Here is a 72,089-nt window from a genome sequence, read left to right as displayed (position 1 = left end):
TACCTGCAAAAAATACAATTGAAATTTTAATTTGATTTACCTAATCTAAGTAATCTCACAAATAGCACTACTAGTCTATAGCAAACTTGAAATACTCAAATTAAAGATTTCAATTACCATCTTTTCAAGAAAAAAATTGTTCAATTGCGTAGGAAATTTGTTGTCTTCCTTGAATCTCTCGTTTGTCGTGCTTTGTAGAGTAATAGGGGATTAGAGTTTGTCGCCTACCTTTGTCTATATATACTATATAATATATATTGTTTAATTTGGGGCCCTCAAAACTTGGGGGCCCTGTGCAAAGGCCCTGATTACATACGGTACACACATCTTATTACGTGGGAATTATCCGTATCAGTTGCCTTCTCAACCAGAGAAGGTAATATCTGGGTTGCCTTCTCCGGTTGAGAAGGCGACCCAGTGGTTGCTTTCTCCGTGACCGGCGATAGTTCGCCAGTCATTTTTTTGCCTGAAATTATTGCTGAAAAGTGGCCAGATCTCTAATGACTTGTGATACCAGTTTATTTACCTGTATTTGGGCTTCATTGCATCAATATGCATTGTTGATGGATGTAATTGCACCTTTAAAAAATTGAAGGAGCTAATTGACTTTTTTAGTTAACGTTCGAGGTCTATTTGACCCTTTTCCCTACAAAAAAAAAAAAAATATATAAAGAATTTTTTTTAAAGCAAACAAATATGAAAAACTTAATTCTTAAAAGACAAATAATAAATGAAAATGAAAGAGAATCAGTTATTAAATATTTAGATTAAAATTAAAGGGCGTTATTTTACTATTAATCTAATCAATCAATCAATACTATTATTTATTAAAGGGAAAATGGCACTTTTCCCCCTGAGTTATATATCTATAGCATTTTTTCCCCTTAAATTATTGAAGTGGTTGTTTTTCCCCCTGAAATGTTAAATGGACATATTTACCCTTAAACTAAATATTTAATTTATTTTTTTTCTCCAACAAATTATGACCATAATTTGGTTCAAACCAAACAAACACTATATCAACCAAACCGAAATATTCCAATTACAATTTAGAATCGAAATTCGATATTTAGAGTTTATTAAAATTGTGAACCGGAATGGACGGTTCATGTTTCGAAATGAAAAAATAAAATACATTTATTGTTGAATTTAGACTATTTTAAAATAAAAAATAAAATTTTAAAATAAAGACGGTTCAAAATCGCAAATCGGATCCGGAATCGCCGGTTCACGGTTCAAGATTGAATTTTTTTGATACATAATTTTAATAAATTGACATTTAAATATTGAATTCTAGATCTGAATTATAACTGAAAACTATTAATTTGATTGCTGAACTAATTTCACTTTTGATCCCATGACTTTAGAGGTTCTATCATTTTTGGTGCACAACTTTAAATTTTTTCAATTTTGGTGTCTAACTTTGTTATTTTTATCAATTTTGGTCTTTTCGACCAAATTGACTGCGAAATATTGCCGGATTTTACATTTTAGGGGCAAAATCGTCATCCCAAAGAAAGATATTCAATATCTAAACAAAAGAAAAATCATGTTAAGAGAAATATAAGAGTTTGGCAATCGTCGATGCTATAAATCTCATAGATCTGTGTCTAGTTTCTGTCCGTCTTCCCAATTATTCTCATCGATCAAACACCTATAGATATAATTTTAGAGTGATTTTGTTTAGATATTGAAGATGTTTCCTTGGGATGACGATTTTACCCCTAAAAATATAAAATCCGGCAATATTTCGTCGTCAATTTGGTTGAAAGGACCAAAATTGATAAAAACAACAAAGTTATGCACCAAAATTGAAAACTTTTAAAGTTGTGCACCAAAAGTGATAGATCCTCTAAAGTCGTGGGACCAAAAGTGAAATTAATTCTTTGATTGCTTTAGTATCCGGTTCAATTCAAACCGAACCGTGGTCATCCCTACATATACGCAATAATTTGTTGGAGTAGTAAAATAAATAAAATGTTTACTTTAAGGGTATAAATGTCAATTTAATATATCATGGGGAAAAAGCACCACTTTTAGAATAATTGAGGGGGCTAATGTGCTTACCTAAATAATTGAGGGGGAAAAGTGCTATAAGTATATAACTCAGAGGTAAAAAGTGCCATTTTCCCTTTATTAAAAACAAAATCCTCCATTTTAACTTCCTGTCCAAACAATTAATAATAACAAGGTGAAGTAAAAAGGGAAAAATGGAAAAGAATCGGTAATTTGAGAATCCATAATGTTCTAAAATTATTTATACACGTTATGGTACTATTAATTAATCTAATGAATATGAATACAAGGAAGATTTTTTTAAAAAAAAAGGGAAAAAAATTGGCTATTTATAATTTGGATTAAAATTACATGATGTTATTTGACTATTAATCTAATGAATATAAGGAATATTTTACAAAAAAAAAAAAAACAAAAAACAAAAAAAAATCGGTTATTAATAATCTATACTTCTATACTATTATTAAAAATAAAATCCTCCTATTTAACTTCCCGTTCCAACACTTAATAATAATAAGGTAAGTAGTAAAAAAGGAAAAATGGAAAAGAAGCCATGATGTTCTAAAATTATTTCTATGCGTTATTTTACTATTAATTTAATGAATATGAATATAAGAAAAAATTTACAAAAAAAAAAAGGAAAATAATCGATTATTAATAATTTAGATTAAAATTACAGGCTATTATTTTACTATTAATATAATCAATCAATACTATTATTAAAAATAAAATTCTCATTTTTAACTTCCAACTCAATATATATATATATATATATATATATATATATATATATATATAAACAAATAATACTTGACAACAATATATTGGTATACTTACTGAATAACAATATATACGTGTAACTTAAGATTCTGCAATGATTGAGCATCAAATAATTAAATTAATGATATATAAATAGATCAAACAATATTAAACAATTGGTGTTAATTAAGGTAGGTTATCTACATATGACATTTATAGACTTATTTTAGAACCATATATCACAAGCTTCCCAATTTGTATATTTCATTGGTATTCAATGGTATCCATACCTCCTCTAAGTCTTTGATACAGGTTATTACATTCATTGTATGTTGCTATTAGTTTGATAGATTATCACAGACTTATAAAAAGTTTGCCAACATGAAGTTACTATCTTTTATTTTTAGTGAATTGAAGCAAATGACTCACTAGACTACTGCCACATTTATTATAATTTTTACATTTTTGGAAGTGTCAAAGTGAATATCTCTAAGTGAAACCAAAATATATATACAATATAATGATTATGTTTGAAGTGTATCATTTGAGATATTTGTTTAGCTTAATTTGTGGAGTTAATGTTATGCATTTATAAAAAACAACTCATGGTGGTCAATACAGTAACCATTGAACAATTCACGGTGTTCAATAGACAATAGTATTAATAATATATTCATGAAAATGCTGAGACAAATCATTGGATATTTGCATTGCTTAAGTCGTCAGAATGAGAAATGTTAGACCTATTTGTCAATTAAGTTTATAAATTTTAATTATATAAATTGTATAAATCAAAATCAAACAATGATAACATCAAAAAACATAATTTATCCAACTCATTTCATCAATTTCACTATATAATATTCGTTGTTATAATTTATATAATTGTATATCGATCCAAATATTCTTAAAATATTATAACAAATTCATTCCGTGCACTGCATAGGTAAAAATACTAGTAGTTATAAGAAAAAATACAATGAATATGAGGAACTTAACCCGTGTCACATGCTCAAGAGTTTTTGCCAATTTTATTTATTATTGTTCAAGTTTTAAAATATGTGCAAATTTTGTTGTAACCACAAAAAAAAATGGTCAATTTCAGAGTTTTGAGTCAAATAACCAGTCTGACCAAAGTAAATCAAATATCACTATTGTTCAAAAATCGTACCTCCTCAGTTTCTTTCTTTATTCAGCTCTGCTCTCACAAACAGAGGTTTTTATTTTCCTAAGGAGTCAGGTTGATCGTTTCTCTTAGATAACCAATGGGGCAGGGTTCGAAGAAGAAGAAGAGGGGCAGCGGTGGCGCCGGGCGGAGGAGCAAAGGCAAGGCTTTGTCCAAAGACCAGAATTCGCTCTCTGAAGATAACGCTGAGTTGATTGCAGAAGAGCTTACCGCGTTGTAAGTGGCTACATGACTCGCGTATTGAATTCCAAGATGTTTGTTAACTATATTACATGTGGACTCTATGCTCCCATCTTTTCTTCTTAGTGCAAATTGAAGTTGTAATGTGGTTTTGTATGCATCTGTATATGTCATAAGTGTGGTGAGACCGTGGGAGAACGAAATTGGAAAAAAAAGGGCACAAATTTTTAATAACAAAATGTTACATTGGCCTTTATCTAAGGTTGAATACTTTCTAATTGAGCCATGTTCTACTAAATTATTTGCAATGGACTAAAGCCTTTCATTCATTCAGTGTTGTTTGAAGGTGAATAAGTTGAGGGCTTGGGATCATGTGTAGTTTGATGTAATAACTTAGCAAATTTCCTGCATATCTGTGTGGATTTGGTCAAAACTGAAAGGATGAAACAATAGATATTGCTTGGTGCCACAGGATGTAGAGGTTGGACCTGTTATCAAGTGCCATTTCAATGTCATAAATATGAATTAATTCTACTAGACCATACTTAGGTATAAGACTCTTTGTAAGTTGTTATCAATCATCACATGCACTACTTTATCTTTATGATATCTTACCCGGATATTAATGCCTTATTGGTGTTCTGGATTGGTTAAGATCTTTATTATTTTTATCATTACACTTGGTTTTGGACATGGACTAAATAGTTTTCTGTGGAGAAAAGCAGTGAAATGGGATATGTTTTGTGGAGAGCAGTGAGCCACAATGGATCTATCTGTTTCTCTACTTTACTTTCTAAATCCTCTCTCTGGTCTCTGCCTCTGGTGTTTGGTTCCAATAAATTCAGAAGGTCACAGGAGAAGATCATGAGCTAAAGAGTTTTTATTGGTAACAGAAGATGAACTTTATATAAGAAGTGCTTCCCCCAGAGATTCATATTGCACTAAAAATATTTAGTTGGGTAGAGATTTTAGCCTATAGCTCTTTAGACTTACATATGAAAATGTACACTGCAATGTGGTCAATACTTGTTTGCTTATGCGATGGTCTATAAAACTAATCTTCTTTTAATTAAAACTTTGAAACTACTATTTTCAAAATGGAACTATGTTGATATTGGTGTTTTAAAGTTGACTTGAGGCTTTATGGAATATTTAGGTCTGCAATATTTCAAGAGGACTTTAAAGTGGTTTCAGAGTCACCTCCTCAAATTAATATCAAGCTCAGGTTTTCTATATTTTACTATTATACTAACTTGGGCAGTTCACACATGCATAATTATTTAATTACTGATCTTACTAATGTTTTATGCATACTATAACAGGCCTTACTCAAAAGATGCAGGGAATGACGATACTGATGTTCCTGCTCTTCTTTCTGTAAGGTTAGTTGCTTTTAGGCCTCACTTTCTGGAGTTTAATTGATGTAAAATTCAATTCTGGTATTTATTGACCACCCATACCAAGCATAATTTTGAGTGCTCAACCCCTATGTCATTAGGTTTGGATCTGGGTACCCTTATAAATGCCCAAAGCTGCAAATAATTCCAGAGAAAGGCTTATCAAAAGTTGATGCAGACAACCTTCTATCGCTGCTTCATGACCAGGCATGAGATGGTTATCCATCATACACAAGATTGACTATGACAGTATAGATAGTTCCAACTTTTTTTGCATTTGTCACCTTAGATCATGTTTCTTAGAAATGAACTTTATGAAGCATAAGTAACTTATCTTTGGTATGTTTAATGAGGCATGGGGAAAGTGAGATTTGAACCCAGGCCTGTTGCCCAGAAAGGGAATAGCATACCATGAAGCTACACACTGAACTTCAATGGTTGATCATAAGTAGCATTGTCTAATGTAAGAGGGAGACAGATTTTTAACAATTTATGATTGCATGGATAATTTTGCATATTGATTTCTTATATTGAAGTAAGGATATACAAACAGGTTCACTAAAAAAACAGCTTTTGTTAATATCCCCTTTGAAAATGAGTCATGCAATGCCAAATTTAGACTGCTGTTCTCATCTTTACAGTTCTCTGGTTTGGTAATAAATTCACATTCAGAAAGCAGTAATTACCATCATCAAATATGTAAAACTGTATCCTCAAATAAGTGGCATGTACACAAACAGGGTGTGTTGGGGTCTCAAGGGAGGTTGGCCTGGTTGGATCTAGTGAAGGAAATGTTGCATTGGGTATGTCAGGTGAGGTAGGATGACTGGGGCTGTGGATTAGGTTGGTGTCAAAGGTGGAATGGGGTAAGGTGGTTGGGCATGGGTGATGGTGCTGCATGTTGTCGGTTGGAGGAGGTTGGGTGGTTTTTTAGTGATCTGTAAGACAAGATTGCTGTAGAACAGAAAAACCTTATTTTCATTTTTTTTAAAGCCATATTTTGCAAATGTGTTCAGAAAATTAAAATGAAAACCAAGAACTGTGTTGTTTTGTTTTATTATTTTCTTTGTTTGTTTTTGTTTTTGTTTGTTGTTTTTTTTTTTTTTTTGTTTTTTGTTTTTTGTTTTTTTTTGTTTTTTGTTTTTTGTTTTTTTTTTTTTTTGTTTTTTTTTTTGTTTTTTTGTTTTTTTTTTTTTTTTGGTTTATGTGAACAAGGAACAGAAAACAAAATCATTACTGTACATTGGTCCTAAAATGCTAAACTTTGGTATTTCTTTGATTATGGGAGTTATGCCTGAAACATTTCTTCTAGTTTATGATCAGTATGGACCTTTTTGTGTTTTTCTATGTCCATCTGATATTTTGTCCTCTTTTACCCCTCTGATTTGTTTCCTTAATGATCATATCCATTTTTAGGCTAATTCTAATGCTCGAGAAGGTCGTGTAATGATTTACAATTTGGTGGAAGCTGCTCAAGAATTCTTGTCAGAATTATTGCCCCAGGAGCAGCTGCATGAATCTGTAAGCCCTATTGTTTAATACGGAGTACATTGGTTCTATACTGATGCATATCCAATTTAAGGAGCCTTTATGAGTCATGATCACTTTTTTATTTTTATTTTTTAACAAAGAAGGTCAACCAATGGGGTGAGTATGGGGGTTGGTTCACCCCTCCAATTCATTAAAAGCAGAAATCAGTACAAAGAGGAGGGGGATGTAGTGCCTAACCTGCTGTCCTATTGAGGGATAAACAATCTTGTCCTATTTTATGAATAGAACAAAATCTAGAAAAACAAGAAATTAAGATTTCGGGGTGTGAGAAACATAAAGGCTGTGAGAATCTGGGCTCTCTCTTTTGAATTTATAGTAGTACTGAACAATATACAGGCTAAATCTATGACTCTAATTAAGTATGAAATGACTACAAATTCCAAAACATGCTTAATCTAACGGAGATTTCTTCATGTTAGTGGCAACTCATTTTGAAAGGCTCCACTGATGACATTTGAATGTGATCTGTTGAAGATATCTGTCTTGTCTTTTCCTAAATCTTGTATACTGTAGTCTTGAGTGGTTCTATTACCTTTAGCAGCATGGCCTCTTATCAGGAGTACTTACCTTGAGCAGTCTAGTACTCTAGTATTTATTAAGCATCTACCCCAGTGTCTTCTTTGTATGTCTATATATATTTAGTATAATCTAAAGTGTGATGAACTGAACAAGAACAATATTTCCAGTGCTTCTTAACACTTTCTCAACATGGTATTAGAGCCTTTCTTTTGGTGCTTGAAATTTCCTTCAATTTTCTATAGATGAACAGTACAAACACTGTTCATCATTGATCATTCTACCATTTTCTCTATTGCACACTACTGGGGGCTCCTTTCATAAAATTGGTGCAAAATCTCAGGGAACTTAGTCATCACCAATGAGAAATTCATTGGGTTCCAAAATTATCAAGATTGGGCCTCTGTAGTGGAACTATGGTTTATGTGACAAGGGGGTTGTTGATCATCTCACTTGAAAGAAATGTTTGGGAGAGAGTTGATACCCAACTATGTAGTCTACTATGGCAATCACTTGCTTCCGATTCGATTCCTATGTTTTGGCTATTCAATACTTTTTTTTTTTTTTTGGTGGAAACTAGCTCAGTTCCTTTATTCAAATGATATCTCTTGCGTTTAGTTTATTGTTATTGAGATATTGAATATCAAGAAGTCGAAGATCTTGATGGAGAAATTTCTAGGGAAAATTCAAGGACTTATGGCTGAATTCAATAAACTCATGCCGGTTGGAGGATCACCATTAGAACAACTTACCCAGCGAGACAAGTTCTTTGTTGTCCTTACACTTAAAACTCAAGCCAAAGTTTGAGCAAGTCCGTAACAGAATACTCGGTGATGGAACTATCCCGAATACCAAGGAAATGTTTAAGAGACTTCTTCAAGTCTCTTTTGTTCATAAAGAGAACACATCATCCTCTACTATAGTTGAACACTTTGCTCTTACTTCTCAATGTTTGAAAGTTATCTAGATACTGCTTTTATTTTACCTTGTGGGTTATGCTTATGACTTTGGGCTGATAACTAGAGAGTCATTTGTTGTGGGTCTCATGCCAGGCAACAGATGCGAGAGGGCAGTTGTTTCAAAAGGGTGCTGCCGTTTCCACCAGCAAACTCTACTCTTCTAGAGGTCCTTTTGTTTTTGGCTTCATAGATCTTTTTAGTGGCTTTGGGGAATCATGGCATTGGAGCTTGATAATGGAAGGGAACAATGAGCCAGATTCATTAGTGCATTCCAATCCATTAGATAGCTTAAAAAACCGATTGGATTCTCCAAGTTCAAAAGTTGACCAAATTGTGGGGCCAATCATGGATCCAGATATCAGACGAGATTCATTGCATAAATCTGCCAGAAATTTAGGTACTCTTCAAGAAGAGAGTGATGGTGTGAGTAGAAGTTCTGTTGATTTGAGTAGGACTTCTTTATCTGATGAATCAATGGGAAATGATGCAATTGTGAAGGTACATATATACTCTTCATTGAATTATTATATCCATGTTTGTTCTGGTATATTGTTTTTTCTTAGTTCTTGTACGATAAGGGGAAAACTGGAATTTTCTAATTATGTTTATGATTTTACTCTCTGATTGTGCAATAGTTTGTGGTTTATTTGGGCTTCAGTACAAAATATTAACTGCAGTTATTATTTATCAAAAAGTTTCAATTAACTGTCTGTTGTTTATTTTCAACCAATTATAGTAAATGAAATTTATAGCCATATAAGGGCCTGTTCAATTGGGGGAAAGTTTTCCGAAATTTTGTAAAATATTAGAAAACAAAAATTGAAAAATGGTGTCTGTGTTCAAGTTGTTTCCATCATCCAAATTGAAAAAGGAAAAAGGTATTTCCATAATTCCATTTCTAACAAGGTTGGAAAACTACTGGAAAAAAGTGGAGAAAATGAAAAATGTTTTCCATTACTAAACAAACCCCATACTATTTAGCCCTACTTATTTTCATACAAATATAAATAAGAACTGTGCTCAGGTCTTGTTGTCTGAAACCAAGAGGACATGCTATATTGATGGAGAGTGGATTTACTAAGTCCAGTTGCAATTATTTTTAAATTTGGAATCAAATATTCATATTGTTTGCTTCTTTCATTCATTTGGAGTTTGGATCAATGACTTTTACTATTTTACTTGTTCATACAGAATCTTTTTGTAGAAGGGAATCTATTTGAAAGTGATGATGGAAGTGATTACTGTGATCTGGAAAGTGAACCTTCGGAATGTGGATTCTCAGAATCCATTGTTCCTAAACAATCAACTGGGGTTCTAGAAAAAGATTTAATATTGGTGATTATCTCTCGTACTACTAACTTTTCTAGTCTAAATTAAACTCTAACAAATTGGCATGTGTTGGTTCTCATAGGCTCATTTGCTTCGGCTTGCTTGTGCTCCTAAAGGGGCACTTTCTGATGCGATGCCAGGAATAATATCAGAGTTGTGCAACCTAGGGGTATAAGTTTTATTGTTAGTGTTTCACTTGGATGGCTCACTATGTCCTTTTTCTCTACTCATTTAGTTCAATTATTGATTTAGCAACTTACATAAACGGCTTATCCTTTTTCAGTTTGTTTCAGAGCAAGTGCGAGATCTGGCTAACAAACCATCTTCAGTATTTAACAAGACTTTTAGTCGTGCATTTCAGCAGAATATAGTTAGTCTCATTGTTTTCTCTGAGTATTTCATTCCATCTGCTCATGTTGAAGTTAATGTGATTGAGAATTATTTTATTATTTTACTTACTAGCTTGTTATTGTTTTGCGCAACTAAATTCTACAGGTTTCGTCAAAGATTCCACAATTTTGGAAAGCTTCCTCTGATTTGGATGTACAGAATCCTCTGTCTAGTCCAAGTTCTCGTTATTTAAATGACTTTGAGGAGCTCCAACCCCTTGGTGAGACAAACTTGTTTTATGTTGATGGCTGCTTGAGTCATGCACCTTGCTTATTGAAACATTACTTTACAAATCTCTGCAATTGGGTTCTTTAACATATATAGGATTTAAAATGAGATCCATAATTTCCACAGTTCTGTGTAGGCTGTTCTCTGGCTGTCTGAGCATTTATAGATGACTAAGAAATGCCTGTTTTACATTGTATATACTATGGCTCATGTACATGCGTATGCATTTTCCCCCCATGATAGGGCATGGAGGCTTTGGTCATGTTGTGCTTTGCAAGAACAAACTGGATGGGAGACAGTATGCTGTCAAGAAAATACGTTTGAAGGACAAGAACCCACCTTTAAATGACCATATTTTGAGGTTTGTATCTTACTGCATCATGTTTTCTATGACTCCAAAGGAATATTCAATGTTGTTCTTTCGGCTGTACTGTGTGCTTGTTCTGTATGTAGTATGTACACTATGAGTGTTACTGTTTTGTTTTCTTTCACAAATGGTCTCTGAATATACATAGAAACTGATTATGGATCTTTATGTATAAATGTACATACCTCAAGCTAAATGGATTAGGAAATAGACAATGTTTTGATTGTTTTCTTACAAACTCCTTCCCCTTCCAACAAAGCTCACAGACTCTAACCATGCTAACCTCTCGTCATTTATTAATATGTGCTTTCATATATTTGCATCTACAAGATCTATTTTCTTTAAGGTCAATATTCTTGTTTAGGGCTTGTGATAGGGGTTAACCTTATTTGTCAGTGGTGCCATGACTGCCATAGACTAGAGTAACATTATTCTGGAACTATCTTTATCACTTTATCATGAAATAATACAAATCTATCTTCAAGATGTGGTATTTATTCCATTGATATCCTATCCATTCTTTATTAGATATAAAAGTTTTAAGAGTCTAGAGCTTGTCCACTTGATTACTTTTAAATCTATGCTTATAATCTTGTTTGAAGTTGGGAATTCCATTGTCATAATTTACACATTTTTTATAATGATTTTATATTCTGATTGCCTTAGATTTTATTTTCTTCAGTATGGTTAAATGGAATTGTTTAAGATAAGAGAAAGGAGAATTGTTGAAGAAACAATCTTAATTTTAGTGATACAACCTAGGTGATGGGAAACTCAAGGAGTCAAGGGATGGATGAACATGAATATCAGGAGCACATAAATATTTCTTAGTTATACTCTCAACACTCCTCAAGTTGGAGCATGTATGCCATATTGCCATATGTTCCAAGCTTGTTACAACCTTGGGCCTTTTGTATGTTCCAGTGAAGGCATTTGCTAATAGATCATCATTTGAACCCATAAATGAAGTAATGATGTCTCTAGAAGTGACCATTTCCCATACGAAGTGACAATTAACTTCAATATGTTTGGTTCTTTCTTGAAAAATTAGATTGGATGCAATGTGCAATGTGGCCTGATGATCATAAACCAATTTCATAGATAAAAACATGCAAAAATTTATGTTTTATGAGATGTATTATCCAAATCAGTTTGCATGCTTCAAGTGTCGTTGCTTGATGTTCGGCCTCTGTGCTTGAGTATGACACACATGTTTGAGCATTCATCACTCCCAAATGCACCCCAGACCTCTCCCGCCATTCCCCATACTTGTCCTGCTGCATCCCTTGGCCAACATTCATTAGAGTCATGTAAAATCGTATTTCTTCAATACCATATTAGCCAGCTGGCTACACAAAACACCCCCCTCCATGGAATACCTTGCGTCCTTGCATGCTAGATATGTGCTTGTTATATTGTTTTTGATACTTGAAATAAGAAAACATCTCTTTTCCTCATTAATATTGACACAACCTAGGTGTGACAGGGAACTCAAGGGATGGGTGGTTGGGCATGAATATCTGAAGCTCATGAATAGTTCTTAATTATACTCTTTGCAGAAATGTTATGCTTGTCCGTTTTATGTTCTCATTTAGATTTCTTTTGTTTCTTTGTAATTTAGAGAAGTTGCGACACTTTCAAGGTTGCAGCACCAACATGTTGTTCGCTATTATCAGGTGCAAGATTATGAAGAGACTAGTATTTTCTTCATTATTTGTTGCTTTTCTTGCTATTCTTTATTTGATAGTTTTATGTTTTACACCTCTTTTCCAATTTTAAATCCAATATTACTCTATACTACATAGCTTGGCTTCTAGAGGTATTCGTACTTGTTCTGATATGATATCACTTTTACTGACTATTTAAATGCTTCAGGCATGGTTTGAAACAGGGATTTCTGGTTCTAGTGATGCCATGTGGGGCTCCAGGACTTTTCTGAGCTCTAGTTTCAGCTGCAAGGATGTAAGCTCATCAGACGCATTTGGGAATGAGAACAAGCTTGAGTCAACATACCTGTACATTCAAATGGAATTTTGCCCAAGGTTAACTATATTATGATTTCCTTCCAGATACAATCACATGAAAAGAAGTGTTATAAACTAAGATTGGGCTAGGGACACTTAATTGGACTATAATGCACATTGGCCAAACCACACTAAAAGATTGCTTCCAATCAATTAGCTAGTCTAACTCATGGCCTTATAAACCCACATGTTCTCTCTTTTATCAATGCGGGACTCTTAACAAGAAGCAAGAAAATGAACTGGGAAAACATAATGGAGATTAGTAGCTAAAGGAAAGGAAAAGGCAATATACTATTAGTTTTGAGCACTTTTCTTGGATTGTTGAATTCCTTGATTGTATATTTGTTTTTGCTTTCCTGCTGACTTCACCTCTACATTAGACCAAATTGGTATCTTCTGCATATGAACTATATAATTGCTTGCTGCATTTCGGCTTTCTTGGTTTCCTTTTTTTTTTTTTGTCATATTGTACATTTAGATGTTACGTTGAAGGAAGGAAAGAAGATTAACGTATACAAAAACAGATTTGGTTAAAGAACAATATAGTTAAAGCTTGAAAACATGAAGCTCAATACTCTCTACTACCCTGTTTTTATTGTTGTATTTTCCCAAAATGCAATATGTGTCATGGTTTTCAGCTGCATATTTACTTACAAGAAGATTGAAATTATGCAGTTTGTTTGAAAGGAACCATATTGTTACGAAAGTGAAGAGAGAGAGAGTATTCTAATGTGCTGTCGTATATTGTCTTAAACTGTCATCTAGAATAGAGAATACAAAGCCCTATAAATAGGTACTAGAAGACTACGAATAGGAAACAAGTTTCCATATGTCCTACCTACCTAAAACCCTAAATTGCCTAATATATATAGATTCTATATATCAAATATATTCCTTTTAACACTCCCAAGTTGGAGCATATATTTTAATAATGCCCAACTTGTTACACAAATGAGTGATAACCCAAAATAACTAAATAACAAATAACTCAAGTCCATTTAGGACACTCCTTTGAAACGAAAGCTTCGAACACCACGAATCCCACGAACAACGGGTGAATGCAAAGTGACCGAACAAGCTTGAGATTGGATACTCATACTCCTCCTCCAACGAAAGCTTCGAACGCCACGAATCCCACGAACAATGGGTGAAAACAAAGTGACTGAACAAGCTTGAGATTGGATACTCCCCCTAAAACGAAAGCTGTGAGTGCCAACAATACCGCAACTCCGGGTGAACACAAAGTGGACCGCACAAGCTTGAACACACAAGGTAAAGAAGACAAACTCCAAACTGGAGGACACAAATTCTTTACTAGCAAAAGGGAAGCATCTTGACTAACAAAAGGGAAGCATGCTCCAAACAACGAGCATAAAAAAGGAGACAACACCAAAAAGAAGGAGAGATAACACCAAACTGAGGCAGCAACAAAACAAGACAGCACCAAAACACAAAACAAGACAGCACTAAAATACAAAACGAGACAGCATTAAAATACGAAACGAGACACCATCAAAACGAGACAACACTAAAACACGAAACGGACTCCATCCTTCTAGAGGTCAAGAACATAAAGATCCCTAGACGCAAGCCCTTCACTAATAACCCTCTCCATCACAAGATTCCAAGGCAGCAGCAGCAGCACTATACACAGCCATACCCACCAAAACAAATCACAAAACCACACCAAAACAGACTTATTTTCAGCCATACCCACCAAAAACTAAGCCCAAACAGATCAGAAAACACATAAAAGGGAGCTTGAAGGGGTACTAAACAACCTGACCGTAGAACAAAAATCACGGAAGCCAAATGGTCCAAACTAAGTCCAGAACAGAGAAGAGGGGACTTAGGTGACCCAGAAACTGTCGTCGGAAAATTTTTCCGGTGGCCGGAGACGCCTCACGCACCGGCGCGTGGCGGAGGGCCATAACTGGTCTTCGAGTGGCTATACTGTTAATTATGTCTACCATATTTTTATCTATTCTATCAGTCCATCTACCAAGAACTGATATATTACTTTACAGCCTCAATTATTTGAAGCTTTCATATTATTTTAGATGGTGCTTGTTAATCTGACTTTATAGATGGTGCTCGTTAATCTGACTTTATAAAGTATTTGATTTGATTAGCTTCATTCTTGTTTGTATTGTTAGACTTCCTTCTAAAATATGTGTGCTTCTGCTGATCATATTTATTGAACTTCCTTCAAAATGTGCACACTAATTTACCCCCTATCAGGTCTCCCTTTTGTGTAGCAACTAGCAAGTATTAATTTTAAATGTTGCTCACAAATGTTCTATATGATGATTGATGATATAGTAATTTGGTTCTTATTTTCTGCATGATTCAGTTATTATTTACACTATACTTATAAACTTATTATTTCCAATATTAGTTGTCCTAGAATTAATAAAAATGCTTTACAGATTTATTTTATTTAGTTTTATAGCTATAAATCCCACTTTTTTATTTGCAGGACGCTTAGGCAAAAGTTCGAATCATATAGTGATTTTGACAAGGATCTTGCATGGCATTTATTCCGACAAATTGTGGAAGGATTGGCACATATACATGGACAAGGAATCATTCACCGTGATCTGACTCCTAATAACATATTTTTTGGTGCTCGCAATGACATTAAAATTGGGGATTTTGGTCTTGGTGAGCTAATTTACTCTTAGTCATGCCAGTATTGAACTGTGTTTGTACCATTCTATAATTTTCTTTGCTTCTAATATTTTGACAGTGTAATACTTTTCTTGTAAGTGTCATAATCTGCATCAATAAATGAGCTAAAGGAATTGTCCATAAAGTACCAACATAGTGATGTAGGACTGAAATGTTGGTAACCACAATGATCTCACAAATTTCTATTGAATGGAACACCTAAGCTGTAACAGATCAGGATTGAAATTTATTGTTCATCCTTGTGTTCTTGGTGTAACTATAAGCTATCAGTGGTAAATTTTGTTAAGCATAGATGATATTCTAAGATAGCAATTAGTCAATTCTACCACTGTGTCTTTTTTACTTGAACTAAAGACCATTCTATATTTCTATCATTTATGCTTTTGGTCCAGTGTTAAGAGAAGTTGAATAAGTAGGGGAAAACTCTTAAAAGTAGTAACATAAGAGAGTTGTACAGGGATTGTTCCCCAAAGGCCAAAGCAACTGAAGTTATTGCCTCTACGATTTCCAGGTGGTAGATCTAGGTTCAAATCCCATCACCCCATCTCCCATTAGATATACCAAAAAAAAAAAAGAAGTATTGAACATAATATAAACTATTGGCATCTCTGAGTTAGTATACTTATTTTTAAAAAGTTATTGCAGCTAATCAAAAAATGAAACTAGTTGAAATACCTAACCTCAACCAAAAACTGACAGAAATACAAATTAAATAAATGGTATGTGATGAGACTGAAAATTCTAGGCTTTTCTTTCTTCCAAACAATTTATTGTTATTGAGACTAAATTTCATGAAATGATCTCTTCCCTATCTTTTGTATCTGGAGATAGTTGTTATATGACAAGTTATACATCTACTTGAACCAGGATATATAGTTATAAAAGTAGAAACAAAATTCAGTTCAGCATCAGACTAAATCAACTTAGCTAGAAAAACTGCTCCTGGTCCTGATTCTTTTTCTTTTTCTGTAGTTATGCAATGTTGTGTGTCTGTGTTTGTTATCAATGATTTATTTAATTTTTACTCCGTATTATTTTATGTCTACTCTCTTATCATCTCTCATTGATGATAGGTTCTTGATTGCATATAGTTAATCATTTCCATTCATGTTTGCTAAATGTGTTCATCTGTTTCTCAAAATCAATGATTTGTAAATCAAACAAATTGGGATTTGAGAGTAAGCACATGATAAGTGACATACTTATATTATTTGTGTACTTTTTTTGTTTCTATTTTTTATCAGCTAAGTTCTTGAAACTAGAACAGCTGGATCAAGATTTGGATGCTGCTGAAACAATAGGAATTTCTGTTGATGGTACTGGCCAAGTTGGTACTTTTTTTTATACTGCACCTGAGATAGAGCAAGGGTGGCCAAAGATAAATGAGAAGGTCAGTCTTTTGCTACCCTCAATGAACTAGACATTTGGTTGCATAGGTTTTATTTATTTTTAAAAATTTTAAAAATTTTAATCACATTTTGTGACATTTGACTTCATAGGCTGATATGTACAGCTTAGGAGTTGTTTTCTTTGAGTTGTGGCATCCATTTAGTACAGCAATGGAGAGGCATGTTATTCTTTCTGATCTGATACAAAAGGGAGAACTTCCTCCCACTTGGGTTGCTGAATTTCCAGAACAGGAATCCTTGCTGCGGCGCATGATGTCCTCAAGTCCATCAGATCGCCCATCAGCCACAGAACTTCTTCAACATGCCTTTCCACCTAGAATGGAGTATGATTTGCTAGATGGTGAGTAGTTGATATTTTTTTAGATGTCTTTCTAATATCTTTCTGGAATTAGTGTTTCAGGACACACGGTGAGTAGTAGATGAAATGTTTCCTATTGAGAATAAATATACAATAATAAATATTTCATCATTAATCACTTAAAATTTTAGCTGGATGGAACAATTCATTTAATATTTTGCAGCAAGCCATCTGGTTATATGTTTTCGTAAAGCTTTGTTTGAGTCTCATGGAAGTCGTTGGACAAAAAGTTGTCTAGTTCTTTAAGGTGAAGTAAATGAAAAAGAGAAGTGTTCTCTATTTAATTTGATTGAATGGAGAATGAACTTCAAAATTAAATGAAAGTGTAGTTAAAATATAGATGTTAGAATTTTCTTCTGAAAAACAAGAAAAGTTCCACTGAAATTGATGCAGGTTTTAAAGAAAATCTAATGCGAATTTTATAATTTCTCTCTTGTTGAAGTAAGATTAAATGGGTGCTTTTCACATCTATGTAACTGTTAAGAGTCCCACATTGATAAAATAAGAGAGAACATATGGGTTTATAAGGTCATGAGTTAGATTAGCTAATTGGTTGGATTCAATCTTTTAGTGTGGTTTGGCCCATGTGCATTATAGCCCAGTTGAGTAACCCTCACCCAATCTTAAATTATAACAGTAACCAAATGCATGAAGTGTGGCTGCACGAGTTTACCTTTCCTGCTATTCAATCTTTTTATCAAGAGTACCCGTCCTTTTCTTCTACCTCAAATATGCCTTTCACCATTTCTATATTTGCTTGCAGTCAAAAATAATCTTTGAAATTTGATTTAATTATTAATTTTTTAATACTTTTGGTCCATCTAGTGTAATGGTAATTCTAGTGTTGATCCCTTAACTGCCTTAAGACACATTTGGTTCTCCACTTGTAAAACTGTGCCACATTCAGTCCATATTTGCACCAAATCTGTCTTGCTTTTAGATTGAATGTGGACTAATTTTGCAAGTGTAGGACCAAATATATCCTGTGAGGGGAGGGGGGAGGGGTGACCTAAAGTGGAATTACCACTATACTCGAGGGACCAAAGTGAAATTAGTTCATGTTGAAAATATTGTCAGACGCTTTGGTAGAAATTATTCTGATGTTTAAGCTTTCCTTTTATACATGCAGATATGTTACGAACAATTCATACCTCAGATGATACAGTTATATATGATAAAATTGTAAGTGCTGTTTTTAATGAGGAGATTCTGAGTACAAAGGATCATACTGAGAATGGTGGAAGGTTAAAAATATCCGGAAATGATAATTCATCAATCCTATTTAGTGATTTGGAGACGGATAATCGTGATCATGTTGTGGAGGTGGCTAAAGAAGTGTTCAGACGACATTGTGCAAAGCATTTGGAGATCATTCACATGCGAATGTTGGGTGATTGCTTGCAGTCAAATAGGTTTCTCTTTCAATAACATTCTTGTTCATTGTTTTCTTTTTCTTGGGCATTATTCTTTTTGCAGCTGACTTCTTTATTTCTTGATACCCTCCTTCCTGATTTCAATTAAAAGGAACACTGTCAAGCTTTTGACCCGTGGGGGAGATATGATTGAGCTTTGTCATGAGTTACGGTTGCCCTTTGTTAAATGGGTGATTGCAAATCAGGTTTGTAATACTGTGAAATTTCAAGCCACTTTTACCTCCTGATTAATTATCACATCAAACCACTCAGTCATTCATCTACCACGATTTTTTGGGTGACTTTTATCACTTTCTGAGGTTAAGACTTTACATTTGCTTAAAGGCTGAGAAAGTTATGAGGTAAAATTTTTTTGTAATGGAACCTTTGCTATAATAATTCTTTTATGGTCTCTAGTGGGCTCAATACTCCATTGTATGGAGTGTTACATTTTAAATACAGCATTTGAACATACAAATAAGAGGCTCTAAATGGATATTAATCATTGTGCATGGTGATCAATTACTTCCTTAAATTCATTCCTTCCAATGATGTTAGAAATTTATCCTTTTTTTTTTTAATTTTTTTTTTTTTTTTTGGTTTTGTTTTGTTTTTGTTTTTGTTTTACACGTTCATTTCCTTGTTACCCAGAAATCATTTTTCAAGCGTTATGAGATTTCATATGTCTACCGACGGCCAATTGGTCATTCACCGCCAAATCGCTATCTTCAGGTTTTGTGGCATTTTTTATTTTTCCTATTATTTGTCTTGTGCAAATTTCCTCACTACATTCACATTACTGGCACCTAGGCCAACCTCGATGGTATCTTTTCTTCTGCTTGAAATTTGGTTTATGCACCTAACCTGTCATGTTGGTCTCCTTTGTACTCTGTAGGGTGATTTTGACATTGTTGGAGGAGCAACAGCATTGACAGAGGCAGAGATCATCAAGGTAATGAGCTCAATATATAATGTGCTTGTTCAGTATCTTAGTTTGAATTCACTTTCTAGGTTATAGCTCATTTGTCTGGAATAATTTGAGAGACTAAGAAATGGATGAACCCGGAAATTCTTTCTTTAGCTGTAAAACTGCTTTAAAAAGCCTTGTTGATGTCTTCAGTCATTCTGCTATGACTCTCTACCACCTTTTTGTTTCTGCTGCTTTTGTTGCAGTACTAGTTTAGTTCCTTTGTTGCCCACAGAAAAAGCACTGACATGGACTTAACATTCATGTACAGCATAAATCTGTAAGACACATAAAACAATATAATATATATAGAACTCATGAAGGACAACACGTAAATGCATTTCTCATATTTGCTGTTACTTTTTCTTAGTGTTAAGAGTCCTACATTGAAAAAATATGAGAGAACATATGAGTTTATAAGGTTATGGGTTAGACTAGCTCTTGTAGTGTGGTTTGGCCCATGTGCATTATAGCCAAATTGAGTGACCTTGACCCAATCTTAGATTTGAACATGGTATCAGAGCATTGATGGTTTGGTCCACGTGGTGTTCACCCGGTTGTCTACCCGTGGTATTGGTGGTGTCCAAGCTTTCGTTTCAGGGGAGGGTCCAATACTAAGCCCACTTGTTTGGTCCAGTTTGGTGGCGGCCACTTTTTTTTTTTTTTTTTTTTTTTTTTTTTTTTTTTTTTTTTTCACCTAGTTGTCTACCCGTGGTACGAGCTTTCATTTCAGGGGAGGGTCCAATCCCAAGCTCGCTTGTTCGGCAGTTTGGTGGTGTCCAGAGCTTTCGATTCAGCGGTTAGATTCAAAATGACATGGTCGTCCACTTGAGGGGAGTGTTAAGTGAGAACATGTGGGTTTATAAGGATATGGTTAGACTAGTTAATTAATTGGATTTAATCTTTTAGTGTGGTTTGACCCATGTGCATTATAGCAAAATTGAGTGACATTGACCCAATCTTAGATTCTAACACTTAGGTACCTATATGATGTTAAACTTGGCCTCCTTGAACATGACTTTTACAACATTCAAAATTTTTAGTGGAAATTGTATTTTGGAAAAAGGGTCAAATAGGCCATCAAACTAAATGAAAAATAGCGATTATGCCCCTAAACTAAAAGCTTCCAATTAAACACCTAACTACTCATTTTGATGTATCTAGGCCCATTAGCCGGTAACCCTACAAATATGAGCTGTAATCCTATTTGGCACTGACATGGATGAAAGATTGTATTTTTTTAATAAAATATCCCATTTTTTTAGAAAGTAAATAGCAAAATTAAAATTATAAAAATGGAAACCCTAATCCTAATTTCCAATTTAATTCTCTAATTTTCCAATTAAGTCTTCTTTTCTCAATGGATTCTCTGTTAATGTAGAAAACAAAGTCTCTTTTCTCCATTAATAGAAAATTCTTTTCATCATCTTCTTCAATGAGCACAAGTAGTGCACAACCACCTCCTTTGTGCCGCCACCACTCTTCATCTCCATGGCAGCCGGCAACATTCACTGAGGCTGCGAACGTCAACCGGCCGGCCACCATGGCACTGAAAAACCAAAAAAAAAAAATGAGAATAAATATTTTTTATTTTTAAATTGCCATTTTATTTTTTTTTTACCGGTCAGGTTACTGGTAAAATGGGTTTAATTGCACCATTTTAATGAGTTCGAGTGTGCAATTAGAACTTTTTAAAGTTTGAGGGTTTAATTGCTCTTTCACCAATAGCTCAATTGCTTATTTGACCTTCTTCCCTTGCATTTTTAGTCTTTCACTTTTTACTGTTTTAGAAAAGAGAATACACAACCCTATAAATACATGCTAGAAGACTTCCAATAAAGAAACAAGTTTCCATATGACTACCTACTCAAATCCCTATAAATCTTGGCTTATCTAGATTGCTAGTGTGGCTTCAACTTATGTTGCATTCGTTTCACAGGTTTCAATGGACATTATTACTCACTTTTTTAGATCAGAATTATGTGATGTTCATTTAAATCATGGGGATTTATTGGAGGCAATTTGGACTTGGATAGGCATCAAGCCTGAGCATAGAAAAAAAGTCGCTGAGGTATGAGTTCATATTTAAATGGAATGTTTTTACTTTATGAAGTTTCCAAAATTTAAAATATTTTTTTGATTGTTAATATTGAAAATAAATAAAAAACTAAATGCATATAATTTCTGTAACAACTTAAGCTTTTGAGTTGAGGTGGAAAACACATTTCAATATGGTATTGGAATAGGTAAAAGGTCTTGAGTTCAATTCTCATGCACTACTCATAAAAAATATTTTTGCGTGATTCGTTTGTACAAAATTATCAAGTCAACATGTGATGAGGTGTGTGGAAGATAAATATTTAATAATTAATTCTTAGAATGAAAGCCTAGTCCTAATGTGCTGACCCATATGTATATATTGTACATGTATTTTCTAAAATGAATGATATTTTATTTTTCTCATTACATGGTAGAACCCTGGATTTTAGAAAAATCCTCATCTAGGGACAGGGTATGTTTAAGCAATAAAAAAAAAAAAAAACTGTTTGAACGATTGGATATCACCAATCTAATGAGAAAGCGGAGAGAGTGCTTTAGAGCCTTGGGAAAGACAGTTACAATAGGAAGACATGAATGCTCTCAGAAAGAGTGGTACATGTGATGTGGTTAACATGGAAGAGATGAATGTTCATTGTGTTTTGTGATCTGTTGGCCATTGGTGATAAGCTGTGTCATTTTAATTCTTTTGTTCACTTAAACAGTTAAACTTTGTACTCTTGATGTTCTTGTGCTGATGAAGTCATTTGTTGTGCATAGGTGATAGATTATTAAGGAGTGGGCTTATGGAGGGAGAAGGGTTTTTAATTTATTTTTTAATTTTTTAATTTATTTTTTGGGACTAAAATTACTATAATAACTATATGCACATAATTAGAGAGCAAAAATGCAAATTTCCCATTTTAAAATTTTGGGATAGTTGCACTTTTGGTCTGTAAGTTATACCGTTAAACTTGATGTACTGACTAATTTAAACTTGTGCTTAAAGTTGAGAATTAATATCACAAGGGACTATATCGATTAACATGTATCCCAAAAGTGCAATTTTCTTTATTAGTCTGGTTCCGGTTTTTAGGTTGCCTTATGTATTGTATTATCCCTTTGTTGTGAACGTGAATGAGAATCAATATATTCCAACTGGAAGTTCTCAACTTATGTTCAAAGTTCCATTCTCAGCAAATGCTTAAGTATTTTAAATGGGTTGACATGAAGATCTTGAATTTTATCTATTGTTTCCTCCATGAAGCTTATCTCTGTGCTGGGATCTTTGCGTCCACAGTCCTCTGAAAGAAAGAGAAAATGGGTTGAAACACGAAGGCAACTTCGACAGGTTTGTGAGACTAATCATTTTATAATAGAGATGCTAATATGCTGTTATTACTTATACCAAATGTTTTCTTGCATCAAGTATTTTGAAGTCTTGGTTCCTCTTTTTATGGCCACCTGCAATGGTGATTGTAAGAGGCCATGTTTCCATGTCATAGTGTTTTTAGCCTTCTTGTTTTATTTCAATTTTAATTAATGCTCTCATGAGTATCCTTTTCAGGAACTTAATCTTGCAGAAACTGTACTAAACAGATTACAAACTGTTGGGTTGAGATTTTGTGTGGTTGCTGATCAGGCCCTTCCACGACTAAGAGGTGCCCTTCCTGCTGGTATGGTGCTGATTCCAATTCCACATCTGATTATAGGTCCAATAAAATGATATTTATTCTTTAGAACTCTTGCAGATAAGTCCACGCACAAGGCACTTGATGAAATGTCTGAGCTTTTTAACTATTTAAGAGTTTGGAAGTTAGACAAGCGTGTCTATGTAGATGCACTAATGCCGCCAACTGAAAGTTATCACAGGAATTTGTTTTTCCAGGTGTCAGTACAATGCTCTCTGTCACTCTCTTGTACACTTGGCTTTACATCAATTTCACACAAGGATTTGACCCTTGGTTTCCTATATAAACTACTAGGGGTCATAGTGTTAACTGGAAATCTTAATTTTATCCACGAACATGTAAACAAGCATGTTCTTGAACATAAATAACCAAAATATGGGTCTGTTCAAGCTCCATTTGTTTATTACATGAACTTCAAAGTTTTTTTCACACCAAGAATTCATGCATCTAATTATGTTAATGCTTTCAAAATCAATTTGCCAATAATAAATTCAACTTTGTTTCATTGATTGATTGTGCATCTTATTGCTACAGATATATTTACGGGCAAATAATAGCCCTAGCATGGAGGGAACATTACTTGCTATTGGTGGACGTTATGACCATCTGTTCCATAACATTGGAGACACAGAATATGTTAGTAGAATATCCATTATTCTCCATTATTTCTATTTTTGTTTGCAAAACATTGATTAAACATTCATTAAGGGACATTAAATGAAGATGAAATTGTAAAATTATCCAAATATCATGAGACATTAAGGGAAATAAAATGAAGATGTAATAGAATCCGATCATGTTATGGGTCTTGAATTTCTTTAATCACCATTAAACTAGAATGATGGCGTAGATTGCATTGATGTTTTCTCAACTAAAAAAGTTTATTGCTGTTAATCTCCAAAAGAGGAGATTTTTGGATATAAAATTATCTTTACTCTTCATCTTGATAAATTACTGTAACATTTACTTCCGAAAAATGATTTAAGATAGGAAATCAGAAGGCACAAACAAAATACTATGGGCCTGTTTGGGAAGACCTACCACCATTGTCAAAATAATTTAAATTCATGTGTTTTTTTGAGTTAATAGGGAACTGTTTAGCAATTTTATAATTCAGGGGTTTTTGGGAGGCAGTTATGGTAATCATTAGCCAGATTTTGAGATTTTTATGTGTTTTACTATTCTTTACATTTCATGTTTGTGATGGATTGTGTTTGTAGAAACCAAACACCCCTGGCGCGGTTGGCACTAGTCTTGCTCTAGAGACAATTTTGCAACATGTTTCTCTAGATCTTCGACCTTGCAGGTACTTCTTTTTGATCTATACTCATTGATGAAAGTCATTAATCAGGCTTCTGTTTCTAAATCATAGATTATGCAGAAATGATTTGGGGACTAAGGTTCTTGTTTGTTCAAGAGGAGGTGGTGGCTTATTGGTAGAGAGGATGGAACTAGTGGCTGAGCTGTGGGAGGAAAATATCAAGGTTTGTGATTGTATTTCGTTAGGTATTTTCTTTGATCATGGCCACTTTGTCATCTTACCGTTCAAAATCCATTTGTACAGGCTGAATTTGTACCACTGCATGATCCCAGCCTCACTGAACAATATGAATATGCTAATGAGCATGACATCAAATGCCTTGTCATCATCACTGACACTGGCGTTGCTCAACAGGGTTCTGTTAAGGTAACTTATTTGTTGTTTCGTGATTTTATCGTTCGATCTATTTCTTGCTCCGTTATGGTAAGTTTACTGTTCTATGTTCTTTCATGATTTTATTGTTCTATCTATTTCTTGCTCTGAAGTAGGTATATTTACACTGTCGACTCATTGAATGTTGAAGTGTATTCCACTGTGTATAACACTATACAGGAAAATAGCTATATATATATATATATATATATACAATTATACATTGCCTCAGCCTACCAACTACACATTTTGAATTTGAAGCAAAGGCTAAGAGTAGTTCTCTCTAACCTCCCTTAGATTCTCTCAACACTCTTTCTCAAGCTGGAGCATAGAATTCAACCATGCCCAACTTGTTACAAATATAAAGAGTATTAAACCCTGTTTTTATTAAGCACTTTCATAAATAATCTGCTAATTGTTCACCACTTTGCACATCCGCAGCAGAAACTAATCATTGTTGAATCTTGTCAGGCACAAAATGACAATCCGCCTCAATATGCTTAGTCCACACATAGAACACAAGTTTACTTTTAATGTGTGTAGCTGCTTTGCTATCACACCATGAGGTCACTGGCACATGCACTCTTACTCCAATCTCTCCAAGAATATTATGTATCCATGTTACTTCAAAAACCACATGAGCCATCGCTTTGTATTCAGACTCTGCACTCGAGTGAGTGACTACACTGCTTCTTAATCTTCAATGAAATCAAATTACCTCCTAAAAACACACAGTACTCCATTGTAGACCTCATGTCGGTGACCCACCCCAATCAGCATCTAAAAAAGCTTCAATGTTAACATTTCCACGTTCAGCATACAAAATTCCTTTCTCAAGAACACCCTTCAGGTATTTCACAATATAAACTGCTGTGTCCCAATGAGTTGTGTTGTGGCCTCCATAAATTGACTCACCACACTAAGCGGGAAAGTGATATCTAGACAGGTAATAAATAGTAAGGTAGTTCAGCTTTCCCACTAACCTCCTATACCTCTCAGGATTGTCAAGGAACCCCCCCTCTCTGACTACAAGTTTAACATTGTGATCCATGGGCATCTCACAGGGTTTTGACCACAACAATCTAGTGTCCTCCAGCAGAATTTCTTTTTTTATTTTTTTATTATTATTATTTTTTATTTATTTTTTAAGCAAACAACTTCAATACCAGAAAATACTTCAACACTCAAATCTTTTTTATGGAACTTTCCTTTGAGGAAAGACTTAAGTGCCTCAATCCCTCCTATGTCATCAACCTATGAATTTATGATTACTATATCATCAACATACACTATCAACATAATAGATCCATAGTTAGTATGTTTAAAAAAGACAGTATGACCACAAACACTCTGCTGCATACCAAACTCAATGACGACACTGCTAAATCTCCCAATTAGTAGTACAATTTAGCGAGGGGATTAGTCACTATGTCCGACGGTGGAAACCCTGGGTACACCCAAAAAAAAAAAATCTCCCAAAACATGCTATTGGAGATTATTTCAAACCATACAAAGATTTCTTCAATCTACATACCTTCCGTACTACCCCTGAGCAACAAACCCAGGTGGTTGCTTCATATATTCTTATTTAGACAAATCACCATGCAAAAAAGTTTTTTTAACATCTACGGAGTAATTGATACAACGCCCAATGATTAATTGTAGCTAAAGAAATAAACATATGGATTGAAGTTAACTTAGCTATAAGAGAGAAGGTCTCCATATAGTGCACCCCCATATGTTTGAGCATATCCTTTGTCCACCAAAAGTGCCTTCAACCTAGCAACAAACCCATCGGGGTTCATTTCACAATATACATCCACTTGCACCCAATAACATTCTTACTAGCTGGGAGAGAAACTAGATCCCAAGTTGGATTATCATCAAGATGAGGTTGATCGACTGAAACATGTTGGTGATCAACAATGATTGTGAATGGTGTAGCATCTGCGTTGAGTGAAGTAACACCACCCTCTATTTGCTGAGTTTCGAAGGAAATGGGCATATCACTTTTTGTTTTTGTTTTTGTTTTTTGTTTTTGTGTGTGTGTGTGTGTGTGTGTGTGTTTTGACTTGGTTATTGAGGAATATTGCAAGAACAATTTGTATGATTAAAATGAACTTTTGTAGGAGAAAGTGAACTTTTGCTATTTCTTCATTCGTAGTTGCAAATGGTATTTGATAAAATGATGTTATTCAATTACTTGCGGGACAGGTTCGACATCTTGAGCTTAGGAAGGAAAAGGAAATTGAGAAAGAGAACCTAGTCAGATTTCTATCTGAAGCAATGGCAGCTCAGTTCAGAAACCCATCCATCTGGAGCTAGGTTATAAGCCTTGCAACTCTTTATCCAATAAAGTATCGATTTCTATAGCTCAAAGGATATATGTGTGTGTGCGCGTGCGCGTCTGCGTGCATATATGCATGTATGTGTATGTGTGTGTGTGTGTGTGTGTGTGTGTGTGTGTGTGTGTGTGTGTTAATCTCTACTTGTTCGAATTATTTTCTTTATTAATACTTCTAATTAATAGATACTCCCTCCGTCCCATTTTATGTGTCTGGTTCGGTTAACGATGCTTGACTGAAGTTATTTTTAACTCCATTTTTCATAATATTAAGTTAAGTATTAGTATACAAAATTTATATATTTAGAAACTATACTAAAAGTACTATTAAACACAAAAAATTAAATTTAAAAATAAGTAAAAAATAATAAAGAAAATAAACAAATAAGAAATAGTTGGTTTGACCAATGAATAGTAAGTAGGATAGATAAAATGGGACAGAGGGAGTTAAGGAAGATGACACGGTAATAACAGGAAATACAAGAGCATGAGACCAAAATGAACTTGAGTAAGAAAGAATTAGTAGTTCAATGGCTCTGGATGACTTTAGCCCTTATTAAGATTGATGAATGGAGAAACAGAATCTGCTAGTGAACTGGAGTTTTGGGTTTGCTTTTAGTTCAGTTGCATTTATTGATTTTAGTGTATGGAGTTGATGCAACTATGGTGAATCAAATTTTTACAATCTTCTGTTTATTTTAAGTCTAGTTGTAGTCACCTAATAAATCTTCATAACATGACAGTTTCTACACTCTTTCCCCCATTAACCTTATCAAATACATATCATAAGTATGTACCTTTTTGTTTGCATAGTTGGGAAGCAAGTGCATTTATTTGGCTTATTTTGTTGCAAAGATACCCAACTTATTTATTTATCTTCCATTTTTGCACATCCAAGGTTGTGCTATATCAGCAAATTGAGTGATGCATACATCAGCCAGCAGAGTTTCAACTGTACTACTCCCTGGTATCTTTATCTTGTTTCTTTGCCTTTTTTTTGTTGACCATTCAAGATCATTAATTGTAAACATTGCATTTTTTTTAGAAAAATAATAATATGTTGACAATTTTCCATTTGCAGGTGTCAGTCTTTCGTGCTTACTTGTGCTAAGTTTCCTACTACGAATTATGATGAACCTTGTATTGAATCCTTGGAAGATGGCACAAGGTAAGTCAACCTCTTTTACTGGCACTGATTGAGAGGAAAGAAGAATGTGCTTTACATCTGACTCAAATAATGAAGCATGATTCATTATGTTTTTGACAAAGTTTATGTTAATTAGTTTAACATTTGCAAATGCAATTTATATATTGAAAAAAAAAAAACATTAAAAATCAATCAAACTCGAAGACTAAAATTTAGAACTCTTGGGGAATTTGAATAGGAAAAGTGATCAAAGAATAGGCTCGAGCCAAAGATTGTAAAACAGACAAGTAATGAAACCGAGAACGCTATAGGTAGTTGGATTTATTACATTGGTAGTGAAAATAATACAATGTTACTTTTGCCTCTCCTTTAGGCAAGTTCTTCATAATCTTTTATTGAATATCAGATGTCTGGTATGCTATAACTTTGATGTCTGCAAAATGCAAATGCAGGAATCTTGCCCTTGCCATATTTGGGATTGTGAAAAAAAACACGTTTTGATAGCTTTGAAACAAGGCAGATGTTACCTATACTCAACTCTCACGGGGCTTGTTCGAGTACTCTAAAGATGATGGTTTTTGGAAGTCCTCTAAATCATTAAACCTTTGTGCCGTAATGAACTGGTTTTACTTGATCGATGTAGTATGTAATGATTAATGACACAACCAATCATTGGAAAAAGAAAATTTTGGGGTGGGTGGGTGGGGCGGGGGACTTCGACACAAGATTGCAACCCTTTGCTGCACCAAAATAGGTCATACAGTACTCCTGTAAAATCAAAATAGTAGAATATGATAAATTATAAATTAAGAGGTTATTGTTGGGGAATGGGGGTGTGAATATAGAAAATCTCAAGTCTATTGTACATTGAAATTTTGGTACAAGAAAATATGTAATTTAGCATTCATTCTTTGCATGATTTGAAGTCAAATACTTCACAAGCACTTAGAAATTACTTGAAGATCAAAACTTGTCATGGACAAATTTGGCTTGAATGGACTTGAACAACTTGAATTTAGTATATGATATTTGAATACTTGAATTTAAAAACTGGAACTTAACAGTTGGATTTGAATATTTGCATTTTTGTTGCAAATTGCCTTGAAATCTTCTAACTTGGATTGATATTTCATTTTCCCCTTTCACTTCTGATGTTGGCATCTCTTTATAGTAGAGAGAGCGTTGCTCAGGGTTGATTAGGTGAACATTTGAATCTTTTGACAGTCAAATTATGTAACATTTTTAATACTTAGATATATTTTGAATATATTGTGAATTGAAATGTTTTCTCGCGTGAATTGAAATGTTTTCTCGCGTGAATTGTAGGATCGTTTTTGTTTTGGGATGCAATTGATAATGTAAATATAATAGAGCCAAATAAGAAAAACAATAATGAAGAGACAAAAATATAAAGGAGAGAAGATTAACCCTGTGCATTGGACGGATACGGACGGATTGGATATGTAATCCGTCCATCCGATCGGATTTTGGATTTCATGTTACTAATCCAATCTGTTATTTTTTGTTTCAAAAACCTATCGGATATGTTAAATTAGATTTCGGATTTTATGGATTGAATTTCGGATTTCATTTGGATTTTAAAAAGTCATTAAGAATTAAATAACTGAAACAAATTATTACACCTTAATAATTTTCACCATACACTAAAATCAATAAATGCTAGGATGACTTTAGCCCTTATTAAGATTTAGGATTTGATCAGGTGGTTGGGTAATAACTAGTAAAACAACAAAATAAAACATGTAACACCTCAATAAATGCTAGGATGAAAATTATTAAGGTGTTACAGCTTTGAAAATTTTCACCATACACTAAAATCAATTGATGAATGGAGAAACAGAATCTGCTAGTGAACTGGAGTTTTGGGTTTTGGGTTTACTTATTTTGCTAGGATGACTTTAGCCCTTATTAAGATTTCGGATTTCATTTGGATTTTAAAAAGTCATTTTACTAATCCAATACTAATGGCCTTATAGGCTCAGATTGTAATTTTTCATTTCAAGTAATAATAGGGGTAAATTGCTCAAATGTGTTATAATAGCACATGAGCAACATAGCAACACCATACCATTTGTTCAGACAAAGGTGGAAGCATCATCATAGCCAGCCAAATAAATAGTAGTGCATTAAAACTGAACAGAGATCAATTCAGAGGAATACCAGAAATCCAGAATGGAAAAAATGGGACATCAGTACTCAGTAGACAGTAGTGCTCAACTCAAGTTCTATTATGGAAATGTTAATTGCCAAGCCTCTTAGACAGTTAGACTCTTAGAGTTTCATCTTGTGAAGGCCAACAACAAACAACAATACAACACCATAACAGATAAAGATAAGTAATTAGTTAAACACATTACAGGAATGGATGGCAGCATTGATGGTAGAGTAGATGCAGCTCCAGTGGGCAACTCTGCAAAACAGATAAGGATAAGTAATTAGTTACAAGTTACAAAAGTAAAAAACAAATGGGAATGATAAATGATAAAGGTCTAACAAATCAAGTACTCAAGTATTCAACAAAGACAAAAATCACATAAACATACAAAGAAATCAAGATTCAGGCACTTGTTTGTGTCATCATTAATTTATCAAGATTTCACAATTTCACAATTTCACAATTACATATTTACATTCAGTTAAGGGTCATACATCAATAAACATAGTCAAAGAAATCCAGATTCAAGAACTGTATCCAGTTCATCATCATCTGGATTTCAGTTAATGGCTTCCACGAATAAATGAAAATTTCAAGTTTGAAACTTGATAATTTCACATTCAAGCCTTTAACTTTTAAAGGGACATCACAATAGATCGCATAATATTACAAAATCACACTGCTTCCACCATTATATCAGAAATCAGAATATCAGAAACACAAAATATATCTGAACTCAGAAGTTCAGAACATATATATCACAAATTCACAATAATGCAATATTAGCAGGTTGGATCGGATTTGCACACAACCCTACAGAATATATCACAATACAATGAATAAATCATAACTACAAAACTAGGGTTTGAGATTACAACAGCTTCCACCATAATAGATCACAACATAGATCACAACATATTCATAATATAACACAATTATAAGAACATGCAGTGAATAAAATCAACAAATCATAAAAATAAAAACTAGGGTTTGTGTTTTACTTGGTTTCCCCTTAATATTTCCCGGAGAACAAGGGCCTCTACTCAATAATCACCATGAGAACTCGAGAAGGGCTTCCACCACCAACGGGCACCGGCCACCGGACAATCAGACAATCGGACTATCGGAGTATCGGAGAAGTCAGAATCTCAGACTATCGTCTATTGGAGAAGAAGAGACAACAGACTAACAGAGAGACTAGAGAGTAGAGAGAACTCAGAGTCTCAGACTCTCAGAGAGTAGAGAGAGGTCAGAGGATGAGAGGAGTAGAGAGAACTCAGAGAAGAGAACTAGAGAAGTCTCAGAGAGAGAGAGAGAGAGAGTAGCGACTCCGCAAATGGAACTCATTAGCGTTCAACATACATATATACTAACCTTAAACGACGTCGTGTAGTATATAGGAAAACCCTAACCCTACTAAACTTCGGATAATTGGAAGGATCGGATACAAAAAAAACCAAACCCTATCCAATTTGACTTATCCGACGTCGTTTGGCCTGCGGATCGGATATGGCGATTCGGATTCGGAGCGAGTCGGCTGGCTTGGTGTCGGATTTTGGATCGGACGGATTACACGGGTTGGGTCGGGTTTGCACAGTCCTAGAGAAGATTTTATTAATATTTAGATTTAGATTATATGCTATAATGATATATCGAGATAAGAAACATAATCGCTAAAGACTTTAAAAAAATATCTATAAGTGAGGCTTAGGCTCCAAGTTATTGTTAGCTCCTTGGATTAATTACCATAATGGATGAACCTTTATATGCCTTATTAAAAACCTTTGGTAGGAAAAATCTTGTGGGAAAGTAATCATATTGAAGAAAAAAAGAGTATACGCTCAAACCCTCAGAGCTTCAATGTTACACTTATCAAAGAATCTTGTGACTTTAGACATGCTTGGATTTATTGTAATTTTATTTTCTCCTCTAAGTTTTGGTGCTTGGGGTATTATATTCACTTTTCCTTTACTAGACTTGTAGTTTAGTGGGTTGCCACCTTGCAACTTTCAGTTTGAGATTGATGCAAACAATCAATAACCCATTGTTGAGAATGGGTTGGGATGTGAAAATGTGCTTGACAAACAACTTCATGCTGTTGGGGAACATCCTTATACCATAGACTAGAATTCACATTGCACAATAGACCTTGATTCATGTTTGTGTCTTATGTTGTGAGTTTTTTGAATTTTGTGTTATGAAATTTTGTACCTTAAGATGGGCGTTTGGTTCAAATTATCTAAGATAACAAGGCTTATCTGATCTTTAGGTGGTTATGGGACATTCCTGTGTTTGGTTGGAGTTATCTAACCTTCCCATGGAATAAGATTTAACCTCCCCATCAGCTTTTTCCTTATTTTGAAGGGAATGTGATATCCTTGATTTCCTTAGGTAATGTAAGATTCCCTTGCTCTTTAATTTTACAAACTCTACCATGCATTCACTTTTTGTTAAGTATATATGTAGGAGAAAACATGGTTTACTGATTTTATAATCCTTATTAATGTTAGTTTTCCCCTCCTCCTTTAATGAGCAAATATTTTTGCATTCTTACTGATTTCCATTCTACCTAGTATAAGAATTGGTTCTTTTGCAGTGAAAGTTAATACAAAATTGAAGTGCACTACACATACTCAGTATTGTAGTGAAGTTAATATAAGAATTGGTTCTTTTGCAGTGCAAGTTAATACCAAAATTTTTGAACTTCATTATTGAAATACATGAAATTTTTTTTGAACCCTTAAACCAAACAACTTTATATTACATATCTCAGTTTTAACCAAACACAAGAATCTAACATTCCAAGGAATTCAGCATTCCTAGCAATATAATATTCCCTTTTAAAGTAATCTAAAATTCCATGAATCAAACGACCCCTAAGAGTATAAATTCTGTACTAGAAACAAATTAGTAATTGTATCTTACTTTATGAATTTTTGTGTCTTGTATTGTGAAATTTTGTGTCTATAAACACAAATTATGTACCTAAATCATATTTAAAAATAAGTAAATATATAACATGTGTATGTCTTGTGGTATGAAATTTTGTACATTACGAGTATGAATTCTGTACTTAGCTTCGTCGTTTCGATCTAGGGTCCATAATGCTATGTGGATTCTGATCCACGATATAAATTGCCGTTGGGGAAGACATTGTTGTTGACACACTAAATAACAATTATAACACCACCCCCCTCCCCCCCCCCCCCCTTGGACATTATCTCATCGTTAAAAACTCGCTAGAAAAACCTAGTCTAGAAAAGAGTACACGATATATGGGTAATTTATATATTGTTTCGGTTGCCTCATTAAAAACCTTAACTTAAGAAAATCCTGTGAGAAAAAACTTAGTTAAGGGAAACTGAGTACAACCATAAGCCTTCAAGGCTGGGGGTTCGTCAATTTAAGTATTTATTTGCAACTTTTCCCTCCATTGACATTACTACATCATACGCATGCCTCGTTAAAAACCACACTAGAAAAATCCAATGGGAAAAAAAAAAAACTAGTGAGAAAAAAAGTACATGGTATGTATATGTTGCAAAAAGTACAACTGTTAGTCTTTCAAGACCTAATCTACATGATTGATTCGAGTGAATGTGCTTCCCGTCTTCCCCTGAAGATAACAATCTTTAAGTTCTATAAAATTATTGTTTCAAAAGATGTAGAGAGGAGATATAATACAATCTTCAAGATTGTCACCACTATAGTTAACATTTTATACAATAATTTTGTGACTCTTCTGGAGTTTATGTGGGTTGAATATTTATATTATATAACATGTATGATATTTCTTAAACACACAGACTTATAATTTGTATATATATATATATATATATATATATATATATATATATATATATATATATATATATATATATATGATTATATTCAAATACAAACAGGTCTTAAAATACAAACGTGTGGATTAATTAGGATCATTAGATCTTGGAATTGGATGGATGAGATTTATTTAATTAGTTTTGCATATTTTAATTGACCAAGCGCATATATTTAGATTAGGGAGGGTAGTTTTGGGTTTTGACTAATGTTTAATTGCATTAAATTATTGGGATTCAATCAGCATTAGGAAGTTTATGTTACCCGATCTCTCCCTCTCTCTCTCTTTGCCATACTATTGTCGAAGACCTGCCTCCCACGCCGTTAGATTCGGATTCTTCATCAGCGGTGGACGATGGTCGTCAGTGGGGGCTGAGGTGGAGCCAAGCGACGGGGACTACCAAATCGGAGGGTAGATCGAGGTACTTTTTTTGTACCCTTTTGTCGTTTTCGGTTGGTTTTGCTGTTTGTATCCTCTTCTTTTGTTCGACAACTGTCGTCTGTTGGGGGGGGGGGGGGGGGGCTATTTCTGTGTGTTCGTGTGTGGGGAGGGAGGTGTGGCGTGGGACGGTGGTGTATTTACTCGACGGCGGGATTCGGGGGTAATTTAGTTGATTTAGGGTTTTTTTTTTTTTCCTTTTTTTGGTCCTTTTTGGGTCTGGGTAGGTGTGTGTGGGTGCAAGGGTGGCACGCTAGTAGGGGTGGTGTGGTGGTTGGGTCTGGTAGGGGGATTGTGGTGGCGGGGATGGCCGTTTTGGTTGTTGTGCGAAGCTGGGGAGTGGTTCTGGGGGTAGGGGCTGCTGCCCGGGTTTTTTTTTATATATACCCCGGATGATCTCCGGTCGGCGACTGCGAATTCATTCAGTATTAGTTCATCTGGACGGTGACGGCGATTTTCTTTTGCAATTTTCGGCGCAACAATAGAATTAGGTTCGGCGGCAGCCTTGTCTCCAAGCATTAATTTCGTCTCCAAGCATTTGAGTCCAGTGAGTGGCGCAACAACATTCTGGTTTCCTCCTTTTATTTATATGTTGAGGATTTAATTCAATCCTTTTATTCCAATGCAGTAGGTTGAATTGCTAATGAGTAATGATGAAATACATTGTTTATTAATGTCTGTTCGGCTTTAGCAATATATTTCTGGTTCTTTTTCTTCTTTAATTCACATGCACTTTGTTTAATTGGTAGTGATAATTCGTCAATTTCAATTCCAATTTGTGCCTTGAGAAAGTAGTGCTATGGTGGAGCCTAATTTCAATTCCAATTTTCTTAATTACAGAGCTTAATCATGTTCCTGGGCTTTTCGAATTTAATCGTTATTGTTAAATTTATATATTATGTGCTTACACACAATTTGGCCCCAAAGTGCACACATCTATTTATTTACTAACTGTATAAGCTAATAATGGTGAACTAGCAACTTTGTTGAGTTGTGCAGTGGCTAGTGCACACCTACTATGAACTAGCAACTATGTTCCCAATCCTACGCCAGGGGCACTACTTTCTATTGTGCATTGATTTTCGTAATTTCTGGTATGAGATAATTGACAATTCGACTCTTCAGTCTAACAAGCAGCTGAAGTATGGTGATTATCTCGATGAATTGGTATGGGTTATATTGTTCTAGGTCTTGTACTTGTACAACTTTTTGTTTTCCGTTTTTTCTTTGTATTCATTCGGCTCTATGCATATTTGTTGCAGTTGGTCATGCTTATGGAATTCTTTGCATGCATTGATCCAGCAAGGTCTTCGATTTGTGCGTGTTTGGAATCGAAGCACATGCAGATGAGCTGGCGGGATGGAAAGAACAAGGTTGACTGTGGGGTGTATGTTATGTTTCGCATGGAGAGTTATGTATGGTAAGGAGTGGCTAGATGGGGATGTGGGCTGAGTAAAGGTAACGTTGCGCAGCTGAAGAAGTTGAGGTTACGCTACATGAATGAACTTGCAACTTCATAATTCAATCTACATAAGTATAGGAATATCTCTCGGGCGTATCAGTTCGTGTCGTCTATTTCAGGGGCTCCGTAGTGGTCTTTCGTTTGCTTCTTCTATTGGATTTTAGTTCAGACTTTTTTGTGTTCAGATTTTGGCTTTCTCTTTTGATTTTTATACTGTTGTCGGTGATATTGTTTTGGGATTATGACCGAATGCGTACTTTTATATTACCGTATGTGCAAGCCAACACAGTTTGATACATTTCATTCATGGATAATAACTCATTTAATTTCACGGGAATGGCTAGTTTAGTATTCATTAATGATCGTGCAAATTGAATATACGTGTGCACAATGGTTGTAATCTGTGTGCACGCACTCCTCAATGCAATTCGTAACATGGCCTTCTTCACGCGTAGCTGGTAGGCTTAGTTCGAAAATTACCTGTGCCCCCATTGCTTTTAATTTGTGTGCGTGCACATTTTAAAGTATTCCATAAAGAATTACTTCTTCACTATTTGCGTGTGTTGAGTTTTGTGGTTGCGCAACGAAATAACTTTTGGCCATGGCTAATAACTACCTCAATTTTACATTACTGTAGTATGGACTGTTTAGCTAATATGCATATTTAATCTACACATGGGTGCATAGTAGTAGTAAACTGTGTGCACGCACCACTAGTCATGGATTAAAAAGTAAATAAATTGCACAACACATACAAGTTCAAAATTATCTTATACGGTTAGTTTTTATATCGGGCTTCAAATAGTGTGCGTCCACATAAAAACAAAGTACAACTATGGATAAAATCAAAATATATTTCACACAAGTGCGTAGTTCATTATTAGCTTATTGGCTGAGTACTTATTAGCATGTGTGCACAATGTGATGTAGAATAAGGAGAACAGGAAGAACACAAACAATATAACTCAGACTCAAAGACTTTCAATTATATTCAAACTTGAACATCTCAATACAAACGTCTGTTTAAATAGACAATTAAGAAAATTGAAGAGTTGCAAATATTTAAAACATGCATGGGAACTATAAAATAAACATAATGATAATAATAACATTTAAAGCTAATTCAAATTTTCCATAAAAAGTGGCCACCAAACTCTATGTCTCTTAGACTTCATGCATGTGACCATTTCTCTACTATTTCCTCAATTCCTGTTCCGCATCATTGTCCCTTGGTTGCAAAAGACTCGTCCCGAGTCGTCAAAATACATTCTCCCTTGGTTGCAAAAGACTTGTCCGGAGTCGTCAAAATACAGTGTTACCTCATTGGAGTAATATATGAAAATATAGCATAGTACCTTCAAATTTCCTTTTTCACTATGAAAAACATAATTAATTGTTTTTTTCGTACCTTAAAATAACCATATCTCTTAGGATTCAATCTGTGAGATATTCTTGCAGGCGCAAACTTCTTTCTTAAAAAGAGCATAACCTCCCTGCTAATTGTAAAAACTTGTTTGCAATGAAATGCTCGGGTCCTATGTTTACCGCCAGTAGATGTTATCTTGTCTTTGATTTCCCTTTGTATCATGACATTTTCTGAAGCTTCAATCTTCAAATCTCTAGAATTTTCTTGACGCCAGTAACCATTAGCAGACATGGGTTGTTTTGGGTACACAGCAACACCAATGACCTCCCACCTTAAAATGTCTTCATAACTTTTATCAACCTCCATTGTGTACATTTTTGGTTGAGTGTCAATTTCCCAGCCAAGGTGCCGATCAAGGACGTTGGAATTGATGTTATGGCAGTTTCCATCATCAATGGTAAGCTTACACACTTTACCGAACATGCTGCCGTAGGCCCTAAAGATGTTGTGTTGGTTGGGACTCTTCTCTTCTGCATATAAAAGGCGCTGCATACAAGAATTTAAAGGATTTCCTACTTCTGCAACTTTAACGTTGAATTCCCCATAGACATCCCCTTCTCCATCATCTTCAACATATTCTTTTGTGAGATTAGCAGACATTCGAATTCTACACTCGTCTGAGCAATGATTATCTAGTTCCCCACAGTTGAAACAATTTCCAATTATCAGTGTGGTGTTAGAGTTCTGGTATGGTTTCTTTGGAGAGGCCTCGCCGCTCGACTTTGTTGAAGGGGTTATTCTAGATGGGTCTGCATTATTTATGGCTACAGACTGGAAATTGCAAGAATTGTTGTAAATAGTGTGCTGTAATGTCTCATAATTTGAAGACCATGGGTGTACAATTGTTGGGGGCTTTTGTTGGTTGGACTGTGAAACAATAGCTTCACCTTGCAAAGCCATAATGTAAGCCTCATCTACGAACCAAGCATGATTTTGGCTCATATTTTCCTGTATGGCACATCTCAAACCATTTATATAACGAGCAGCTTGTTGTTCCGAAGTTTCAAAGAGATTGCAACATGTCTCTAGCCAAAAGAACTTTTCAGTGTATTCAATGACACTCTGGAATCCTTGGAAGCAATTTTGATATTGATTAAACAAATGTTGTTGATAGTCAGGTGGTAGAAATCTACTCATCAAAAATTTTCTCATTTTCCTCCATGATCTTACTGGAGATTTCCCTTGGTATCTCCTATTATTTTGCAACATATCCCACCAGGCAGAGGCTCCCCCTCTCAGTTTACAAGCAACATATTTGGCTTGCTTGTCATCGGGGATTTCCAGCATGTCTAAATAGTGTTCCACTTCAAAGCACCAGTCCAAAAAGGCTTTTGTGTCCACATTTCCATTAAAAGTGCGTAGCTCAAGATTTGGATGGTAATGGAGATGCTGTCAAGTCGATTTCTACTCACGTGCTTTGCCCGCAGATTCCAGTCATTGATAATGCCTGGTGTTGCACCATTACCTTCTAATTGAAGATTTATATTTGCAAGAATGTTACGGATTTCTTGAAACTCATGATTAACATTCTCACTATATACTTGAAAAGCTGCCCGAAGGCAATCCATTCCACTGTCACCGCCGAAGGATGGGTTGTTACCCTTGTTGTTGATACCGCCGAAGGATGGGTTGTTACCCTTGTTGTTGATACCGCCTTGTGCCATCTTGGGTCGTGACAAGTGGAGAGGGCTATGCCGCTATCTCGATTGTCGCCTAGGAACTTGAGGCTATGAATACCAACTGATGTAGAACAAGGAGAACAGGAAGAACACAAACAATATAACTCAGACTTAAAGACTTTCAATTATATTCAAACTTGAACATCTTAATACAAACGTCTGTTTAAATAGACAATTAAGAAAACTGAAGAGTTTCAAATATTTAAAACATGCATGAGAATTATAAAATAAACATAATGATAATAATAACATTTAAAGCTAATTCAAATTTTCCATAAAAAGTGGCCACCAAACTCTATGTCTCTTAGACTTCATGCATGTGACCATTTCTCTACTATTTCCTCAATTCCTGTTCCGCATCACAATGGGACTAAACGGCGTGCATAGATCAACAAAAAATATAACATCCATGGGTAAAATTCAAAAGTTTAATGAGTATGTAATTTAACTTCAAATGAATTTAGTATACGACTCCACATCTTCTCTTGCAATGAGGCCTGCCCCAAATGTAATGCTTCATTTATGGTTGTCCACTCCAGTGAACTGTACAAAGACAAGCTTGTATCTGCAGTGTTTATGTTGTTTCGTAATTAGTGCACACACATACAACATTAATAATATCTGTGCACACAGGCGTACAACTAATAGTAACAAGCTTGTTTCTGCCATGCACAAAAAAATGCATATCAGTGCACACGCACCCTAATTCGCTACTTACTCAGTTTTTCGCCCACAACACTAATTTCCTATGTTAACACCAAAATCTCATGTCTTACACAACGCATACAGTATTACTCAGCCATGCACACACAGGTGAAGTGAATGTTAACATAAAATGTAAAACAATTTCATTAAATTAAACGATGATAGTTTACACACATGTAATACTAACATGCTTGTATTTGGCCATGCACACAGAAATACATAGCCGTGTACATAATATAGTGTCCTAATTCTACATCTAGTCGACCATTCCGAATCCAGTGTTAACAAAAAATGAAAAAGATCATGGTTTATACCACACATAGAGCGTTAAGCAGCCATGCACCCACGAGTGAATATTAACACGCACGGTAAAACAATTTCATTAAATTGAACTATTATAATCGGGGGTGATACGTTGTTCGCCTATAATCAAAAGTGTATTTGTTTAAATATTAGTTGCATTATTCGGCTCCGGCAGCACTGTTAAGTTTGCAAACAATATACCAAACAAATCTGTGAATGCCCCGGTGTTGAACCTATGGTCCGCTGTGTGCATACGAGACTATCAGTGTGTGCACTCCATGCATCAGAATGCTTCAGCCCTACCCCTCGTCTCTCCACTCTTTTTATTTTTGCACATTTGTATTCACAGAATTCACTAACGTCCTCTACATGTATGCCCTCATTCAAATTTTCACGACTTCTATCCCCCAAAAATTAATACAAACGCATCACGCGTTGTTCTCTACACTAAAACGATATACAATAATAGTGTTCAAGTATATGATGTAATTACCTGGGTTTGCATCATCCATGGAGCCTGAGTTGGTTTCGTAATTTCTGTGGTTTCCATCGTCCATCGCGTCTGGTCCAAAGTCCATGGTTGCACGTTTGAGCGCTTGTTCTCAATCGTGAAAGGAAATGTGTTGCTGGTGGTGTATTCAAATCCTTCCACTATTAAACTTCCTTAATTATAACAGATTATACAAATACAATTCGTTCCATATTTAAATTCTTGGGTGCATTCACAGTGTTGCCCTTGCTTTTAGTAATTAGCAATCCGTGTCTCACAACTAAGAGTCCATCTAATCCATTCATCTTTTTACATGGTTAGATTTTGTCCGCACATTTGTATTTTAAGGGGGTTTGCATGTGAATGCAACCATCTATATATATATATATATATATATATATATATATATATATATATATATATATATATATATATATATATCACTTTATTATCCTCACATAGGGCCTCAATACCAAGTGGTCTTATGAAAACATTTTATTGGTATATCGCATAAATTTATAAATAAAAATAAAAACAAACTAGAGGTGAACCCTCGTTTTTAGCCAGTCTTAGTATATATAGATTTTTTTATTTTGTATTTTTTAAATCTGGATCTTGGCTTCTATCACCAAGTGTGAATTCACCGAGCTTGGTTTCAGCGGGTGCAATTACTTAGAATTCCACGAGCAATGAAGCTTTGAAAGCTAAAAGTCATAACTTCATTTCAGGTTGAATGATTTTTTTAGTTTGGAATTGTCAGGGTGCGGCCTCGAAATCGTTTAGGTGCACCCTTAAACATTTCCTGCGTTTGCATAATCCTTCGTTTGTTTGTTTGCTTGAACCAAAGGTGTCGGGCATTCAAGCTAATGAAATTTGTTCTTGTCTTGGTTTTGATGAATGGGTTAGGGTAGAAACTGTAGGATTTTCGGGTGGAATTTGGATTTTATGGAAGGAGTCGCTGAATATTGAGATTCTATACACCCATGCTCAATTTATTTCTTTTCAGGTTTTTGAGAATGGTGTTGAACCATGGCTAATGACCGTGGTGTATGGCAGTCCTGACCAGAGTTTGAGAAGACGGTTGTTCTCGGAGCTCTCTGGACAGTTTTTCGAACCACAAGGACCATGGGTAGCAGTGGGTGACTTTAACTCTGTAATATGTCAGCTGGAAGAAGTAAGCAATGCAGGGACTTTCTCTCTATCATGATGCTCTGAGTTCAATGAGTGGATTTTGAGGGATAACATTCATTCACTCACAAATTGATGGATCACATTAATTTCAAAATGAAAAATAATAATAAGGTATTTGATTCATGGAGTAGGCGTTGAACTGAATCTAATACGCAACATTCTAAAAAATAAGCATATTTTATTATTCAATAAGTCATTTTATTCTTGATAATAGTATTATCGAGAATTAGATACTCCCCTTACAAGGGAATAACTATTTGGAAGGGAGGTTTGGTATTAGACTATTCATTAATTTTCAGGAATAACATAGTTTTGTTAATAAATTATTTGCTCTTACATATTTTTGTTATATATTATAAATATATATACAGTAATTGAGTGTATCATTTAGTATGGAGGGTATTTATTTCTTTTGAGTGCATATTTTATTTCTTTTATTCAAACAAACCAAGTATTAAAAAAGAAAGTATTCAAATATGCCCTCCAACTTTATACGAGAAGATAATTAGATCTTTGGGAGAAGATAATTAGACCTTTAAACTTTTGAAAGCTGTAATTAAGCTCATGAGCATGTTATTTTTGTGCATTGAAGTCCCAAAACGGGTTAATAACCTATAATAACAAGTCACTAGAATTCCGGCAGGACTCCAACAACACTCCGGCTACTAGCGATAGTCGTGGGCTACCTTTGAAGAAGGCGGCCCAGATGATCACCTTTTGCAGGAGAAGGTGATCACTAGGTGGATGGCCTTCTACTGGAGTAGGCGACCGGTTGTCTCTTTCTCTGTTGAGGAAGCAACCCAATCCAGTCGAGCAGTGGTTGACTTTTTGAGACGGTCAATGGTAGCCGATGACGGTCAATGATAGCCAACCACAGTCAACGAAGACTTACAAACCGGTAACTAACTAAATTAGACTTATTTTACTAATTTTAATAAGTTATAGTGTTTAATTTTAACTTTCAAAAGTTTAGGGGCCTAATTTTCTTCTTGTTTAAAGCTGGAGGACTTATTTGACCATTTTCCCAATATTAAAATTCAATTCCTAAAGTATATATAATATTCTTTTCGTGAACTAAACAATAAAATAGAAATCCTTTTTAGTTATCATCTATTCCCAAAATGAAATGTTTATTCATTTTGGGATTTGATTTTCACTACCATGCGTGCGAGAGAGAACCTCTATGCTATACAATTCAAACTTCTTCGAGAATGTATTGTATATATATAGTGGTGAACTTACTTCCCAAACCAATGTGAGACAAGTGTTTCTTTCAAGCCTTTCCACCTTCATTTTTCAACTCAAATGAGTCTATTTTGAGGAATCAATTTCTCATTCACCCATTATCCATTTTGAGCGTACAATATATCGATCTCTTCGTCTCACCAAGAAGAATCATGAATCCACTTTGACTCAATCCAAATCATAAGTGGACCCATATATTTGTACCACCAAATAGTACTTAATATACTACGTTTTCCAACACTTCCAAATCATTCAACAAAACCACAATACCAACTCACAAAATGCACATAAAAACCACGAGAATTCGCACTTATCAAGGGAAATCCAATAAAATTGGGTGAATACTTTTGTAGTTTAATTTAGATATATAATTAAATGATTAAAACCTTAGGTAAAAATAAAAAAGAAATACATTTTAGTCAATCTCTTAATTAATTTTTTTAGGATAATCTATTAATTTCTAACTAAATAAATATAGTTCCGCATTTTAAAAATTATATTGAAAATTTGGCCCCCACCTAAGAAAATCGACCAACAAATTAGAAACTAAACCATTCACTCACAAATTGATGGATCACATTTCAAAATGAAAAATAATAATAAGATATTTGATTCATGGAATAGGCGTTGAATCTAATAATGTAACATTCTAAAATAAGCATATTTTATTGTTCTATATCATTTTGTTTTTGATAATAGTACGTATTATCGAGAATTAGCTACTCCCTATACAGGGAATCGGAATAACTATTTGGAAAGGGGGGAGGTTCAGTATTAGACTATTCATTAGTTTTCAGAAATAACATATTTTTGTTAATAAATTATTTGCTCTAACTTATTTTTGTTATATATTATAAATATATACATTAATTTTGTGTATCATTTAGTATGGAGGGTATTTATTTCTTTCGAGTGCTTATTTTATTTCTTTTCTTCAAACAAACCAAGTATTAAAAGGAAAATGGTCAAATATGTCCTCCAACTTTACACGAGAAGGTAATTACCTTAAACTTTTGAAAGTTGTAATTAATAAGCTCATGAACATGTTATTTTTGCGCATTGAAGTCTCAGAACGGGTTAATGACGTATAATAACAAGTCACTAGGATTCCGGTAGGACTTCAACAACACTCCGGGTACAAGCGATGGTCTCAGGTTGCCTTTGAAGAAGGCGACCCATATGGTCACCTTTTGCAGGAGAAGGTGACCACTAGGTGGATGGCCTTCTACTGGAGTATGTAGGCGGCCGGTTGTCTCCTTCTCTATTGAGGAGGCGACCCAATCCGGTCGAGCAGTGGTCGACTTTATGAGACGGTGAATGATAGCTGACGCCGATCATATCATTGACAGTCAACGAAGACTTGCGAGTTGCGAACCAGTAACTAACTAAATTAGATTTATTTTAACAATTTTAATAAGTTATAGTGTTTAATTGCAACTTTCAAAAGTTCAAGGGCCTAATTTTCTTCTTGTTTAAAGCTGGAGGACTTATTTGACCATTTTCCCAATATTAAAATACAATTCATAAAGTATTTATATTCTCTTTGGGAACTAAACAAAAAATAGAAATCCCAGTCCTTTTTAGTTCACATCCATTCCTTATTTTCCTCAAAAATTATGTATTCTACGAACAAAATATGCTATAAAGGTTTTAAAAGTAAAAAAGTTAGGGATGAAAAAGTAATAGTCCAAAGAAGAATGTACCTAGGAAGAAACATATGATAGTTAATTAGCATCCAATCATATATGAACCCCACATTCCCCCTTAAAAATGTGTGAAGAAGCTTTTGGTGTAGTTTGTTCACCGATCATTTTCCCCCATATAACTAGACTAGACGTTAGCATAAAGAGATAAAAGGGCGTTTAAAGGGCGAAGAGAAAAAGGAGGGGACAAACAACAAAAGTTTGTAGCTATTGTTGTTATACGTCCCCTCTTTTCACCAATCATCACTCTCTTCAGATCCCAAACTAGGACTTATTCTTGTATCATATCTTTGATTCAATTCCTTCCTTAATGTTTTCTTGGTTCTTTGGGATGCTTTAACCTTCCAAAAGAGCCATACATTGCATCCAAAAGAATCTAGCAAAAGAGGAAGGGATTGAAGCTAAGGTTGATATATATATATATATATATATATATAAAAGATCAGATCAGATCAGGTAGAGAAAGAAAATTGAATAATTCAATTCAATAATAATAATAATAATCTGATCGAAGATGGGAGCTTGTGTCTCGCTACATTCGGCGCTGACAATGAAAAGACCGAGGAACCGGCGGCCCATCGATCCGGAAAACGTGAGAGGGGGCGGCAGCCGGACTCGGGCGCCTCGATCGCAGAAGATTTCTCGGCAGATCAGGGTGCTGAACGAGAGCCATAATGCGACGGGGGACGGGATTTCGAAGAAGTACGAGTTCGGGAAGGAGCTGGGGAGGGGGGAGTTCGGGGTGACGTACCTGTGCACGGAGAAGGAGACGGGGGAGAGCGTGGCGTGCAAGAAGATATCGAAGAGCAAGCTGAGGACGGAGATTGACGTGGAGGATGTGAGGAGGGAGGTGGAGATCATGCGCCATTTGCCCAAACACCCCAACATTGTGAGCTACAAGGAGGTGTATGAAGATAAGGAGGCTGTGTATCTTGTGATGGAGCTCTGCGAGGGCGGCGAGCTCTTCGATAGGATCGTCGCTAAAGGCCATTACACTGAAAGAGCGGCCGCTCTTGTCACCAAGACCATTCTTGAGGTTATCCAGGTACGTTCCATTTCCATTCCCATCAAAATTATATTCTTCTCTCAAAAGGTCAAGGGGTGTTTGGTAAATAGATGTTGCTGGGTTTGATAGGCTTATAACATTAGTTGGTTATAAATTAACTGTTAATTGATAACAGATTACATGCAAAATGACTTGGCTATAATTTATTATTATTGTTTTTTTTTTTTTAATTTTAACGTTGTGAAGCAATAAACTATTACAAAAAGTTGATTAATCAAACACCAATTGAATCTCCAACCCTAATGCCCGCCGCCTCACAAAGCATGTGAGAGGATGTAAATCACCCTATCTCAATGACTACAGGGCCAAATGTAGGTGCGTACAAAAAATCTATCCACTTTAGTCCTTTCAAATACTGCCTACTGAACCAGTGAGCTAAGCATATGGCAATCAAAATTATACTCTATCTCAGGGTATCCCCAATCAAGATGACTAACAATGCAAACTTGTAACCACAAGGTCATGTGTTTGAATTCTAACCCTATTGGTTTGGTTTGAGCCGGTCAGCTATGGGAAACCCTGGTTTATCAGTGACGGTGGGTTTGTCAAGTGACCCAAAAAATTATATTCTCTCTCAAATTCAAATTGAAGGATGTACATGTTATTTTTCAACCGATGATCTTTTTGTTTTTCATTGTGTGCTTCAATTAAGGTATGCCATAAACATGGAGTGATTCACAGAGACCTTAAACCGGAGAACTTTTTATATGCAAATGGTAATGAAAATGCGCCCTTGAAAGCTATAGATTTCGGTCTCTCCATCTTCTTCAAACCCGGTGAGTGAGCAGTACAATTCAATGAGCTGAGCTTCATTCTACTAAAATTAAAATTATATTATTATAATTTGATACGATAACAATATTATTATTCATCACAAATTATATGCATATGAAATGGTTAGGCCAACGCTTCAAAGAAATTGTTGGGAGCCCATACTACATGGCTCCAGAAGTTCTTCGTCGTGATTATGGGCATGAAGTTGATGTATGGAGTGCTGGTGTTATTCTTTATATCTTGCTATGCGGTGTTCCCCCTTTCTGGGCAGGTATATATATATTTATAAATTTATTACTTTTTTTTTTTCCAAAAAATTTCACTTTAATTTGGTTTATTAACACATGCATTTATGCATGCAGAAACTGAAGAAGGAATAGCGCATGCAATAGTGCGAGGAGATATAGATTTCAAGAGGGATCCTTGGCCAAAGATCTCAGAAGATGCAAAGGATCTTGTCAAAGGAATGCTTGACGCAAATCCTTATAGTCGAATGACTATTGAAGAAGTTCTTGGTATGTATATATAGTAGCTTCTTCTCATCTCTACAAATTAAACAAAAAAAAAAAAAGTCACTGGAAATTATGGAATTTCCGACCACCTAAAAGTGATCTTATATCAATTCGAAAGTAAAAAGTGGTCGGAAATAGCAACAAATGTTTTTCCGGATACCAAAAGTGGTCGGAACAAGACTTTCGACTTGATTTAAGATCACTTTCAGGTGGTCGAAAATTCCATAATTTCTAGAATTGAAAGAGTGACATTTTACCTTTTACTACATTGAAAGTGTGTTTTCCTCAGCTAATTAATTGTTTTCTTGTACGTGCGTTAACAAAATTAAAGCACATAAATGGATTCAAAATGCTGAGACAGTACCAAATGTTCCTTTGGGAGAAGGCGTTACCACAAGGATTAAGCAGTTCACTTTGATGAATAAATTCAAGAAAAGGGTTCTCATGGTAAGGCCGGATAAACAAATTAAAGTACGTAGCCTAGCATTTTATATTATTAATGCATAATCTAAAATGGTAGATATGATATTGCAGGTGGTAGCAGAAAATTTGTCACAAGATCAAGTGGAAAGCATCAAAGAAATGTTTCACATGATGGACACAGACAAAAATGGAAACTTGTCCTTCGAAGAGCTCAAAGATGGGTTGAGTATGATGGGGCAACCTGTTGCAGATCATGACGTGCAGCTGTTAATGGATGCCGTAAGTGTTATATATATTAAATGTAATCAACTATCAACTAACCATTTCTATACAACCTGTTAATGCTATCGGATGTTCAAACTAGCTAACCTAATAAGCTAACAACTATCAGCCAAGTTAATCAGCTATCAGTAAAGGGTAACCTTAGCCAAAATGGCAAGAGATGCACGCTTGTAACCACATGGTCACGAGTTCCTTACCCCGATCAGCTATGAGTAACTTAAACTGGTTTACTTTCTTGTAGTCCTTTGCCGGCTAAGGTCACAAGGAAAGATTTGCTCATACTCTAAAGGATTATGGGATTTTCCTCATCATCCAAAAAAAATCAGCTAACAGTTATTTGCTCAAATCAGCTAACCTAACAACTATCAACCAAGTTAATCAGCTATCAGGGTAACGTAACCCTAGCCAAGATGACAAGAGATCCACGCTTGTAACCACAAGCTAATGTCACGAGTTCCTTGCCCCGACCCATTGGTTTGAGCCGGTCAATTATGGGTATCCTAGGCTGGTTACTTTCTTGTAATCTTTTGCCGGCTAGGGTCATGGGTATCCTAGGCTGGTTACTTTCTTGTAACCCTTTGCCGGCTAGGGTCATATAAAACGAGGTTTACTCACACTCGAAAGGATTATAGAGTTTCCCTCATCATCATCCAAAGAATCAGCTAACAGTTATTTGTCAATCATCCATCGTTACGTTGATGATTTAACTAATTTGTTGGTTATATATGTATGAATATATAGGCGGATGTAGATGGGAATGGAATGCTGAACTGCGAAGAGTTCATTACATTAGCAGTACACTTGACGAATTTGAGCAACGACGATAATCTCCACAAGGCGTTCCTCATCTTTGACAAGGACAATAGTGGATACATTGAATTTGAAGAGCTGAGAGATTATCTGTTGGAGATAGATGATGATAATAAAAACGACCAAGTGGTGCAAGAGATTATATTCGATGCGGATTTGGACAAGGATGGAAGAATAAGCTTTCCAGAGTTCAAAGCAATGATGACCACCGGCACCGACTGGAAGATGGCTTCCCGGAAATACTCTAAAGTCATGTTGAACGCACTTAGCGTCAGGCTTTTCAAAGACAAGTCCGTCCAAATCAAAAAGTAATTAATTCATATATATATATATATATATATAATGCTTCATTCATGCCTAGCTCCTCACTGCTAGATACATACGTGCTGCATGCGCAGGAATATAATTTAATTAGGATATATATCTATATATGAAATTGAGAGCAAAGTGTTTGATCCTGCTTTCACACAGATCTAACAAAAAATATGTATATTGTTTGCTTTGTATACATACCATTTATAAAATGATGACAATTTTGAGGATGAGCACCACAATTAACTAACAACAATTTATGTTATTCTAAATTATTCATCTTATCTTTGTATTACTCAAATTAAATACTTCACAATTTAGTGAGGTAATTATTTGTATATTATTATTATTATTATTATTATTATTATTACGGATCTCAAAAACTAGAATCAGACTGAGTGCTTGTAGCTTTGGCTAAGGTATGAGTTATCAGGTTCACTGATCGATTTAATTTCCTAATAAAATAACAATAATAATTAAAAAAGATACATGATATCATAACAAAGGCTAACTATTTTACCAGTGTGGGAAAGATCCTTAGTTTCTACCAGGCTTGCCAATGAATTCCAGTTCCATAGGAAAATACTCATAGTATAAGTAGGGAGTGGCTGTGGAACTTCTTTCCATGCTCTTGAGAGGAACTTTTTATTCCATCCATCAATTCTGTTCCTAAGATTGTCTTTTATGAATCTGAAAACTTGTCCTTTTTGCCTACCAATAATAGACAGGACTCCTAGGTACTTGCCAAAATCCCTAGTCTGATTCACAGCCATGAGGCGAGCCAGGGAATTTTTTTTACCTCAATTGGAGTGTTGCTACTAAAGGAGATCCCCAACTTATGGAAATTAATGGCCTGTCCGGAGCAATTTTCATATATCATATCGTGAGATAGTGTTTGATTTCCTTGGCTTCACCCTAATTAGCTTTGAAGAAGAGAAGGTTGTCATCGGCCAAAAATAAGTGGGTGAGGGTTGGGGCACCTCTCACTAGGTACTAGTAATTCTGCATATGTAAAAGCATAGAAAGACCCTAGCACATATGATAAATAAATAAGGAGATAATGGATCACCTTGTCTCAAACCCCGAGATGGAAGAATCTGATTTGTCCCATTTACATACACTTTGTAACTTAATGTGCTTACATAGGTTAAATTAGGACCAGGTTGATCCATTGCTGCGAGAAGCCTAAGAGAGTCATCATTTGTGGTAGAAAATTCCATTCCATACGATCATATGCAGACAACCCTGAGGTACAAGGCGGCACCGATGCTGCGATCTGGACGAGCATTTGGTCATAGATGAGCTCCTGCAGGCCGATGATGGTGAAGACGTCGCTAAGGCCGGTGAGGATGTATTGCGGCTAGCCACCAGATCGTCATTGGGATAGTCGCCGTCGGAGAGTCCGGGAGGCTGTTCTCCACCGCGACGCGGAGGCGCTTGGTTTCCATTGGATACCTCACCCCCAGATTATACACTGATCTTTCTCGAGCTTCTAACATCGTCGTAGATCGCGACACCGATGAAGGTGTAGACGGGGTTCGCAAGGAAGCTGACAAGCTTGTCTGGGATGCGGCTGCAGTGGAGGAGTTGGAAGATGAGGCAACAACGCACCACGCAGGGTTGGAGAGTTGCCGCCGGGTTCTGCACTTTGGAGTAACTGGGCCACCACTCTGCTTCGAGGCCGACGATGAGGTGGTTCATACGGTGGCAATGGATGGCCTCTACCTCGGAGATCCAGTCAACGACCTTTCAGCCTTCATGGGTGATCAAGGTTCTGATACACTCTCCTTGGAACTTAACGTTAAAAAGATCGGGGGTTCGCGTCCACTAACATAGTCAACAATGACAGAAAAAAGTTAAAAAGACGGTAGGTTAATAAACGGTAAACTTAACAAAGGACTAAAAGTAACACGATTAGAAAAAGAGTGACCGTAATGTAACAAAATTCAGAGTTAATTATCAAAATGATCTCTTAACTATAGCGAAATTATCAATTTGATCATTAACTATTTTTTTTTAACCAATTAAGTCCCTCAATTTTAAAAATTTTAACCAATTTGATCCTCCGTTTGTTTGATCATTAGTCAACCGTTAACTTGTGACCAAATTGATAATTTCGCTATAGTCAAGGGACCATTTCAGTAATTAACTTCAAAATTAATTATGATAGACTAAAATTAGACACGCCCCAAATAACAGGAGTACAAAAAAAAAAGGAATTAACTAAATATAAAATTATAGATTTTTTAGGACAAAATAAAATTCTCTCTGGTAGTCTCTAGTCTCTACAATAGGACGACAAAATATTATAGATGTTTGAGCTGTTGGTGGGTCTGCCCTTACCAACCCGCTTCCTTCATTCCAAATCATGTATGTCTCTTCGCCCTTCAACTTCTAGCATTTTCGATCTCCAAATATTTTCATGATACAGACTTTCCCTCTAGGACACAAAATCTCTTTATATGTTTATAGAAATAATATTTAAAAAAATTAGCTAGTATAAATTGATATTTGAAGTAGTTGTTTTGAGGATTTGAGTAATTTTACTTTCAATTTAGGTTGGGGTTAAAGTGGGTTATGATTCTCCTAGTTGATATGATAAATTTGATATATTATACACTCAAAATGAATATTGTGTATGAAAAAATTGATTTTCAAAGTGCACTCATTGAAGTGAAAGTTAGAAAAATAGAGTTTAGGAAGGTTGTCAAGAATTTTGTAGTCTAGTGGCACTAAGTTACTCTCTCATATAAGAGGTTGTGGATTCGAACCTCAGTAGAGGCAATATTGACTCTTTGTGCTTCACTACGTTGAGAAAATAGTAAAAAAAATAAATAAAATTGAATTTATGAAGGCTTGCCCTTGTATGTCACATATTGAAAACACATGTGGTTTGTACTAGTATAAAAAAAAAAATTAAACTTTTTAACGAGTTTGAATTATGTAGTATAGATATTCTCTCTTACACATCGGGGTCACGGGGTGCAAATTAAATTTCAAAATGAACTTCTAAGCTTGAAGTTGTGTGCACCCACGAGCCAAGTGCGCTCAGGTTCCTTATAAATACCTTATGTGGGCAGATCGAAGTGTCATGTGTGTGTTACAACAACTTCAGATAAGCATTTGGGTGTTTATGAGTCTAACTGACGGAAATTTGGAGCGGTGAGATCTTCATGATTGGGATGCAATTATTAAAATGAAATAGAAATGATATTTTTTGAAAAAAAAAATACTTAGCTTGCTCTAATTTTTTTCAATAATTTTATAATAAGTATTCCCTCCCTCCGGTGCGGCGAGACCCTCCCGTGCGGTCATGCGGCGATTTTCAGAATACATCATTAGTGACAGGGAGGGTCTCGCCACATTTGAACTTATATATATATATATATATATGAGAACCACTCCCCAAGTCAGAACTTGTGAACAAATCCAAACCATTAATATGCAATATCTGATGGATGAAAAATTAAATAAAAAATAATTGGGTCATTTTCATAAATATTATAAAGTTTTATTTATTTTCAACGATTTAATCTATTAGATCAATAGTTTGGATTGCCCCAGGTTCTCACCTGGGGCATGGTTCTCCAAATAATTTGCAAATACCACTTTAAATGTAAACAAAGTTAAAATGACTATGCCAATGACTTTGTGGTCTTGTGATATAAAGTGACTATCTTAAATGAGAGATCATGGGTTTGAGCTCTAGGTTGAGAAAGTAGCTATGAACAGGTATATCACTTCAAAATAAATAATTGAGCGGGTGAAACATGATTTTTGTATTTGAAGGTTAGGTTTGTCACATAACTTTTCTAGTGCAGAAATCCCGATAAAAAAATATGTTTTTAGTTGTTAAATTATACAACTATAGTATTTTTAGTTTCTATTTTGTAACTGTCGTTGGATATATTCTTAATTCATCCAAAAAAAAAAAAAAAAAAAAGCAGCAAGCTTTATCACCCATAACAAAATCGTAAATGTTCATTACTATAAAAAAAGAGTTACTCAACATTTTGGCCCCTCAATCGTTTTCCAATTGTTAATGTAGTCCTTAATTTTCAATTTCAATCCATTTAATTATTGAATTGTTTAAAATTTTGTTAATTAAACTCTTTCAAGAACTAAATTGAAGAAATTTAAAAAATGTGAAAATTACCATTTTGGTACCTAAAAGGGTTTAATAGATGAAATTTTAAACAATTCGATGATTAAATTGGTTGAAATTGAAAATTAGAAACTACATTGACAGTTGGAAAACAATTGAAGGACCAAAATGTTGATTACCCCATAAAAAAAAAATCAAAATGTGATTTTTACTAAAAGTATTTGTTATTCAGAAATGAAATATGAGCTAAATTGTAACAAGGTTACAGTGTCATGGAAATAAAAATTAAGTTTAATTTGCAATAAATGATAAACATTGCTTAAAGAGTGAATTTCATTTTTGGTCCTACTGTTATTAGGGTCATTTCAATTTTAGTCCACCATAATTTTTTTTGCCACATTGCACCCACTGTTAATGAAACCCTTCCAATTTTAGTCCACATTAGACTTTCCGTCATCTGACCGTGATTTCAAGGGTTATTTCTGTCTTTGTCTTTAGTTTGTCTTGTCCTCGACTAAGGAAATCAGGAAATCAAACCTAAAACCTAATACCCAACCAAACAAAATCGAAGCAATGACGCAAATTTTGGCTTCTGAGCAGACCAAATTAGTTTGTTTATGGTGTGTTGTTGTTGGTGGAGTAGGGCGAATCTCCGATTGGCTCTGCGTTAGAACATCACACAACGTTAGAGAGGAACTCTGGCGAAGTAATAGAACCGCTACCGCCGCCGCCTTGGTCCACCCCTCTACGCCGCAAAACCAGTGGCAACGCGAAAGACGGCACTGGAGAAGAGTTCGTCGACCTGCTCTGCTTCGCCGGAAAGAGGAGAACATGGATTGCTGCCGTCACGACTGCTTTGTCGAAGGGGTCGCTGCCTCTGTACACGTCGACAACCAACTTTGACTCGTCCACAATCACCAAGGAAATAGCTTGCTCGTGGGTCATCTTGGAAGTTGGTATCCCCACAATATTCTTCAGTTTCCCTTGCCACAGCAGTTCCCCAATCCGCGTGCTTGGCGGTGGAGCCGGTGCCTAGACTACCACCATGCCAGACTTCACATACTCACGACCTTGTAACAAGTTTCTTCAGGCGGCAAGTTTCTTTAGCTCATCTTGAGTGAGAATCACAGGAGAGCAAGAAGAAGACGAGGATAGATCAGAGTGCATTCAACGCTTGCTTTTGGGTCTTTGTAGCTGCCTGCTTCGATAGCCCGTGGGAGTTCGGTGAGATGGTCGGCATTAGTTGCTGGCTGGATATATTTGCAAGAAGATGCCCAAATCAAATTAAATTAAGCCTAGAGAATTGCATAATCATCATCATCTTCACTGCCCCTTTTGTGTACGGGAACATGTGGCTACGGCGGGATAGTTCACAAAGATGGACAGCGCCGGTGCCCACCAATTGCTCCATCGCCGCTGCTGCCGTCAAGGATAAGCTTCTCAACCTCCTTGAAGCAGAATCGAGAAAGGAATCGTCGTCTCCTGCGGACGGAGTAGAGGTTGCGGGAGGAAGAAGCTCTGGAAATTGAAACTCTCTTTTTGGGTGGAAGAGGGATCCTCTGAAAATTGAAAATCTTTTTTGGGTCACAAGTCCTCTTTTGCTTCCAGAATCAACAATTCTATTTGTCTAGGCTCAAATTATTTTTGCTTCACGATCTGTTGCGCTAAGCTTTGCGGAGTTTTTGCTTCACGATATGCTGTGCTAAGCTTTGTCCACATCGAATTAATTTTTTGTGGTTTGCGTTGGAAAAGCATAAAATGTAGGATATAACATGGAAAGACATAAATGCCCCTGAATTAAACGGCCAACACACGAAAAAATTAACGGAGGACTAAAATTGAAACGATTTCATTAACAGTGGGTGCAATGTGGCAAAAAAAATTATGATGGACTAAAATTGGAATGACCCCAATAACAGTATGACCAAAAATGGAATTCACTCTTGCTTAAAACTATATATAATAGAAATATAAAAAATTCATTCTAAGCAAAGAAGAAAAATTAGAAAATGAGATCAGATCTCAAATTCTCAATCAATTGGAAGCCGTTGGGTAAGTTGTCTTTTCACTTTGGTTCCCTCCTATATTTCTCCTTAGCTATAAATAAAGCCTTCTCTGCACTAGTTGGAGGACAAAGAAAACACAGAAGAAAAATAATGGAGAGCTCGAAGAAGATGAATTTGGTGGCGGCGATTGTACTTGCGGCAGTGGCAACGGCGGCGGCATTGGGTGGCGTCAGCGGAGACCGCGAGGTTTCGAAGACGCCGCCGACTGTAGTGAAGAAGGTGAAGGGGACCAAGTTGTGCGCCAAAGGCTGGGAGTGCAATCGCCTCTCCCAATATTGCTGCAATTTGACCATTACCGATTTCTTCGAGACCTACCAGTTTGAGAACCTCTTCTCTAAGAGGAATTCCCCCGTCGCTCACGCCGTCGGCTTCTGGGACTACCGCTCATTCATCCTCGCTTCCGCCTCCTTCCAGCCCCTCGGATTCTGTACCACCGGCGGCAAGTCGATGCAGATGAAGGAGCTTGCTGCATTCCTTGCCCATGTCGGAAGCAAAACTTCATGTTTGTTCTCAGCTCTTTTATTGTCTTTTAACTATATGCTAATTTAATATTTTCATGATTATTTGAAATGTGGATATATCAATAGATGTGGTTATACACGTTGTTCTCCTTCTTTTATTATTATTTTTAAAAGTATTTTGTGTTCCGGATGGATAAAACTATTGGGCGGAGGCCCGTAAAGGGTCAGCACCCATAGGAAAATAAAGTTGCATCTTCCCTACTTGCTATATGTTTTGGCATAGTGGTTAGCGTTTGAGTATCATAAGCGTCCTAACAAAAACTGTATAGAATTAGAGAAAGGTGGGGAGATGAGAAACTTTGGAATTTAGAATTTGGTTCTGGTTTCACAGCGTGTTTTGAGTTTGGTGAGTGACAGATTGACCTTCAAGTGAAATGATCAAAGAGGGTGTGTTTGGGAGAGGTTGGTGGGATTATTTTTGGCCGTTTGGATGAACTATAGTTGGAGCAATTGGAGCATTCAGTTGCTTCAATTCCACAAATTTTAACTAGAGAAATAAGAGTCCTTTAGAAGGTACGATTGGAGCTGTCTAAATATTCCAATCTCAATGGAACTTTAAGTCGCCAGACGGCCTTATCCCATTTCCCACTTCATATGGAGTTATGCAATATACAGGGTAGCCAAACCAGTTGAGTTAGATTTTGTGTTATGTTGGATGTTGCATAGATCAATTTCATGATTCTGAAGCTTGATATGTTTGCCTGATTATTGACTAATAGAATGTCTATTTAACTAACTCAATGGGCTGTAAAACTTCCAATAATTTCTAATAGTTTGTTGGGGCAGAGGCCAGTAAAGGGCCAAGTCCAGCACCATGTGACTAGGGGATTATTGGACGGAGACTGGTAAAGGGCCAAATCCAGCACCCCTGGCTCTCGAAAATGTGTGGCGGTATTTGAAAATAAAGTTACTCCTTCCCTATGAGACTGGCTGGTGCTGGGAGGGGATTGTTGAGTGGAGGCCGGTAAAAGGTAAAAGGTTAAGTCTAGCATCATGTCGCTAGGGGATAGTTGGGCGGAGGCCAGTAAAGGGCTAAGTCCAGCACCTTGGCTCTTGAAAATGTGTAGCGGTATAAACAAATAAAGTTGCATCTTCGCTACTAGCTATTGCTTTTGGCGTAGTGGTAAGCGCTTGATGCTAACATAGCTTGTGCATTATTTAACCTATAGTTGAAGTTTTATATGCTTTAGTTTCATAGGTTATCATTTCTGTCTTATCTGATGGTATTCCTTTTTCACTTATCTTGCTTATGGTAAATATTGCAGGTGGCTATGGAGTTGCTACTGGTGGACCGTTGGCTTGGGGTCTGTGCTATAACAAGGAGATGAGTCCTAGCCAGGACTATTGTGATGATTATTACAAACTAACATACCCATGCTCTCCTGGAGCCCAATATTATGGCCGTGGTGCCTTGCCCCTCTACTGGTATGATTTATTTGTGATTAATTTTATACTAGATGTTCTTTGCTAAGTTACCTCCCATCTGTTAATCAACTTCTTCGTCATACAAAATTCATTTGTTTCTTAGTTGATGGGCTATGTTTCACAGAATATGAAGGTTTCCACTTTCCAATGTTTACATTAGTTGTGTTTCTAGACTAAGATTTCACTCCTTTTTTGTTCTGTTTTTGATATTTGGGAACACTTAGTGTAGTGTTTGCTTCATATTTGTGTTTCGCTTGCTAAGATCTTGTGAGTAGAGTTCTGAAGATTCGCCCGCACGGGTTTAGCTCAGATTTGTGTTTCGCTTGCTAAGATCTTGTGAGTAGAGTTCTGAAGATTTGCCCGCACGGGTTTAGCTCACTGGTTTAGTAGGCAGTGTTTGGAAGAAGAGACCTAGGTTTGAAACTCGGCAGGGACAGTATGGGGATTATGTCCAGAGTGGACAGATCTCTTGTGCGCATCGACCTTTGGTCCTGTCTGCTGAGCCACTGAATTACCGTGTTTTACATCCTCTCACATGCTCTGTCGGGCTGGTGTGTGTGTGGGGATTCAATCTTTGGGAGTAGAGTTCTGAAGATTCTTATTTCACTCAGGAACTACAATTACGGAGCTACAGGTAAAGCACTCAAAGTAGATCTCTTGAGCCACCCTGAATACATTGAACAGAATGCGACCTTGGCTTTCCAGGCTGCAATCTGGAGGTGGATGACCCCAGTTGAAAAGGGGCAGCCTTCAGCTCATGATGCATTTGTTGGTAACTGGAAGCCCTCCAAGAATGACACTCTGTCCAAACGATTTCCCGGTTTTGGTACCACCATGAATATTCTGTATGGGGATCTCGTATGTGGTCAAGGCGATATTGACTCGATGAACACCATCATCTCTCACTACCTGTACTATCTCGACTTGATGGGCGTTGGCCGCGAGGAAGCGGGGCCTCATGATGTCCTAACCTGTGCAGAACAGAAGCCGTTCAATCCATCTTCTCCCTCTGCAACTTCTTGAGCTCCATGTCAAACTATTGTTGGTGTTCTTGCTTCAACTTTGCAGAAGAGAATCGTGCAATACGAAGAGGAAGATGCAGCTTGCAATTTTGTCCCTTCTCTAAACCTAAGAAGATAATCGTATTGGGAGTGAATGTATAGAGTGCTGCTCTTCCAATATAATTTTGGAGATTTTTCTTTCTTATAATGTGTGCATTATGTAATTATATATATGTAATGTAATATTCGTTTGTACAGTGTGCTATGATTTGAACATTTATCATCAAAATGTTATCATGTTATCACTTGATAAGTTGATATACAGGAGCGTGTTATCATGTTTTGGCATGTGAGGACTGATATGTAAAATTGGAGATGCCCCAGCGGCACATCACCATGTTCAAAGCTCTATCCCAGGCAATCATCAAATCACTAAATAGAAAAAGGAAAAGGAAAAATAATAATTAAAAAAAAAAAAAAAGAATTCCAGCACACCAAAATTTAGTTTATTCTCACATTAAAAAAAAAAAAAGAAGTTACAATTATAGATCGACTAGGCTTATATCTTATGATGAAGAAGATATAACACCTATTTTCCTAAGTTCATCACAACATTTCCAAGCACATTTAATACTTTCATGACAGGATTTATAGCTTATTTAACAATATTATAATCGAAAATCAAATTCGTCGCAGAGTTCTTAGGTTGAGTGAGCTCTTTGAAGGCTTATCACTAATAGCTTAAAAGAAGAAACTGTCCCAGACACGGCGAGAAGTGTTCCAAACACAATTAGAACAACATTGAAAATCAAGAGTGGCCTTGAGATTTTAGGCCAGAAGATCTTTGTGTAGAAACCACAAGGCAAGACAATGCTGATCCCAATGCTAACCAGTGAGCCAGTGAGGCTAAGAACGTGCTCAAAATATGGCACACATAGAGCCAGGGCAAGTATTATGAGGATGAGAATTGAGCCGGTGCCACCCCTAATTATCGTCTTAATGTGATGCTTCATGGAAGGCGGGAGAGAGTGGTCGAGTTCAATGGCGAATGGGGCGAACTCCAATGCGTATTTGGTCATGGGGGTGAGAACGGTTGCCCACAAAGCCACCTTGGTGAAGACGACGTGCCTAGGCATGCTTAGGGTGATCTGTGAACTCACTCCCGGCCCAAACATCTTAGCGCCCATGAATGCTAAGGCGGTGTAGAGTATGGTCACTACTGAAAAGCTTACAATCGATACCTACAAAATAAATTTTAAATAAATCAATCAAAACAAGTAGCTTGTAGTTCAGTAACGTTTGAACCCTCTGAGATATATGTTTTTGGGTCGTACCGCACTCTAATAGAGTCAGTGACCATAAAATTAAATTGACTAATCATATTGAAATTATTTACCCTTTAATTTTAATGAATTAAATTTTGCTCATTTTTTGCTTAGAGTACACTATAATGTGACTCATTTTTCTTATTTTTCTTTCCAATTAATGTGTGCTTTCAGATCCCTATCTCATTTTATTTGACTCATTAACTATTTATTATTAATTGTAAATAATTTTAACTAAGTTTCATTGTAGATCATATAAAATAGATTGGATGGAGTATATGATTCCCAAAATAAAATTGGATCTTAACTTATAGTTACGGATCAAATAAACCGAGATATATATAGAGGCACAATATGTATATATTCACTAGTGGTTCCAAAAATTTACTAATCGAATGTTGAAAAGAAAAAGTTATAATAGTTCGATCAGCAGAGAAGGTTTAATTTGGAATTTGGAATTTGGAATAGAATCCTATTCCTCAGGTGACGTCGAGTTGTGACGAAGGACAACAACAATTGAATAAATCACATGAGATCGAAAAGGAAAGAGAATCCTATGATGGATTATATTTGGTCATTAGTTTTGAAGTTCATAACTAAATGGTGAATTTGATGCATGGGATTTGAACGCAAAATTTTATATTAAGCTTAAATAGTCACTCTATTGAGATTTAAAAATAAAAAAAATAAAAAAAATTTGTAACAAACCCTGAAACCTTCCTTACGGAAGATAAGAAGATAAGATTGATAGCATGCAATCAGACTATAAGATACTCGACATTATTATTTTTTTTTTTTTGAATTTTGATTGTGTTTCACAACATTGGGTGTAATTTTCACATTGCAACGCTAGATCTTGATCTTGTGTCTTTGCCTATTGATGTAATAAATACACTAGGTTATAGAGTAAGTCTACGTTGTAGTTACGGTTTGTGAGCTCGGGAATTGGTGACAGTGGGTTGGAGGTTCCCGAGTTAGTATTGATTAGGTGAAAATTCAAAAGTTCCCTCCACTAAGCAATAAATAATGCTGTATTTAGGAAACACATGCCGGGTGTCCGACATGCCAGCCACGTGTTCTACATGCACTGGCATGATCGGCAACCCTATGAATTATACACGTGAGTTTCGATTCTTGGCAGGTCTATTTCCGGTGAGGTTGGGAGAGCAACAACCATAGGGATTTTTACCCTTAGTGTAAGCGACTGATCGACCGGAGGATCAGGTCGCAACCCAAGTTTCGAGGTTGGGACCGAGCTAAAAGGCAAAGTGCTTTCAGGTCGGGTCACGCGAGCTGAGGCTCGACGGGGTTAGATGTGATCAGTAAAGATTCCTCTCATTGCACGGAGTATAATTCGAGCGGGTATAGGTACTTATGCTCGGGGTATATATCCTATCACCTACAATATAATTTACTACTGAGAAACTAATTGAGCTGTTCATACGGGCAAAAGTAATATTCTTAAAATATATATATTATGTATGTTGGAAAATTTTGGTAAAGGAAATTGGATTTGCATTACCTTGGTGAATTTGGAAGGATCCTTCATGGCGGTGTAAATGTTAGGGAAAACGATATGGCCGGCATAGCTGAAAGCATAAAGGCCTGAAACTGAAGGAATATTAGGGAGATGGAGAGGTGGTATGCGATGGTTAGGGTTGACGACGCCGAACACGGCGGTGCACGCCACCGTCACAAAAATGAGAAGCGACATGAGGATTCCAGCGCTGGAGAGAAAGGATATGGAAGACAGATCTCTGAACCAGAGGCTGGGCAGGGCCACCAAAACCGCCATCACAGTCAGCAATTGGGAAGTTGATAACTGTATGCCTGTGGCCAGTCACAAACGGACCAGTAACAATAAATCAATTCTTAAAATGGAGTATACATATATAGATTCAGTATGACATGAGAATTGAGAACCCTGTCTTAGGTGACAATTATATTTGCAAGGTGGAGACTTATGAAATAAATTGTGTGCATTCATGTAATAGATTTTGTGTATTCATGTAATTCATTTTTTTGTCAGATCATGAGATGCATGTCCTGAGCAGGTCCTAACTGTAGGAGATACCTTTAAGCTCGTACCATACTTAGACTAATCCCCATTTGTACCGGGCCAGCACAATTAAGGGACAAAGTGGTGGCCAGATTGATTTTTTCAGAGGGGGTTAAAACTTCCGACCTCTTTTAAAGGATGAGAATGCACGACCACTCACGCTAACGAAAGTGGTTATCATATGAGAATTATTTACCACTCTAAAATAAGAGAAAAATATGGTCACACTTTGACAAATATTTCAAATTTTAAATTACAAGCACAATACTATAAAGTACCTCAATTAAAATGCGAGAGTGTAGTACATTGTAGTTTTAGAGTTACACATATTAAGTAGCAAATCTATATATGTATTATTAGATGTACTTTATACACCTTACAGTTGTATGTGATACATTTTAAAGTTTAAGTTATTTACGAAATTGGTATTATGAATTTTTTTTCCTTCTCCCTTGATTTAAAACAGTTGATTTTTCTTAAATGGACCGCTAAAATGAATTCTTAAATAAGTTTTCTCTTAAGATCTGGTTTTCACTTGAGATATATATAAGGATAAAGTATAGATGAGAAGTGTGAATACAAAAAAATTGGGAGGTGCATGCATTATATTATATTACCTGTGAGTTTGAGGTGAGTGCCCAAAAACACAGTGGCCAAGTTGTCATGTAGGGAAATGGTGTAAGAGACAAGTGCCATAAAGATTTCGAGGTAGATGAAAGATGCAGCCAAGATTCTCCCCTTTGTTCCAAATGCTTGTTGCCCAATATCTTTGTAATCTTTTGACTTTGGGTCCTTTCCCAGACATTTTCCCAGGAGGTGGGTGGTGAAAGCACATATTACTCCAAGTCCTATTAGTAGGAATGCTGAAATCCACCCTCCTTTTTCCAAAGCATATGGAGTTGACAGTTGCCCCAAACCTGTCGTTCAAACATTCCAAACTCATATATATATAGAGTAAACCACCAAAACAGAGAAAATAGTACAAATGGAAAATCAGAACCCTACAAATTAACGTGAACTAAGAGCAACCCCAACTTAGAGTTTTTGAGGATTGTTTTTGCTTTGATGGAAGAGAGAAAGGGTGAGTTACGTTGTAGGGGAGAGAAGGGAGGATGGAGAAAATTTTGTATTTAAAGTAATTAGAGTTTTTTATGGCACCCGGTTGCTCCCTGAGAGGTTGTGTGATCGAGTCTCAGTGTAGGCGATATTGACTTTTGTGCTTCAATAGGTTGAGAAAGTAGTTATAAACAGATACTACATTCTAATAGAGTCAATAGTATTCAAAAAAAAAAAAGAAAAGAGTTTTTTGTGGGACCTACTAGGGTCGAGGAGAAGCTAGTTGGTGCACGCGTTCACCAGGCGAGCCCTGTTTATGCGCCATCTGGACGCATAAATATTTATATTTTACTTTTTTACACTGCTGAAAATTATGAAATTTCCGACCTAAAAGTGATCTTAAATCGAGTCGAAAGCAAAAATTGGTCGGAAATAGCAACAAAGGTTTTTCCGGATACCTAAAGTGGTCGGAACAAGGCTTTCGGCTAGATTTAAGATTACTTTCAGGTGGTCGGTTTTCGTGACACCATTGTTTTTTTCCTTCTTTTTCTCTGTGTTTTTTTTTTTTTTTTTTGTTTTGTTTTTTTACTGTAATATCTGTTCTATACTTTTTTTAATCTGTTTTAGCCTAAAGAATCAATGCTCCATCACCAGAGGTTGATCATCTAACCACCCATTTAGAATAGTAACGGAGCTGTTATCACTACATAGTAGTTGGCTTTTAGTTGATGGGGTTGGTCTAATGATATATAAAAAGCTCTTACATACCTATAAGCATTCCAATCATATTGATGACAGCATGCATGAAAGAGCTGTTATTCTTCTCAGCTTGCTCAACACATTCCTCACTCGACTCCAAATCCTTTACCGCCGTTTGATCCTCAAAGCGTTCGCCGCTCGCCGGCTCGACGTGTTTGTGACCATCAGGACAGCACGACGAACACTCTATCGTACTTTGTGTTCCACTTCCACTAGATCTCCAGCTCTTGCTCATGCTACTAAACATTTCTGATTTTATTATTATTATTTTATGAGGAAAAAGAAAAGGAAATTTCGAAAATAATATGTTGTGTTGGATGCGAATGCATGCTTCATTGATGTTCTATTTATAGACCTATGGAGTTCTTACGATAAGAATATCACGTACTATACGTGGGAGAATCTTGATTTCTTTTCTTATATATTTTTCCTTTCCATATTTTAGGGAAAAAAACATGGAGAATCAAATGATAAATTATGGGATCTGAATAAATTAAATACTTAGTTTAAGGTTGGGAAAATTGGTCCACAAATAACACTGTTATGTTTGGGATATTTAGGTTCATATGAGAACCTATATTAATATCTGAGCATGAGAATCAATTTGGGTCCTTTATATATATTAGTGGACGGTACATGTGATCTGTAACACGTAGTGCACTGCAAACACAATGCACACACGTGGTACATTGCGTCCTGGTTTGACTTTTTCCGTGCAACTTGTTCTGGGCCTTTGGATGATGCAAGTATGCAACATCAAAAGTGTGCACAAGTTCTCAAGTTCACACAATAAGGTAAGTTATCACATGAACATAAACCCTGTTTGGGATATGTTATAAATACATTATTCTTTTTGTATCATTTTATATGATGCAAACACACAATACGTTTGATTAAACAAACTTTTTTTTTTCTTTTTTTGCTTATTAGGTTTAATTTCTTATATTTTTTAAATTTAACTGTTCGTAATTAATAAAAATTTTAAGTATATATACTTCATTTCTTCATAATAAATTAAATATTAAAAACATTTTATCGTAAATATAATAACTTGAGGCAGATGGTGTAATATATATTCGACTTCAAATATTGAAAACGGTAATGCTAGATGCATAAAAGGTTTAATATATTATCTGTTTCACTTTATTTGCCCCGTTTCTTTTTTAGTCTGTTCTAAAATAACATCCACTTTATTTAAACACCACTAGCTAGCTTATCATTTTTTTCTTCGAATCCACTCTTTATTATTATTATTGTTGTTGTTGTTATTATTATTATTATTATTATTATTATACGAAAGAGATTCGCAACAATATTGTTACTTCATTATGAGATGCTATATCATAATTATGCTAATAGTTTTATTTTAAAATGTTATTTTTTTAAAGACAAAATGTTAAATTTTAAAATGTAAACAAACTAATTTAAATTTGAGAAAAATGTCATTTTTTGTCTTTTTTACATTTATCAGCTTATCAAAAATCTAATTTTACCAAACACTTTTAAGCATAACAGCTAGCTTTAACAGTTCTTCAGTTTTCAGTTCCTAGTTTATAGCTTTTCAACTTTCAGCTACCTTTTCAGCTATGTTTGCCAAATATAGCCATAATTTACGTAATTAAACAAACTGAATTAGTAGAATTATATTTTGGTTAATTCGGTAACTAACGAAATTGACCAAAATTTTATATGATATAAAATATTTTATATTATATAATATATTTAATGTATTTTATAATATAGATAATATTATCTATTAGTAATTTGGTTACTGACAAAATTAACCAAATTAATTTGGTTAATGTTTAACTGAGATTATTTCATGAATTGATTGAACTTGTCTATTTATAAATATTTTGTTGGTCCCGAGTTTGATAAAAAGTCTAAAAGAGAGAAGGGGGTAGGGAGGGGGTTTGAATAGACTTTTTTAAAAATCTTGACTTAAAACAATTTTATAAATCAAAGCTTATCACCAGCTGATTGAGCAAGTTAATTATAGGTAGCAGAAGTCTTAAAATAATTTGTAGCACAGTTTGAGTGAAACAGTTTGAAACATGTGATTGTGAGTGCGTCTATGATTCAATCACGTGAATAATAAAGAGCGTAAAATAAATAGATAGAGAGAGAGATTTTTATAGTGGTTCGGTAAGTGCCTACTCCACTCTTCTCCTTAACATCCAAGAGGATGATTTCTCTAGTATTTTAACCATAAAATACAAGTGAGCCGATCTCACTGTATCCATGCATGCACAAAGCGATCGTAGTAGTGTTCCTTCGATGCGAATGTCCCCTTCGATCTTCAACACTTGATCTTCTACTCCAAGGGTTAGCCACACGGTCACCTTGAGCAGTAGATCTTCAACCACATACAACTTCAAAAGGTGATTATATTGTTTTTCTTTTTGTCTTCACAAACGGTAGATGGATTGAAAATCTATATAATTCTCGATTAAGCTCAAAGTTACACTAAGTATAAACTTGGTAAGCTTCAGTCCCTCTTCTCAAATGCACACCAATTTTGCAATAATCTAAATAGGAATGGTAACACGCAACAACCTTTTTAGAGCTCTAAAGTTCTCTATTTATAGGACAGAGGTGAGGGCAGGCTGGTAATCTTGAACGAATCTATCCGTTACTCTCTAAGCGACATATGCCCAAATCTGCCACTAACTCCAAAGTGCTGCAATTGTATGTTCGTCCTTTTCTACAACGACTTTTGTCCTTTTCTCCAAGAATTACGCACATTTGAAAAAGAACATGCATCATTTGCCCTTTTCTTCATCCAATGGTTGTGAGGAATCTAGATGTCCTCATCTCTCACTACTTTTGGAATCTCTACTGAATTGTTTCGCCTCACCTGGCCTACTAAATTACTAATGAAGTAACTTAGGACATTTTTTGTAAAACATCTTCAGGGACCGAGCTGGTATCCTTAGCTAATCTACTCTACTGATTCACTCTACTGGTCCGCTGTCTTCAGTTCCACTGAAACACTATAGTTGCTGCTTTGGCAACATCAACTTATACAATAAGTTGGTCAGCTTCAAGTTGAAATACAAATGAAATAACCTAAGTTTTGGTCTAGACAAAAGATACCTAGCTGAATACAAGCTATAAAATAAATTGGGGTATCTAAAGTGCTAATACAATATTAACATAATATAAAGATTTGGGAAGGGATGGAATCCATGGTAGCTAGGTGAGAATCTATATCTTAGATTTTTTGAGTACTATTTATTCTGTTACAATGTAGTATTTGTTCATAGCTAGCTACTTTCTCAACATATTAAAGCACAAAGAGCCAATACTGCATCCAGTAAATCTCAAACCTCCAACCTCTCATATGAAGAGCAACTTGGTGCCACTAGACCACAAGATCTTCGACAGAATCTTAGAATCTATACCTTAGATACATATATAAATTATTCTTCCCATACATATATAAATTATAATAAGCGGTTTGGTGCTTGCACACCGAAGAAAGAGAGCGGGGATTCGGATGGATTAGGTGACGTTAGCATATTCATACATGATACATCCTCCCATGATGTTTGAGAGCATTCGGAGAATTTAGTGTGTTTGGCACAACTGAGGATGCGAGAATATTGGCCAATTTAAACAAATACAATGATACTCATGATATTCGATTTGTAAAATGCATGCCCAACATTCTCGTCTCCAACATTCGGCAAACTACGGTCCATACAGTGTGAATCACGGTTCAAGTTATGAGTTAGAATAATGTACATTATTATTTAAAATAATATACTTTATGTGTTAGAATAATGTACATTATATGTTTGAATAATATACATTATGTGTTAGAATAATGTACTTTATACATTAGAATAATGTATATCATGTGTTAGAATAATGAAACTTCTAAGTTCTGAGTTAAGATAATATACTTTATGAGTTAAAATAATGTACATCATACTTTAGAATAATGTACATTATGAATTATAAAAATATATATTGTAGTCAGTCACATGAAAAAAAAATACGAAAAACGACATCTTTTTTAAATTGTGGTCCACGCAATAACTATTGCCAACATTCACGTGCTACTGCTAGCATTGTAGCAAGTAAAATCCAAAACACCAAATCTAATTTTTATTTTTTCAATGCTCATCATAGATTCATATAGTTTTAAGAGCATCATTATCAGAGCCTAGGTTTGAGCCTAGGATAACGCCCTAAGAATCGACTTTCTAAGTACCTAAGTGCTGATTTTAAGTGTTTAAGCTAAAGTTATGAGTTAACTAGGATGCGCGGTGAGGTTGTGTGTTTATTGTTCCATTGCTTATGTTTTATCCCGGTGTTGCTCTCAGTATGCTTGTAGTTGTTGCACCCTCTTGGTGTGCATTTCGTTAAGTCATGCGTTAGTAATAGGTGTTCGTTGTGTAGCAGCTCCAGACGGCCCCGCCGAGACATCGCGCAGCAACTTTAGGGACGCCGACAAATGAGCAGCTGGCACAGAATCTCCAGCATTAGTGCACAACTTAGTTCCATGCATTGTAGAACATTTGGATGTCCACTATAGGATTTTTTGGTGGTGTTTGAATGCACAACTAGAAAGTTAACGGTGCACAACACTCGGTATAGGAATGCACGACATTTTGTATAGTAATGCACATCTTCTAATAAGACTGATTTACCCCTAACTTTATATATATATATATATATATATATATATATATATATATATATATATATATATATATATATATATATATATATATTTTATATTTTAAAGGGATTTGTTTCCTTATTAATCCGTGTGATTTGTTCCTTTTAATAATCTCAGTCGTGCATCACTCTGATTTACTGGTCTAGATTAGTCTTCACGTCCTCACCTAAGGGTAGGTCCTCACCTGATCCGGAACACACACACACACACATATAGATAGATTTATAATCAAATAGGAACCCATCCTTAAATAGGAATCTAGGAACTTATCTTAGCCATTTATTTATTGAATCAATGGTCTGGATTATATTAAAAGCTGATGTAGAAGAGTTAGGCCCATAATTTAGGGAGAAAGGGAAAGAACCATTGTAGATGCCCTAAAATGTTAAGGAGGTTTAAAGCTATAACAAAGTTGTTTTGCCAAGCACCTTGTACTCAGATGACATATATGTAGTGACCTCTCCCATGTGGGAGGTCATGAGATGAGTCTCAGTGGATGCGTTGTTGACTCTTTGTGCTTTATTAGGTTGAGAAAGCATGTTTTGACAAATACTATAATGTAATAGAGTCAGTAGCATTCAAAAAAAAAAAAAAGTTGTTTTAATCGAAATTATAGTGCCGTTCAACATCTCAATTAATTAATTAAATTTTCAGAAAATTGTCAAATACACCCTCCAACTTTACCTAAGAAGTCAATTAGGCCCTATAACTTTTGAAAGATCCAATTAGACACATCAAAATATTATTTTAGTTCATTAAAACCCAAAAACCTAATACTGACCTGCAATAGCAGGTCAATAATGCACTGGCGGAGAAGGAGACCAGTTGGTCACCTTCTCTGGCAACCTGTTAGTCGCACCTTGCCGTTTTTCCCCGGAGGTCGTCGGAGCTCCGCCGGTGTATCATTGATCTGTTATTGTAAGTCGATCCCTATTAGGTTTTTGGGCCTTGATGCACTAAATTAATATGTTGATATGTCTAATTGCAACTTTCAAAAGTTTAGGGGCATAATTGACTCCTTATGTAAAATTGAAGGGTGTATTTGAGTATTTGGCCCTTTTCCCTTAAATTTTTATATGCATTTAACACATTTTTAGGTTTTAACTAATTTAATTTAATTTTATTTTTCAAGTAACATTTCACTCTGGTGTGCCAAACAAAACCATTATTTGTTGAATTTAAATGGAATAACAATACTAATTTTAACTAACACCTTTATTATTATTATTATTATTATTATTATTATTATTATTATTATTATTATTATTATTATTATTATTATTATTATTATTATTATTATTTTAAAAACATATGCTTAGCATATAACATAATCTACTATACTAATAAGAGCCCAAGAGAGTTAGGCCTATAATGGGTAGAAAAAATGGCGGTTACAGATTTTAATCAAATGAATGGCTCAGATTGATTAAAAGATTGATAAGATTTAAATTTTACACTAAAATTTCTTAAAATACCCACACACCGTTACTAATTCTACTATACTAATAAGAGCCCAAGAGAGTTAGGCCTATAATGGGTAGAAAAAATGGCGGTCACAGATTTTAATCAAATGAATGGCTCAGATTGATTAAAAGATTGATAAGATTTAAATTTTACACTAAAATTTCTTAAAATACCCACACACTGTTACTAATTCCGTTAAAATTTTAAGAATTGCCGTTAGTTCATCGTCAACTTACTCATTGATTTTAATAAAAAAAAAAAAAGGTCTTAGGTTCGAACCTCATCCCAATCAAAGTTGGCATAATTAGTACTCTATTTTACTCTTATTAAATTATATAAATAATAATTTAGTAGCTATAACAAAAAATTATAGATATGCATTTCTTTAATTTAGAATTATGTGTCCACAATGCCTTTATTCAAAAAAAAATTATTCATTATCAATAAATTAAATAAGAGAAATAATTGTATTAGTTATATTGTCTTTATTTTTCTACAATATAAAAATTCTTTATATTCAAATTTATTAATTGATTATATTCGCTACATTGTCCTTACAATGTCTTAATTCAGTGAAAAAAAATTATTCATTATCAATAAATTAATTAAGAGAAATATTTTCATTAGTTATATTGTCTTTAGTTTTCTCAAATGTAAAACTTTTTACATTCAAATTCATCAATTGATTATATTCACTACATTATCTATTATCTTTGTTTGACAATCAGCAGTTAGCGGATTATATTAGCGGATTTGACCAACGAATTTATTTAATTATTAACATTGGGTAGAAAAAATGACCGCCAAATTATTAAATCAAATGAATGGTTCAAATTGTTCAGGTTTTAATTTTTTTAAAATTTTTTCTAATTTATCCTTAATTATATGATTATCCATTTAACTTTTCCGTTAAATACCGTTAATTCACCGTTAGTCTAATTCTAATATTAACGTCTAATATAGAATTATAATTACACCATTAATCTAATTCTAATATTAAAGTCTTAATAGAATTTAACCACAAATCCTAATGTCGAAATCTCCTCAAACAATATTAGTATATATTTAATATTTTATGCCCCTAATTTTTATTTGTTCTCCCTTATGTCCCGTATTTGGTTTCAACCATACCTATACAATTATTTTATTGACAATTATAATCAATCTTGACTATATTATCTTGCATTTGTAAACTTAGAATTACCTATTTAACCCGCACGGGCTTAGCTCAATGGTTTAGTGGGCAGTATTTGGGAGAAGAGACTAAGGTTTGAACCTCGGCGGTGGCAGTGCGGGAATTATGTCCAAAGTGGGCAGATTCCTTGTTCGCACCGGCATTTGGTCCTGTCTGCTGAACAATTGAGCCACCGTGATTTACAACTTCCTACAATGCTCTGTCGGGTCAGAGTGTGGGGGGCCCTTGGGGTAGGGGACTCAACCTTTGAGAGAAGAATTACCTATTTAAATACGCAAATTCAACCTTCAATTATCTATGCATGAACAATTTCAATATAATCTTGCCTTAATATACTTTAAAGTACTTATTTAAAAAAAAAAAAAAACATTGGGCATTGTCCCAATCGCGCAATGCGCGTAAAAAACTAGTTCAAAAATACAACAGTAAAAAAATGCAATATAGTCGAATGATCAAATTGGAAGACGACACTGATTGAATCTGACACAATCAAATTCCTCGAATGTTAATTAGCATTTAAACATTTAACATCCAATCTAAGTATGAATACGAGGGGAATAATATATACAGTTTAATGAAGACAATGCAACACGAATCATATCAAAATCTCACAGAATATAATATTGCAGAGTGTCGTTAAATTTTATTTGATGCTCTATATGAATATATAGTTCGTAAAATCTGATCATATACCAAATTTTAATTTTATCAAATTGTAGTATTTTGTAGATCTCTTAATTGTTTTTTTTTTTTTTTTTTGAAAGAAGATCTCTTAATTGTTAGTTGTATGTTCACTGGATGGCTACCAGTGGATTGATTGAACTTATCAAAAATTTATAATGTAGAGTCATTTTAGACAATAAAAATTTGGTAAAATAATTTGTCTATATAATTTAACCATTTCAATTGATATGATTATATGAATTTTTCTATA

The 72,089-nt window shown here is 35.2% G+C and overlaps 4 protein-coding genes across 12 annotated transcripts; 3 read left to right on the top strand and 1 right to left on the bottom strand.

The window, feature by feature from the left end:
• The first annotated feature begins 3,918 nt into the window (after positions 1-3,918).
• LOC109164117 (eIF-2-alpha kinase GCN2) lies at positions 3,919-29,592 on the top strand. Of its 9 annotated transcripts, none has more exons than XM_019312882.1 (32): positions 3,922-4,177; positions 5,298-5,366; positions 5,464-5,523; positions 5,640-5,745; positions 6,955-7,059; positions 8,658-9,062; positions 9,756-9,899; positions 9,976-10,062; positions 10,177-10,263; positions 10,389-10,503; positions 10,755-10,872; positions 12,500-12,554; positions 12,754-12,920; positions 15,382-15,566; positions 16,838-16,983; positions 17,093-17,342; positions 18,490-18,772; positions 18,885-18,978; positions 19,424-19,504; positions 19,668-19,724; positions 21,679-21,810; positions 23,044-23,127; positions 23,344-23,452; positions 23,528-23,664; positions 24,002-24,103; positions 24,688-24,773; positions 24,849-24,951; positions 25,032-25,154; positions 27,375-27,485; positions 28,403-28,458; positions 28,593-28,672; positions 29,104-29,592. In XM_019312882.1, exons 1-29 carry the CDS (start codon positions 4,041-4,043, stop codon positions 27,483-27,485), a joined length of 3,738 nt encoding a protein of 1,245 aa, XP_019168427.1. In that variant the 5' UTR covers positions 3,922-4,040; the 3' UTR covers positions 28,403-28,458; positions 28,593-28,672; positions 29,104-29,592. The 9 variants fall into 9 exon arrangements, with proteins under 9 accessions (XP_019168430.1, XP_019168427.1, XP_019168425.1 ...); XM_019312880.1 differs by having other exon boundaries at positions 28,403-28,471; XM_019312881.1 differs by having other exon boundaries at positions 28,403-28,471; positions 28,586-28,672.
• Positions 29,593-45,461: 15,869 nt separating this feature from the next.
• LOC109164020 (calcium-dependent protein kinase 24) lies at positions 45,462-49,750 on the top strand. Its single transcript, XM_019312769.1, has 8 exons — positions 45,462-45,734; positions 45,806-46,355; positions 47,029-47,152; positions 47,278-47,421; positions 47,513-47,665; positions 47,994-48,109; positions 48,197-48,364; positions 49,109-49,750. Exons 2-8 carry the CDS (start codon positions 45,825-45,827, stop codon positions 49,487-49,489), a joined length of 1,617 nt encoding a protein of 538 aa, XP_019168314.1. The 5' UTR covers positions 45,462-45,734; positions 45,806-45,824; the 3' UTR covers positions 49,490-49,750.
• A 5,924-nt stretch (positions 49,751-55,674) lies between these two features.
• LOC109164022 (chitinase-like protein 1) lies at positions 55,675-58,912 on the top strand. The gene is made up of 3 exons (XM_019312772.1): positions 55,675-56,162; positions 57,447-57,606; positions 58,218-58,912. Exons 1-3 carry the CDS (start codon positions 55,751-55,753, stop codon positions 58,627-58,629), a joined length of 984 nt encoding a protein of 327 aa, XP_019168317.1. The 5' UTR covers positions 55,675-55,750; the 3' UTR covers positions 58,630-58,912.
• A 179-nt stretch (positions 58,913-59,091) lies between these two features.
• On the bottom strand, positions 59,092-64,098 carry LOC109164021 (vacuolar amino acid transporter 1). The gene is made up of 4 exons (XM_019312771.1): positions 63,816-64,098; positions 62,609-62,908; positions 61,455-61,762; positions 59,092-59,848 (listed from the first exon to the last, which is right to left on the bottom strand). The coding sequence occupies exons 1-4, from the start codon at positions 64,051-64,053 to the stop codon at positions 59,309-59,311; spliced, it is 1,386 nt and encodes a 461-aa protein (XP_019168316.1). The 5' UTR covers positions 64,054-64,098; the 3' UTR covers positions 59,092-59,308.
• Between the last annotated feature and the right edge of the window lie 7,991 nt (positions 64,099-72,089).

The sequence above is a fragment of the Ipomoea nil genome, unplaced genomic scaffold (genome assembly GCF_001879475.1).
Source record: "Ipomoea nil cultivar Tokyo-kokei standard unplaced genomic scaffold, Asagao_1.1 scaffold3056, whole genome shotgun sequence".
Classification (NCBI taxonomy): Eukaryota; Viridiplantae; Streptophyta; class Magnoliopsida; order Solanales; family Convolvulaceae; genus Ipomoea; species Ipomoea nil.
This window is presented reverse-complemented; position numbering and strand designations above follow the sequence as displayed.

Bases quoted from the DNA above. Each gene is read 5' to 3' on its own strand.
- LOC109164117 (XM_019312882.1), top strand. From the start codon at position 4,041: ATGGGGCAGGGTTCGAAGAAGAAGAAGAGGGGCAGCGGTGGCGCCGGG. The intron at 5,524-5,639 runs GTTAGTTGCTTT...CTATGTCATTAG, and splicing joins CCTGCTCTTCTTTCTGTAAG to GTTTGGATCTGGGTACCCTT. The intron at 18,979-19,423 runs GTTTGTAATACT...CTTGTTACCCAG, and splicing joins AATGGGTGATTGCAAATCAG to AAATCATTTTTCAAGCGTTA.
- LOC109164020 (XM_019312769.1), top strand. From the start codon at position 45,825: ATGGGAGCTTGTGTCTCGCTACATTCGGCGCTGACAATGAAAAGACCG. The intron at 47,422-47,512 runs GTATATATATAT...TTATGCATGCAG, and splicing joins TGTTCCCCCTTTCTGGGCAG to AAACTGAAGAAGGAATAGCG. The intron at 47,666-47,993 runs GTATGTATATAT...ACAAAATTAAAG, and splicing joins GACTATTGAAGAAGTTCTTG to CACATAAATGGATTCAAAAT.
- LOC109164022 (XM_019312772.1), top strand. From the start codon at position 55,751: ATGGAGAGCTCGAAGAAGATGAATTTGGTGGCGGCGATTGTACTTGCG. The intron at 56,163-57,446 runs GTTTGTTCTCAG...TAAATATTGCAG, and splicing joins TGTCGGAAGCAAAACTTCAT to GTGGCTATGGAGTTGCTACT. The intron at 57,607-58,217 runs GTATGATTTATT...TATTTCACTCAG, and splicing joins GGTGCCTTGCCCCTCTACTG to GAACTACAATTACGGAGCTA.
- LOC109164021 (XM_019312771.1), bottom strand. From the start codon at position 64,053: ATGTTTAGTAGCATGAGCAAGAGCTGGAGATCTAGTGGAAGTGGAACA. The intron at 62,909-63,815 runs GTATGTAAGAGC...TTTGAACGACAG, and splicing joins TATGATTGGAATGCTTATAG to GTTTGGGGCAACTGTCAACT. The intron at 59,849-61,454 runs GTAATGCAAATC...TTTATTTTGTAG, and splicing joins ATCCTTCCAAATTCACCAAG to GTATCGATTGTAAGCTTTTC.